The sequence below is a fragment of the Miscanthus floridulus genome, chromosome 6 (assembly GCF_019320115.1).
Source record: "Miscanthus floridulus cultivar M001 chromosome 6, ASM1932011v1, whole genome shotgun sequence".
NCBI classification, from domain to species: Eukaryota; Viridiplantae; Streptophyta; class Magnoliopsida; order Poales; family Poaceae; genus Miscanthus; species Miscanthus floridulus.
In genome coordinates this window covers 72689081-72761169 of record NC_089585.1, presented here as the reverse complement: position 1 = coordinate 72761169, position 72089 = coordinate 72689081, and the positions used below count along the sequence as shown (strand labels likewise).

Here is a 72089-nt window from a genome sequence, read left to right as displayed (position 1 = left end):
CATGGAGGACTTGAGCAACATGACCCCGGGCATAGCCATTGGCAAGTTAGTGGCATTTGAAATGTCATGTAAGATGGGTCAAGAAGAAGCTTCTTCATCAAGCAAAGGTGCCACATCCCACCCAATCTCGTAGCACCTATTACGCATGGCTAATATAGAACTGCTATTGCTTTACTTTACTGTTATAATCATACTATGATAGGACTTGCATGGTAGTATGCTTACTTGATGGCCTTTACCTTGACGCAACCTTACCCCTACATACCCTGCTATTAGGCTAGACACATGCTTACTGCTATATTTCATTGCTCATACTTCTACTACGCTTATACTACATTAATGCGTGGTGGAAACTGGTGTTATCTAGACTATGGGGAGAGTGCTACGTGTGTGACTTGGGTGTGTGGAGGGTGAGGGTTGTGTCGACCAAGTTGGAGTATACGACGAGTCTGGGGCAAGTCATGCCATGGGGTGCTACCTAGGTACCTCTGGAAATGGATACCTGTGGTGGGTAAATGGTATATGAGGTGGTCCTGGGTGTGAACCTATGATGGGAGGAGCCCGAGGTGGAGGTGCTGTGGTGGCACGGTAAATGGAAACCCTAATGGAGACATTCTGGCTTAGTCATCCCTAAGGACTTAGTAGTACTCAGATTCACCGGGAAGCCTTACGTACCACTCGCCCTATATGGTGCGGGACGGCAGGACTACTTGGTAGGATATTGCCACTACTACTAGGTTGATAGCGAACAGTGTAAGGAGGTATGGGGCGCAGAGGATTTCCCCCACACCCTTCTGAGACTTCATGGAGACCTTGTGGACCTGGCTCATGACTCACAGTTTCAGCCGCCCCAGACTAGACTTGGGGTGTACCAGGGCTGAATGGTAGAGTGGCATTATCCTAGGCTAGAAAGCGGCCGAAATCAGCCCAGTTGACGACGGTCAGCGAGGAAGGTGGATCTTGTGGTTATGTAAAACCTCTGCAGAGTGTATGGTTGATCGATCGATTAATGTGCCGACTTGTCGGCTATGGACCTTTCCTGGGTTTCGCTTAAACAAGATAATGAGATGAGTCCTTCTCTTCTTCCCCCGTGAGAGAGTGTCGGTCGTAGCCAGGGGCTACGAGCCTTGAGATAGTGCCGAGTGGGAGTTGGCCTGTCGACTAAGCAATGGTATGGTGATGATATGGTGATGGTGGTATATCAATCCTAGGATTGAAACCTGGCTCTGGACAGAAACCGGGTGGAATGAGTGTGGGAATGGTGTTAAAACTTGACCAACTGTTATTATATACTTAATATGCTAAAACATAGGAAACCCCAGCCTTATAGGTTCCTTTTGATTATATCCAACTTGCATCCAATTTACACAAAGCATAGCTCATAGGGTGGGAGTGGCCAGTACAAATTGTACTGATAAATTTTGGCACACAGGTTCTGCTGAGGATTATAGCTCTGAGGAGTTTGATGGTTGAGGAGTTCGTTCCTACGCTCGAGTTTGGTGATCTTATCTTCAAGCTGTTCTGAATGAATGCTACTTTTGATCCCACCAATGCGGCGATGTAATAAATTATGTAATTCCGCACTATTTGTACTCTGATATTATCGTTGTATGGATGTGATATTCGACTGGAAATTTGGGTAATATGATCTACAATGGTCTTATTACACTTCGACTCTGTGGATTTCCCTTCGTGGAAATCAGGTCACTTCAGCTAGCTCACAAGAAGCATATAATAGTTTGCTTGCTAAAATGGAAACCTTGTGATGAGCTAACTAATAAAGTTGCTAATCTTGAAGCCGTTAGCACAACCCCCACCAAGGCATCTAAAAGAAAAGTTCTATCTTTAACATGTCTAAAAAGAATGCCTCTACTTCTTGCAATGATTTATGTTTGGACTCACCTTTGTGCAACCAAGTTTGTGTTGAGAAAGTTGTTGTAGATACATGCACACAAAAGGTTGCAAAGGAGAATGAGCAACTCAAGCAAGAAGTAGCTCGCCTCACCAAGGACTTGACTCAAGTGAAAGGCAAGGTGAAGCAAACCCAACTTCATCAAGATAACACCATCAAGGGAGTGAAGAAGCTTGATGAAGGACAAACTGTGGTTTGTTACGTGTGCCACAAGGAAGGTCACAAGTCCTATGAGTGCAAGGTGAAGAATGGGGGAGGAGCAAGGAAGAAAGAGAAAAAGCAAACAAGCAAGCTCTCCAACACCTACACCAACAAGGTGGACAAGAAGGCCTCCACACCTTATCTCTTGAAGAAGAAGAAAAATGACAAGGTGGTGGCCATCAAGGTGAACAAGCAAGCCAACAATAGGGTCAAACGCTTTTGGGTGCCAAAGGAAATCATTTCCAACATGAAGAGCACCAAGAAGGTTTGGATCCTGAAAGGGAAGTGAGAAGTCCGTCGGACTTCAGGGAATTTGGAGACTTGGCAAAGTTTAGGTGCATTTCATGGGGTGCATCATGATGGACAAAGTCATTGCCAAGTAGGTTAGTGAATACTATGGACCCAAATTCCCCTTCCCATGTTAGGTAACTAGATGTCACTACTTTCAATTAGTATTCATTTCAATTGGTATTGTTTTTCAATTGATATACTCTTAAAGCATCTAGTTATCTTTCTTGCCTATGTTTGCTTTTACATGCTTAAATCTTTTGTCATGCATTCAATAGGTATATCATATGGTAGGCTTGCTCGGTTTCATTATCAACCCTTAGAGCAAACCTACATGGTTTAAAATTGTTTAGGAGCACGGCACATAGCTTGTCCTACTTTTGTTTATCTAATATGTGCCAAAGTCCAAATTGTAGATAATCTCTCCCGAATATCATTTTTGAAAATGATTCTCACATTCATGAGATGTCATCTTTCAAGTGGTGTTTTGTTTCTAAAATCAATGTGCATGATTCCTACAAAGTGTTCCACATTTGTGTGCACATATTTAGGGGGAGTAATTCTACAACTTGGATGCTTTGAGACTAACACTTTTTCAAATGGTATCAATTTTTTCAAACCTATCACATGTGTACTAGTCTCATTGTAAGGAAATTGGAGTCCCCGGAGTTAAGCATCATTCTTCAATTGGCATCATCATGTTATTTCATTTTATATTTATATGCTTTCTCCATGCATTATATAGATTAAACTCTCTTGAATAATAAATTGCTAACTATGCATATGCTTTGCTTTCTACCATATGTATGCATATATTTAGGGGGAGCTTAGTCTATATAATGTGAGAGTCAAATTTTGTGATCCATTTCACTCTATACACAAAGGATCACGAAATTTGACCCTCCCTTGTGCTACTAATGTCTTCCTTTTCGGTGTTTGATGCCAAAAGGGGAGAATTTGAAGGACCAAAGGCAAGCATCAAGTTGATGTCTACAAGTGGTAATGGTCCGAGAAAGGGAGGAAAGTGGATTATGGATTAGTCTAAGTAATGGTAAAAATTTGTAGTAATCCATAATATCACATGGGGACATTTGCAAGGGCAAGACAAGCTTTCAAGTAAAGTTTTAATTAGTATCTATCAATTAGTATCATATAACCTTGCCCTTTGCATTGCATCCTAGCAAGTAGGCAGTTTTCTAATTTCAAAAATTTTATTATTTGCTTGCTTTGGTCGTGTTGTCATCAATCACCAAAAAGGGGGAGATTGTAAGGAAAATGGACCCTAGACCCATTTACTTTGGATTTTGGTGTTTGATGACCAACACAACCAAATTGGACTAATGAATTTGCAAGTGTTTGTTTTGTAGTTCAATAGGGTGCAAGACGTAACTTGGACGAAGGCGACGTGATGATCTGATGATCAACACCTCAAGCAAGACCTTAGGAGCACAAGAGAAGACCCAAGAGATCAAGCAAAGTCCAAGCATGAAGATTGGAACTAAGCCATCCGCAAGATCGTGAAGAAACGAGCTCACAGAGGCGACCGGACGCTAGACCGGACGCTGGTGGATCGGCAGTCGGGACAACCGAATGCAGGACCGGTGGCTCTGCAGTTGGGACGACCGGACATAGGTGGCGAACTGCAGTCGAGACGACTGGACACGAGCGGTGAAACTGACCGAACGTAGGGAAGCAGCGTCCGATCGAGTACAGAGAGGTTCTAGAGCGGCAAATCTATGACCAGATGTGTCCGGTGGTAGGCGACCGGACGCTGGCCAGCGTCCAATCAGTATATTGCCGGCTCAACAGTTGGGACGACCAGACGCGTCCAGTCAGGACGATTTAGCGTCCGGTCAGTAGCTGTTTCATGGGAATTCGACCCCAACGGCTACTTTCTCAGTGAGGCTTATAAATACAACTCCCAACCGGCCATTTGAGAAAGGTGGAGCTGAGGAAACATACCAAGGGTGTTGATACACCATTTTAGTGATCTCCACTTGCATAGTGCTTAGTGATTCATCAGGTGATTAGTGTAGGTGCTTTGCGAAGTGCTTAGGTTGATTAGACCACCGCTTATGCGCTTGCTCTAGGTTTAGGCCTAGTGTTTAGTGAGGTTTGCATAGCTCTTGCGACCCCATGCTTGTGAGCACAAGTGTTGTACATCGGAGAGGCTTGAAGTCTTGCGAGATCACACCAACCGCATTTGTGGTGTGGCCGCCACCGTGTACCGGAAGGAACAAGGCCCACGGTGTTTCGGCCGGAAGCTTGATAGTGAAGATGGCGGGGAGCATCCGGGAGAGGCTTGCCGAGAGGCACGTCGGAGACCCACTTGCATGTGGGGAAGGCCCGAGGCTATCCATGGAGTTACCCGACTAGGAGCTTGGCCCTTGCGAGGGATTCCTTGCGAGGGGCTCCAACGAGGACTAGGGGGAAGCTTACGCGCTTCTCGATACCTCGGTAAAAATACCGGAGTCATCGACGGGATTTGCATATCTCTACCTTGCTCTTTAGCTTCCGCATTTACATTGTTTACTTTACTAAGTTTGCGGTAGAGATAGCAACACACTAGCAAAACCATAGTTACACATCTAGATAGTTTATCTATTGCATAGGTTTTGCTAGGGTTAGGAAAAGAGGCCATAGTTTTGAAGTAGAATTTTTAAGTTGCCTAATCCCCCCCTCTTAGGCGTCATGGTCCCTTCAGACACAAAGGATTTATACGAGTTTCGGATGAAGCCCTATGTCTAGTGCCAGAGACCTGTGAGTACATGTTCCTCAATGCCAAAGTGCTCCAAACGGCTTACAACAGGGGGTATGCAAGCTAAGGTCCTACTGGTAGGAAGTGTTCGACGAAGAGGAAATCGATCCTTTGGAAGATGGCCCGACTCCCCTTATATAGCCATGGGGCTAGGTTACAAGAACAAGGGGAGGGTTCTCCCAGCCCGAGTGGCCGAGAGCCTGAGGGAGGGAGAGCTAGTTTGCTTGGTCGGCAAGCTTACCGATCTTGTAAGCACATCAGGGTATGGTCATCTTGTGCTTGCTCCTTACGCCAAGGCTTGTCGTACGGTGGCAGTGCTTTTTCGACCATGGTGGTGCAATAGGAGTGGTGGTTGCTCACCAACTCCTCTGCCTAGCATGGCTTGCTTGCTATCGTCGTGTCCTCCGTCCTGTCACTCCGTTTCTTTAGGGAGAAGTCATGATGTCACTGTATGGGGGAGAGTGGCTGTCCCATCGTGGGCTGCCTGCTCTCGGGGTCATGGCCTCGCTGCCCTAACCTCTCATGGCTAGATCAGGGGCATAGGATTTGGTCGGGTTGGGGAGCTGGCTCCCAGTCATGATTCCCATGTCGTATTGGTTTGGATCATATGCCTGTCCATCAGGCTGGATGGGATTTGGGTGGTGTAGAGCCATGTGGGGTGACGTTGCTGAGCCTCGGTGTTGTCTTAAGTGTCAGCGGGGTACTGACCGAGGTAATGATGCTCTGCCCTAGGACTGGACAGTCAGAGGGGCTACTGTCCTTCCTGTACTCGGCGGAGTGGGTGCGTGCACACTTTGTATGGGTAGACGTGTTGAATGCATCCACCCACCTCTCGTCCTTTCCTTAGCAACTAAGGCAGGAGGTGGTTGAGGGCACCATGTAGTGCGAGATCTGGAGGTGGGAGAGGTTGAGGTGGGCCTCACACGGCTTGGGGCGAGAGGTCATGGTGGGCCACGTTTAGGTGGGCTCACTACATCACATAGGGTTTGTAGGGGTGGCTCAAGACCATTTGTTGGGGCAGTTTGGCCAGCCGCCCCTACCAAACCGTCTCTACAAATCATGCATTTGTAGGGGCAGTTCCTAGATCGCCCCTATAAATCGATTTATAGAGGCGGTTGGTGTTATCTGCCGCCCCTATAAATTAATTTGTAGGGGTGGCTATAGTACCAGCCGCTCATATAATACCTGTTTATAGGGGCAGTTTAGTCTAGAACCGCCACTACAGTACATTTTCCCACAAAAAAAATTCAAATTTATAATTCAAATTCGACCAGAACATACATATGGCCCTGTTTGTTTTCGCGTATTCCCGCGTTTGCGTTGCGAGTGAGCGAGGAAAGCGAGATAATCCCGCTGAACGCCCCATGACCAACGAGCGACCGGGAATCGCCTACGGCATTGAACGCGTGAAACTTAACTATGACCCGCAATTCACAAAACACAGCCTCCGAACCGCGTTCGCTCAAGAGTATTATATAAACTATAATTACAAGTACAATTCATAAGAATATATATAATCTATCATTAAATAGACATAATTCACAAGGTAAAACCAATGTTAAATTCTATAAACATTGTTATCAATGGCCTAGAGCTAGCCTTTCGATCTCATGAAGGTGTTGGTACTGAGGATTTCTACCTAAGTCAGACTCTCGGTCATGGTAGGTGCCTTTGACGTGTACAATCTGGTCCAATATGAAGTTGTAAAGGTCGCCAACGAGCTCTAAGAGTTGGTCATCCTTGTATGGGTCTCTTTTCATTTCTTTCTCTTCTTTCCACTACAAGAGAACAAGTTTCAGTTTAGTATTTCATACCATGTACGAAGTTTTTATACTATGGGTGAAGAGGTTCAAACTTACCCTTAAGGGGTGTCTCCTGTAGGCACCGGTGTTACTTATCATATAACATACATAGCATCCACAATGTACACTCCTAGACTTCTGCTTGGGGCACTGTGTGTTTTGCATATGGAAATGTTAAGTAATGCTTTTGACAGCCATGTAATGGAGTACTGAAGAAGTAAGTTACACTTACCGCACATAGTGTTTTTATAGCCAGCTTTTCCTTCCTTGCTGGATCATGCCTTCCGTGATGTTTAGTGACATAGAACCTAAATGCCCTGTTTGAATTATTTTAGCAAATACAACTTGTTAGTATCCAAAAGTGAACGTTACAAGTATGTATATAAACATATAAGCTAATGAGGATTGTCGATATGTATACATCTTGAGAATCGATATGAAGTCTTTGTATGTCACCGGGTCCCTATCTATTGAATCAAAGACCCATGCCATGCTCCTCCCGACATCGACGCCTATACAAATCTAGTGATTGCTGCATGGATTTAATTATAGAACTAGATAAGCTTTTTTGCATCAAATAAAATATATCGAACAAAGTTTAAAGTATAGAGTTGAACTTACTCGAAGTTGTATGGTACCCATATAGTAGAGTGCTGTTGAAGAATTTTAAAAGCCAGGGCAATGTATACCGAAACCTTAAGGGACTCTTGCCTTAGTTTCTTCGTACGGATATCCTCTTTCTTCCGAAGGGTCTTTCCAGTAGCTAGCTCTTTGTCATCTAGTTTCCACTGTTTAGGGTAATTAAAATTTGTTTGTGCTATAGCTTGAGGGTCTATATACCCATCTTTCACACTTGGCATTTGTTTTACAATGTGCACTTGCATTCTACAAATCACGGTGTGGGTTAATTACAAAAAAATCCAAAGATTACATTCATATCATATCAGGAGGACAAGGACTTATAGGCACCATGTGAGAATTAGATTCATCTCCATTGCTTCAAGGTGAAAGCATGTCTGCATGTCATTGAAGTCAAATATAATTTTCTCGGCTGGGCTTCCAAATGTGCCGGTGGGGAAGTATGCTTGTATGAGGTCTATGCTCGTTGGGAGAACACGCAAGTACCAATCATGGAACCTTCTCATTCCAAGTGGTAGGCGCTGGATGTCCTGGTTTGGTAAGAAGGGCTCGCCTCTTTCATATATTTTTGGGCAATCCTTTGACCATTTGATGGCATCAACATTTGGATACTACTTTGCTGTTTGGTGGAGTTTGCTAGTGACGGCCTCCTCAGAAGCCCATGATGGGACTTTTTTAACTTGGTTCTTAGGCTTGAACTGGCATGGGCATACCACCTGTGCACCGATGAGACGTCTTTCATCAGAACATAAATTGGCCTTATGGTGATTGGATGCTTCTTTTGAAGTTCCCATTCAGGCACATCCTCATCTTCTTGTGCATCACCTTCTTCAGGAGGCACTCGTTGTTCATGTATTAGCTATGCTTGTTGAGAAGACTGTGGTATCTCATCATGCACTTGCTCAGTACGAGCTAGAGAAGGTTGTGGCTTATCAGGCACATGCTCGCTAGGAGGCAGGGAAGAATGTGGCATCTCAGGAATGTGGTGGTCACAAGACGATGAAAATATCTCCCCGTCCTCAAAAACTCGCTCCATATTTAGGAGAGGGGGAGGCGGCGAAGAAGTAGTCAATATAATGTCCCATTTGTGCTAGAGGATGAACTACCCCATTACGTCTCTGAGTAACACTAGCCCCTCGGGAGTTGCGAGTCTATCCTCCACTGCATGAACTCGGGCTTCGCGGTATGCACCTCAACCCTAGTGTAGTCCGGTGGTATCTTATTATTGTGGTGTAAGCCACCGAGAGGATGTGCCACACCCATTGCCACCTCCATCAGAATATTCTAACATCCACTAAGAAACACCAAAGTGCAACTAGTTGGTTCCCATATGCGATCGACGGGGGTTGTGGCTGCAGTGGAACCTTGGCTACAAGGAACTTTCAGAGGGCTGCCAACTAATGTCAGTTCTCCCAGCGGTGTCATTAATGTTCGTGGCTCCATAGACAGTCCTTGCTCCTCCAGCGCCTTCACAACTAGAGCCTTTACTTGGAGCTCAAGATTAGTCTCCCAGTCTCTGCCATATTTCTTCGAATCTGTGCTTCTAGGTCATCCTTTTCCCTAACCCCCTGGTGCGGCCTGTGTGCTCCTTGTTTCCCAAGCCAAGGCTAAACTCGTCCCTCTCTCCAAAAGGATTGAATGAGCCCTTCTCCTTGCCTTCAGCATATTTTAGTATCCTTGATACTGCCTCTTGGGTCTTCAACTTATCAAACTTAAGATTACCGCTGGATGATTCTGTACTCCTCGCATATATCCAATTCCTTGAGCATACCTTCAAATTCATCACATTGATATTCCCAGCAGCTGCAGCCTCTTGGTCGATCTTCCTAAACTGCTCTTCCTTGGTATAGTAGCCACCGGGGCCTAGATGATGGTGGTGTTTGTTCCTCTTCGCCAGCTCGGTGTTACGGGCACTGAGCTCCAATGTCTCCGGTGAAGTCTTCTGAGCCACAAGCTCCTCCCATTGACTAGGAGTTATGTTACCAAACTCGTTGAAGGAAGTTAACCCCTTTTAGATATACTTCTTGTTGAGCTCCGACCTCCAACGTCGGAATGACTCTCCCATGATCCTAAAAGCATTTACCAGTTCGTGCTTACCCTCCGAAAATCTAAAATTGAGCTTTAGCTGCCTATCCCATAGTTCATCCTTTTTCTTCTATGGTACCTCTTTCTAGTTAGGGATTGTTGGATTCAATTTATCTCTTACTAGGGCCCTGATCGCATTACAGAATCATCCTCTTAATTCATTTGGCTCAAGGATCTCTCCTGCTGGCCCAACCTTTGTTATCACATAGCATGCCTTATCTGGATATTCATTTGCTTTTCTATCCCCTCATTTCCTCTTAGGCTTGATAATCGTGGTTGTGTCTTGAGGTTGTGGAGTAGAGGCCTCAATGTCCATTTTTTTGGTTGTTGCCTCGCTCTCCTTTCCTCTACTTCGTCTTGTCCAGCGAAATGTCATAGATGTCGACATCATCTTTTCTGAGTTTTAGGAGGGACCTATATATACGATAGGTCAAAGTGTTAGCAGAGGTAACACAGCTAAAGCTTTAGCAAAATTTACAAGCTAAGGTTTTTTCCCTACCTCCTCGTTCAGGTCAAAATCCTTGTCCAAATCTTCCTCCGTTGGCCTCCTTCTAGCTTCATGTGGGAAAGGATCCTTGGGACTTACATATCCCTCTTCTGAGTCCTCATCATCATCATCCTCTTCTTCTTCACCTTCAACAGCCTCTCCTACTCTTCCTTCTGCTCCCCCTTCCTCCTTGTCACACTGCTCCTGAGTAAGCATCACTTCTAGATCCTTTTCTAACTCATTATCGAACTGCCCTTGAGTAAGCTGGTCCTCTAGTGCTTGCTCCTCATAGGTTGGCTGCTCCTCATAGGTTGGCTGCTCATCATGCTCGGGGCATTGGGCTACCATCAGATTATCACAACCGCCCAGCTATTGCTTGGGCATGGATGTCTCACATGGTTTGATGATAGCCATGAGAAGCATAAGCAGAAGATAGAAGAAACAATGCTCTAGTACCTCATAAGTCCAAGGTCATCAATGTGCATAATCCATTACTCAACTAGCACTGTTATCTTCATAGGCATGAAAAGGATCTCATAATTGTATCAACCTCAGTCAAAAAAATGGTTGACATCATAGGCACAAAAAAATGCAGGCCTTAGCTAACTGCAAACTAACTTATGATCATCTTCCAAGCTAACTGTAATCATCCCAGGTGGCAAATAAGAACACAAATTGCTGAGGCAAGTTCATGGCTCCCATGGAAGCGTGGGACACATCCATCCCAGCCATTAGGTAGGCATGCCTACAATAGTTACTTTGGAATGGACGTATCCCATGATTTGATGACAGACATGAGAAAACACAAGAAGACAAAAAAGAACAAACCAGGAAGAATACCCACAGCCACCTCAGATTGCTATAGTTTGCATCATCAACCAAATGATGTGAGTAGGGCAACCAAACATAGGTGAATACACCAAAGGATGTAGGATGGGCCATATGACGGTCCGGTTCGAGCAACCAATCACGCCCTACATCCACAAGATATGATGTATGGCTGTCCATTATTATTGTTACAAAGTTTTAGCATCTCCTAGCACACGGTAAGCACCCATCCTATTTTTAGATAAAGACCCCACAGAATGAATAAACAGCAAGGCCAATAGCAATTAATCCAATCACTTGCAAAGGTGCAACAAATGTCTCAATGGGACAGCAGGACAGCCATAGCCGATGGCTTGAGAGAAGCCATGGGATCAGGCTCAAGGACAATTTCTGAAGGGGCTCTGATCTGGATGAGGACAAAAGGGGTACTAGTGGTAAAGGATGGCAAGGGCACTGACTCACTAGTAGAGAGAACCAGTCCCATCAATAATAATTAGTTAGGGGGCTCACAAAACTTCAATGACCATGAAACAATGGTAAGAAGGGAAAATGTCCTCATCCTAACACATGGGAATCGACCATGCCCATTCTAAGACCTCATTCTCTTCCCAATCCCTCAATTCACTAAGCATCCATTAGACACAATCCAAATGTCACCTGATAAGTTACCTTGTGCAATCAGTCGGTCAATCAAAATGCACAGAAAGGACAAAGGTAACAAGAAACCAATAATTGTCTATACTACTAGTCAGTTTCCAACCACATGGTACAGCCGTACATGTTTGCTATTTGCTAGTCCTGAAGGTTGTAGTGTCTTTCATCACTACTAACATAAGTAGTAATGGTTATGTTGTAATGGAACTTATGATGCTCTGAACCAACTTTAGAATACATGAAAATGGGAACAGTCAAGAAACGTATTATCAAGGAGCAAACTATTGCATAGTTAAGGCTCAAAGATAGGGCAGTGAAGCGGCTATAAAATTTGAGGGCATATGCAAATCTAGAAAAGGATTTCTAGAAAATTAACAGCAGACAATGGGGATAACTCATACAAGATCATGTGAAGAAATTACAAATAACAATAATAAAAGAAGCAAGTTTGTTTACCTCTAGATGGAAACAATTCAAAAAGAGGGGAATCCCAATGATTACGCCTATCTGGCTTCTCAAATCTCCTTACAAGATCTTCAAAAAATATCTCCACAAAGTTTCTCAGTCTCCCACTGTAACAAAGAGAAATGGTTTTCCTACAGAAATGAAAAGGACCCTTTTAAGTGATTAACCCTTGTAATAATCATGCATACAAACTAGAGTATTAGATATGTAGCTCCTGGCTCTTAAATCGTAGACAAAATTTCTGTAACCCCACTCTTTGAAAGAGTTATGAGTAGGTTCTATCAAATAATGCATCAGAATGGTCCTCCAAACTAGATAATGGATAGTTCAATGCAAACAAGACATGTAGCTAAAACAATGACAATTAGTAGTTCCATATGGTTGTGGATCAGCAGAACAAAATAATCCTCCTATACATCTAGGAGATCAAGAACCCCAAAAAGACAAGTCTCAGTCTACATCAACAATAATGGATGATGAGATGAAGAAAACATTAAATAACAAGTTGAGCCAATGAGCCAATGAACATTAAATAAAAAGACTATGCTATGCTTCTTAGATTATAGGTGCATTCTCTGGCAATGGTACATTGGATATGTGCAAGGATGAAAATGGAGGAGCAGGGGTTGGAGCTTATCTGCAGGGACGCCGAGGCACACCAACACCAGGGCCACTGGCGAAGGGAGAGCGCACGGGCACCAGGGCACCAGGGCCACCTAGGGGAGGGAGCATGGACACTGGAGTGCATGGGTACCAGAGCCGTCGGGGGAGGGAGCAGGGACACCGGGGCGCACCAGCACCGAGGCCATCGACGGAGGGAGCACGAACACCGGAGCGCTCAGTAGTGGAAACCCTAGCCACCGGGGGGGAATGGCGGTGCACAGGGCAGGAGATGGACTAGGGGTTGGAGGCGGATTGGGGGAGGTAGGGTGTGGTAGAGGTAGGGCATGGAGGCAGCAGAGGTAGGGCACAGAGGCGTCGCTAGGGTTCTACAGCGGGTCCTAGCGGTGGACAGAGCCAAGGAAGCTCGGGGAGGACTGCCAGAGCGCACGGCCGGGTTCGGCATGGAGACGGTGGCGGCGGTGGGTTCGGTAGCCTGACGACGTCCGCAAGGAAGAAGAGCACCCTGACTTAGAAATTTTTTAGCCTCCCATGGGCTCTGGTTTATATACTAAAGGGCATTTGTAGGGGCGGCTCCTGAGTTAGCTGCCCCTACAAATTGATTTTTAGGGGTGGTTCTTGAGTTAGTCGCCCCTACAAATATTTTTCAATTTATTTTAATCACTAATTATGTAATTCATTCATATATAAATAACACAATATAAATTTATATATTAGTTTGTTTATTATTCTATATATATAAATATATAGTCTCACACACATGCATAAATGAAGTCTTACAAACACACACTTACACAAACACTCCACGTTCAACAACTAGCTAGCCCGTTGTAACGACTTTTCCCTTGACACCTTTTCGCTCCCATGGCAATATGTCTTTGGGCAGGTTCTTTTCCACAACACTGATCTTCTTAGGAAAGTCTGTGAATAGCGGCATCTCATTGTAGTTATTGTAAGCTTCAACATCGTCCACACCATCAACTCCGATAATGTGCTATTTCTCGGAGGCAACCACGTGCTTTGTCTTCTTCTTTGGGGGGAGGTTACTTTATGGGCCAGGCATATAGAAAACTTGTGTGACACGTGAAGCAAACACCCAAGGGTCATCTTGATCACCTAGATTCTCGAGGTCCAGGACTCTCAATCCGATCTCGTTAAGTTGGTGTTGTTTGATCTAGCGGCATCGAAACAGGGCCACCGTTATATCCCTTCCATAGTTAAGTTCCCATATCTCTTCAATGATGCCAAAGTATTGGATCTTTCACCCTAATCCATCAAGAGCTTCTATTCGAACGTCGTTGTTTTGGCTCACATATTTACTATCCTTTGCGTAGGTATAGTACGTATACCCTTTGATGTCATAAGCATTTCAAGATGTCACTTGTCTCGATGGCCCCTCCGCCAACCTACTGATGGTAATAGAGTCTATGGTTTCTCTAGGCGGTATATTTTGGTCCTTCAACCATGTAGTTAGTCGTTGCTTGTGCTGTTTCATGACCCAATCATCCGACCGACCATTTCTCTCCGCCATAATGATAGCCAAGTGTTCATCAATGTACGGTTGCATCAGTTATGTACTCTGCAAGATACTGTAATGCGCCCGACTCACCTCTTTGTAATCATAGTCGATGAACACTTTTCTACCATTGGTGCCCTTCCCAGCCAGCCTACCATTGTGATGAGAATCGGGTTTACCAATCCCTTTCTGTACTTTTAGGTACTGTTGATAGCACTCGGCGACTTCTTCAGTACTATAACCCTCTATCATGGAGCCCTCTAGGTATGCTTGATTATGCACATATTGACTTAGAACTGACATGAACCGCTCATAGGACTTTGACCGACATGAACCGCTTGTAGTGTGTTATTAACAAGTCCTTCATCGACACTAGCTTCTTCACATTCACTGAAAACTCAGTCGGGACTTTGACCCCCCCCCCTCAGGAAAGTGCATATAGCTCTCTTCTCATCTGGTGTTAGGTTGAAGCATGCCGCGGGCAGAGTGTATTTTCCATTAGCCTCAGGTACCGGGTGAAGCTGTGGCATCACGTTTAGCTGCACCATGTCTTTCTGTGATTTCAGACCATCCTTTGACTTGCCTGTGTCAATTAAGGTAGCAATGAGACTCTCAAAGACATTCTTCTACACATGCATAGCATCAATGGCATGGGGGACCTCTAAGTCTAACCAATAAGGCAGATACTGAAAGAAGATCGATTGTTTCTTGAAAGGTATGCCTTTGACAGGAGGTGTGCTTCTATCTCTGTTCGTCCTATCTGGATTCTTCTTTCCATAGATGACACGTATGTTTTTCACCATTCTGTACACGTGTTCTCCGTTATGATGTCTCTCCAGAGGGGGTTCAATCTCTGGGGTGTTGTCATAAAATCTAAAGAACAATTTGCTACGGTACTTGTGACTTATCTTTAAGAAGTGTTGGTTCCTTAGGTAAACTATCTTCTTAGATGCATCTAGGTACACCCATGTAGTACCATCCAAGCAAACCAAACATCCCATCTTCCCTTTGATCTGTCCAGACAAAGCAAACAGCGCGGGGTAATCATTGGTAGTAACCAATATTATTGCTCTATATATGAAGTCCTCCTTTTGGAACGCATCGTACATTGGCTCCCCATGCCTCCATAGCCTCTCCATTTCTTGCATCAAAGGCTCGAGGAACACGTCTATATCAATGCCTGGTTGTTTAGGGCCAGAAATAAGAATAGTGAGGAGAAGGTACTTTCTCTTCTGACACAACCATGTTGGGATGTTGTACATGGTCAAGATCACTGGTCAAGTGCTGTGGTCGTTCATCCTCTCATTGAAGGGATTCATTCCATCGGTGCTCAAGCCAAACCGTACATTCCTTGGGTCATCGCTGAATTCTTTATGCTTCTTATTGAACCTTTGTCACTCACTACAATCAGTCGGGTGTGCAATCTTATCATCATCCACCTTGCGCTCATCATCCCACCATGTCATGAGTGCGGCTTCTTTAGGGTTTAGGAAGATACGTCTCAAGCGGTCGATCATTGGAAGGTACCACATTACCAAGGTAGGAATTCTTCTCTGCTTTGCATCGTTGCCTAATGGAGTGTCCTCTGGGGGCTAAGATTCTTGTACCACCTTTTTTGTACCCTTCTTATTCCTCTTTTTCCCTGTGGAGGCTTCGTCCTCACCATAAAGGTCATTGCTCTTATACCGGCTGGCCCCACACTGGGGACATTTATCTAGTGACTTGAACGTTTCACCATGAAAAAGTATACAGTGGTTGGGGCATGCATGGATTTTTTTCAACCCCCATTGTCAATGGACTTATGACCTTCTTCGATTGGTATGTGTTGGCGGGAACTGAGTTTGATTGTGGTAGCACCCATGACAGGAGATGCAATAGATCATTGAAACTACAGTCTGACCAGCCGTACTTAGCCTTCAGGATGAGTAGCCTAAGCACAAAACATAGCAATGTCCAATGTGTCGGACATCCCTTTTTAACACCATACACAGTCTCCTTTGATGCTTTTGTCACCCTTTCTAAATTTTCTAGACCTTTCGGGCTCTTTAGTAAAATCTCAGGTCCAAGGGCTCGAACCATGTCCTCCAAATCATCTTCATCCCCGACACGTGTTCCACCATCATTATTGGCACCACCTTGTTCATTGCCAAACTCGAGATCCATTCGTGCATCAAGCTCTGCTGAATATTGGGACAGGGATTCTAGGGTTTCGTCGTCGTATTCCTCCTCATCCTTATCGTTAACAATAACCGTTTTACCATGATGAATCCACACTGTGTAGTCCTCAACAAATCTTTGCATAATCAAATGTGATCTGATGATAGTCACATCTGTCCATGCCATACGGTTCTTGCAATCTTTACAGGGACAAATAATTATATCCTTATTCTCTGTCAACGTCGTTGCATGCTTCTTTGCGGCTTCAATAAATTTATCCACCTCTTCATAGAAACCTGCCTTGAACCTTAACGAACCATACATCCAAGAGTTCTTGTACTCCATCTTTTACAACAACAACAAAACAAACATTGTATATACTTCAGATATATATTGGTATAAATCAAATATAATTACATGAAGCATACAAACACACCATGGTAGAGGAAAATTAATTAATGTTCCATTTATCCATAAATAATTAAAATACATATTTGTTGATTACAATAAACAATTACAAAGACAACAATTAGCAACAATTATATTTTACCCAATATCTTTCATGCAAACCCTAGTCCAATTTCATCAAACATATATTTACAAAAACAAAATTAATAAAAAAACCAAACCCTAGATCTAGATCTACATGCACATGAAACATCCATAAAACTAACTAATTGTTCACTAAAATCAAGAAATATCCAAATAAGGGTATGATCTTGTTCCCCTACCTAATTTACCCAAGTACATTCAAAACTTGGGTCTAATTTCCTTCATAAGTAGCTCAAGCACCATAGAAGAGAGAGAAAAAAGAAAACTCTAATTACTCACTAACCAACCATTAAAACTTCAAAAAAAGTGTGGAATAGTATTTTCTTACCTTCTATCACCTCTCCACCAAAGGATTTGAGACCAAAACCTTTCTCCCTTAGTAGAACAGTTTTTGGGAGGTGCCCAAGGACTCCCCACCTTTCTTTCACGGGTTGGAGTGACCCGAGGAGAAAGAAGGTGCTGTAGTTTTTTTTTATATGTGGGTCATTTATAGGGGCGGCTGGTGATTGAGCGAGCCGTCCCTACAAATCGGAGGTATTTATATGCGGGGCATTTGTAGGGACGACTCAATCACCAGTCATCCCTACAAATAGCAACACCGGGGGCGGCTGGTGAGTGAGCCGCCCCTACAAATCCGACCCATTTGTAGGGGCGGCTCGTATCACCAGTCGCCCCTGCTGTTCCATTTGTAGGGGCGGCTGGTCTCGTGGCTCCCGAGCACACCACTGTAGGGGCGGCTCCATCACCAGCCGCCTCTACAAAAAAAATTATCCCGTTGCTACAAACCGTTTTTCACGTAGTTGCTATAGCCAGCCAGACCGCCCTGAACATCTCTTATTACCGTGCTTTGGGGTATCCCGTCTACATAACCCCAACAAGGGTTGTATAAGGTGGGCTAAATGCTCAAGGACAAGGGCGGACCCAGGATTCACCAAAAACTAGGGCCATTACATTAGAGATCATTGCTATTTGTGCTTGGCTATAGAAAAAATAGTGTTTTGTCCACTGTAATTAAGGGCTAAGACTAGGGCCATAGCCCTAGTGGCCCTAGTGCTAGGTCCGCCACTGCTCAAGGAGCAAGAAGATTAGAAGAATAAGTCAACTTGTCATGCTTTTTGGTCTATGTTCTTGCTTAATAGACTAGGGTAGACTGTACGAGTACTTTAATTGTTTGGTCTATGTTTTTAGAGCTATTTCAAGAATCAAATAAGTTTCTAATATGTATAAGTCGGTATCTCTGCATTTCAATTCCTCAACGATGACCTTTGAACACTACTCCCTGTTTGTTCAATGTTTGTTCAATCTTCTATTTGTTCACGAGTACCAAAAAGTTCTCAGTTCAGACTGTCTTTTTCTTGTTTAGCCAACTACAGCTACAAAAAATTGCTCAATATACGTCAGACCTTCTCTTGGCAAAATGCTAGAAGCAATACAAATTGCAACATTCTGCACTGTCAGAATTTGCTAGCTTCTATCTCATATGATCTGAGTAAAAAAATGTGACATTTCATCAGTCACAATATACAGTTACAAATAGCATAACAGGTGAATCAAATCTGCAGGTAATAAAGAATCACAATCCTTACCATCTCAGATGCATGGCTCAAAACAGCAGAAAATTTGACAACAGAAAATAGATCAAAACTTTTGCTTTTTCATTTGTGCACTTTATCTCATATTCCTACAAATCAATCGTTCCAGTGAATGGGACATACAATATTTTTTTATGATCAGCCAATCCTCTAAAAGACTGATGACGCTAATTCGCAAGGCAGCCACATTACAACAGGTGCACTCAAAACTGTTGATTTTGTTGTGTTTCTCCGTGTATCACTCTTGGCTTGAGCATCCTGTAATTCTTGAAAGCACATGAGAACAGGTACCCGTGCCTTCTGAAACCACCCAAGCTCATCCATACTTGCAGCGATAACGGTCACTCTTTTGGACACAAGCACCGCCATGTTGTCAATGGTAGGCTGCAAGTACTCCTTCCTAGAACACTACATCAAAAGAAACATCTTGCCAACATTGCATTGCAATGCGAGTAAATCTTGGATGAGCGCCTCGACTGCTTCAAGATCATGCAACACAGAGAGGGTTCAATACAGTTTATAGAATCAAGCTATAAAAAAAGAAGAACTACACATTTTATCAGGAGAGTATTGAAAAGGTAAGCCTAAACTAAAAGAAGTTTTACATATCATCACAAGCTCACCTTCAGATCGACAAGGGAACAAAAGGACCAAGCATCTTTCTCATGTTCTGGTCATGTCTTTATCCATTTTTACAATAAAAGGCACCATTTCTGAGTATCACGGAGCACCACAAATCTTTTTCCTCAAGCAGTAATCATTATGGCACAGCTGCGGTACCAAGTTTCCACTTATCTTTATCAACTACGGCAGGGATGGAAAGGAAGAGCTTGGGCTCACCTTGCTTAGCTGACAGGGAGGACTTCATTCGCTGTTGCGCTCGTAATAGATGTTGTTGTACCAACTTCTCCATTAACTACCTTTCTTGCATCCAAGTTTCCAGCTCAGGAGCATAGCTAGCCACACTGTCCTTGAGACCGAAATGCCAAGGAGCATGCTCGTACAACACTTCAAATGGTGTTCTTCCAACTGAGTCTTGGCTAGCTTGAACAACTCCTGCCAAAAGGTACTGGTGAAGACTCGATCCATGGTGATAATATCTAGAAGGTTACATTGCAAACTTCTAGAAGCTTCTACACCTTAGGACTACCAACATGAACTTTGTCTATTGACCCCGCCCCTGTCTATACAGCAGCAGGCAACTGCCAGCGGCCTAGAACATTTGGCTGCCGGTTAGGACTTAGGAGCAGACTGGCAGAATTTGGCCCGCCCTCCATGCACAAACCATGGGTGTGATGATGTAGGATGTATCGAAGGATTACAAGATGGTTCATTGAATGTTCGGGATTGAAAAAAACTGTCGGGATGTGTTTGTCGATGTCGGCGTGCGACTCTAGAGTGCCGGAGCCTCATTCTAGTTGGTTGCCTTTGATGACGGCCATGTGTTTGTCGATGTCGATGGTGGCCACCGCACCCTTATGCTTGCCAAAGCACAGTAAAGAGGCGAAGCGAGAGACAAGATAGGTGGCGAGCAAAGGGAACAAAGAGAGAGAAGAATGAGTGGTGGGCCAAGGAAAGGCAGGCTAGACTGGAAAGGAGAAGGGAAGGGAGTTGGCAGGCTGGATCGAGCCGGTCGCAGAGATCGAGATGAAGTGGAAGGAGAGAGAAGGCTGGCAGGGGCCTTACCAGGCTGGTTTAGCCTGAAGGCAAGGATAGGTTTTAGGAGAAACCCTTTTCCTTTTTTATTTAGTTTATTAGGTTTTCCAAGACAATATATCAGGTGCAAACCAATTAATCCGTGCAAATTTAAAAACTACTATTCAGGACCACTAGATGCTGATCCAATGGATAGGGTGAGGAGACTTAAGCGCAAAAAAAAGACCGACGGGTGGGGGGCTTAAGCGCAAAAAAAATCACACCTCTCATCTCATCCATTGGATCAACATCTAGTGGTCCTGATTGGTAGTTTTAAAGTTTGCACAGATTGGTTGGTTTGCACCTGATACATTGCCGTTTTCCAAACGGTTTAACTCCAAATAAAACCAAACACAAACCATCTCACTCACACATACATGTATGTGAAGCGCACAAATTAATTAGAAAACCTTATTTTGATATGGATGAGAGAGAGAGAGAGAGGGGTTGGGTTTTTGGAGAAGAAACATTTGAGGCTTTGAATTGAATTTGATTAAGAGCTGGAATTCAATCCCTATCTTCTATTGTAGAAAGGAAAATTGATTTTAGTTTTATAAACTCTATAACTCCAAATGAAACCAAGTGAAGCCAAACACAAACCATCTCACACATACATGTATGTGAAACACACACATTAATTAGAAAACATTCTTTTGATAGGGATGAGAGAGAGGGTTTGGGTTTTTTGAGAAGAAACATTTGAGGCTTTGAATTTATTTTAATTAAGAGCTAGAATTCAATCACTATTTTCTATTGTAAAAAAGGAAATTGAATTTAGTTTTGGAAACTCTATAAGGTGTCGGATTAATGGAAACATTTTAAATTATTATTTCAAAAAATTTAAGTTAGAACTTTGAAATAGAGGGAGAGGAAAAGATTTGACTTAAGGTTTGGCCTATTTATTACATGCAACACACAATCAGATGCGGTTAATAAACAGTAAGTATATTAATTTTATTTTTGCATTAATAAACCTTATAAAGTACGAATGTTACGGGGTGTTATCGGTGGACTAGAAGGTAGAATTTGTTATGCTAGCGACATGGCGTAGCACCTGTCTTGACAATGAAATCTCTTTATACTGTTTTGCTCCGGTGGCTAGAATACTGCTCCTTATGCTTGGAATTAACAGATGTTAGAGGTGAAATGGCGGTGCACCCTCCTAGCCCAAGTTCTAGCTCCACCCTTTGCCTTAGTTGATGCTTGCGTCACCTTGCCAGCTGGCAAGAAGTTGAAACAATTGTTGTGTTTGGATCTCTTTCCAGCATCCTTTGTAGCCCATGAAAGCAAGGTTTTTTCTTTACTTACGTGGACAGGCCAATTTGACTCTCTTATGCCGGCAAGGCAACATGAGGCGAGACAAGCTCTATGGGTGAGAAAACCAAACATATGTATGGCCAAAGAAAGTAGATGCGTTATCGATGCGGTTTGTTTGTGCTTTTCCTTATTATTACCATATGCCGACGATTGAACGAAGGCAATCATATCTGGCTTGAATGAAGCAGAACATAGTATCTATTTGACCTATTGCATTTGGATATGACCATAATTCATTTGCATGGGTCTTTTACCTCAGTGTGAGGAGTGAAGGTGACTTCTTTGATTTACTCCTCCGTTCCTACATAAATCAATTTTTAGAATTATTTTAAGTCAAACTTTTTTATGACTACTAGATTTATAGAAAAAACACAAATATTTATGACACCAAATGACCACGTTAATCTGATGCACCTTTTTTTATAAATTTGGTCAGTTTTGGAAAAGTTTGGATTTAAAATTGATATATAGTGATGGAGTTAGCACGTGACAAGGCTATGACAACGCCTTGTAGGTCATGCTTGAAGTGGGAGAGGTACAACCATAGATCCTCTGCCTTAAACTCCTCGAAGAATCTTTGACAACTCTTTTCTAAAAGTTCATCAATATCGCAATTGATGATTTTTTTTTTAGAATTACATAGTGTAACACAGATGCCCACAACACGCTCGCACACTCACCCCTTTGAACAAGCATACGCAAACCTCCGAAGTACTGAGTCAGCAGATCTCGAGATTCACGAAATCACCACAGGCGCCTCGCTATCGACAGGGACATCGCCTACCACACAAAGCATAGCGCCGTTAAATCCTAGAATAAATCCAGAAAAATGCAAGCACCTATGCCAAGTCGGCAACTTAAACTCGGGTTTATAGGTTCCACCACAAAAAAACCTAACCAACTGATCAATAAAAGTTTGCCATTGCAATCTTTAAGAGATTAGGTTTGTCGTGATCATCGATTTATCTTTTTTTTGGAGCCATCAAATAGTGTGTGCTGTTGGCGTAGGAATCGAAAACATACCAAAGTAAGGCCTCTCCCCGGGGGTTTAAGGTTCCTCTCGGAGACTGCCAGTCTCCAAGAAGTAATAGAACATGTGCATCGCAAAACAACACCTAGGGGCGTTCGTGGCAAAAATTAAACTTTTTTGGTGTTCACAACCTTGACATGAAACCTACGGAGAGCTTGGAGGAACCAAACCATGAAACCATGCACAGATAGCCCATGCATACGTGGTAACGTGGACTCTCTTCTGGCACCTTGGCTACCCGCGTCAGGTGGCTGACCACGAACCAAACTGGGGTGGTGTTTAATGCAGGGAGTAAAATTTAGAGATATCACATCAGATGTTATATCGAAATGTCATATGTGAGTATTCGGATAGTAATAATAAAACAAATTACAGAAGTCCTAAGTAATCCGCGAGACGAATTTATGAAGCCTAATTAATATGTCATTAGCACACATATATACTGTAGCACCACATTGTCAAATCATGGACTGATTAGGTTTAAAAAATTCGTCTCGCAAATTAGTCGTAATCTGTGTAATTAGTTATTTTTTAGTCTATATTTATTACTCTATGCATGTGTCCAAATATCTGATATGATAAGGAGTAAACTTTAGAGGATGCCTTAATTGGGTTCCGCGTTAACGATCAATCTATCAGCCCTAATTCGTTCGTACAACCTGCCTACCAGAAGATACCACAGATAGTCTGCCGCCGCAACAATTTGTGGCTATGTTCGGCTGCCATTATAAGCTAGCTTATCAATCATGTTACAATATTTTTCTTTCTCCATAAATTAGTCGTACAAATCAGCATAAGCGACTTATAGATCAGCCTAGAAAACCCTTCTCCCGGCCCGCTTCAAATTAAATCAAGTCAGGCCACCACGTCATCATCCATACAGGCATACAGCCGGCGCCTCCTCTAGATTATTTATTATCAAAACAAAAAGGCCCTTCTTTTCTTCTAACCAGAATTCATCAAAAGGAGAAGAAAAAAGTCTTGGGTTCTTTGAGCAAAACCTCCTACGTCAACTGGCGATATTTCAACACAAGACAGTTGACAAAACCGCGTGCTTGGATACTATACTACTACTCGCTTTCCATTCCGTTCCATCCAATCGAGTGGAGCACATATTCGCAACCACCGCAGCTTCCACCTCCATACCATTTCTCCTCTGCTTCGTCGTCCCAACCCAACCATCACCATCGCTAAGCTACTACTAATCGCCGCCGTGTGCTCGTGGTCATCATCTCCCTCTCCTCTGCCTCGACCGCCAGGAGCAAGAGCCCCACCCATAGCCTGCCTGATAGCCATGGACCGGTCCAAGTCGTACGCGGGCGGGCGCATGCAGATCGAGCCGTACTACGGCGGCGGCGCGCGGGCGGACTTCCGGTCCTACTCCTACAGCGCCGGCGGGGGCGGGATGGGGACGTCGTCCTACTCCTACTCGTACCAGTACGAGTACGGCGGCCCGGGGGCGGGGGCGGAGGAGGTGAAGCGGAGCAAGTCGAAGCGGCGGTGGCTGGCGCTGGCGGACCCGGACATGGATCGCAAGCGCCGGGTGGCGGCGTACAAGGCGTACGGCGTGGAGGGCAAGGTGAAGGGCTCCTTCCGCAAGAGCTTCAAGTGGATCAAGGACCGCTACTTCAACCTCGTCTCCGGATGGTCCTGATCCTCCAAGGATGGATGCATATAATACGCCATGGTTTTGGCTCTGCCTCCTCTCTGTTTTTCATGCTCTGCAGGTTGCTCGATATATCATCATGGATTCATGGTGAGTACAGTATATATAAGAGAAAAAATGTAGACGCTTTCGATTTTCTTTCTACTTGTGGGACTTTTGGTGGTAGATGTTGTTCTTGATGATCTGACACAATCAGTCAAGTGTTTGATGAGATGTAACTCAAGGGGTTGTTTCAAATCAAATTGGTACAGATGAATCCATCGATCAAGTTATCAACGGCTGGGCGTACGTGGTTGCTGTTATCTATCTATTGCTTGATTCTTTATTAGTTGTACACGAGCTGCGTTTATTTAGATGTACAAGCTTTTGCTTGGTTTTTCTTTTCTGGTCAATTATTGCGCGCTGATGCAATTTAGCTTTGCGTGCGTGGATTGAATCATCATAGAGTTGGCGTACGTGGAAGGGAGATGGAAAACTTTGTCTTTTCGTGGATCCATTTCCATTGGTTGGCGACGACATAGTAGGCGATCCTGCCTCTCCTCTGTTTTTGACGAATTCTTGCTACAAGTCTTCGACGTTACTCTATCTGTAGCAGTATAAATACGATTAATTAATACCACGCATGTTATGTACAGCCTTGTCAACTAGTAGTAATATATACGGTTTACATTTTTCTTTTTTTTGTGTGTGTGTTTCTATGTCCACAAACACAAGCTGGTGTACACGAAATAGTCCAGCTTAGGCGACCAATATTGTTTTTTGGTGTGTGAGGACAAAACTGAATTGTAAAAAACTATGATGGTTTGTGAAATCTCCCCTACCTTTCGTCCGTGTATATGGACTGACTAGCCAAAGAAGCTTAAGGCTGCGTTCGTTTCTTCCAGGACGGGCCGTTCCGTGCTCGGAACGGTTCTTGCGCTATATAAATTTACGAATAAACAGTTAGGCCGGGATTCGATAACCAGTAACCGAACGAATCCTCAGCCTGTTCGGTAGGCTGGTTCATATCGTTGCTGGTTCGTGAAGAAGTACTGCTGACTGATTTATGTGAGAGAAAAATACTATTCTAGCTAGAAATTTACAATCGTTTACGATAAGCCACAGCCAAACGAACAGACTGTCTAACTGTGACGGTGGACGACCTAGGTGAAGGAGACTGGTAACTTATGATTAGTCAAAGTAGCCGAAGGAGTAGTAAGGGTGTCCTCATTTGCCTACGGTTGCTAGATCAATTGGTCAATGATCAGAGTTCGAATCTTTGGTCGGACGAATTTCTAGCAGACGGTGTGAATAAAAAATCCCTTATCTGTCCCGTATTTCTAAAGCATAGGTAAAACAAACCGACTCTCTTACCGAGTAACAGGCCCTGTGCGCGGACGAGGCATGAGATTTAGGAGTTTTCTCAAACTTAACGAGAAATCCACTACCTCCAACTAAAATAGCTCGTGTGTCTACCATGCGGCCTGAGTTTTTTTTTCAACGGGCTCATTTTTTTTAGCTGATTTGGATGTGAGAGAGTACAACTAGTGACGAATGAAGCAGTAGTCTTGCACACTACCCAACGCTTCTTGTGTCTTGCATGTAGATTTGGATTCGTTCACCTTCACTGAATGCTTCCTTTGTTTATTGTTTCGTTGCCACCTCAGCTAGCTAAATCTTCAGTTGAGGCCCCACTAAAAGCATCTCTAAAGGACCCTCAATATCATTTCTAAACGCTAAGAACAGAGATTTTGGTAAAAAACTATTCTCCAACAGCTTTTCTAAATGATCATCCTAATATAGCGATCTTCTATTCTAGATTTTTCGCTAGCCAAATATAGAAAACTAGAATGGTTCTCTAAAATGCGCATGAGATATAGAAAAACTGATAGAGAGTGAAAAGATATAGAAAGTAATTTTTATGCAAATGGCTCTTTAAATAATAATGTAAAGAGTGAGATTTAAAAAAGCTTTTGAAGATGCTCTAAGTAGCAGTAGCAAGGCCTCAATTCCTCTTCTTTCTCTTTTGGAACTCGGGTACAGCGTGTGTAGGAGTTTTGTATAATAAACCTCCTATTTTCTTTTTTTATTAAAATAGAAAAAAAATCTCCTCCAATAGTTTGTTAAAAGAGCTCCTTAATAAAAATAAATGTTGTCAAATGTCTTTTCCAACTTGTCAGTTTCCATAGTCGAGAGGAATTCCGTATCCTCTCTCCATCTAGCATTTTTCTTATAAAATCAGAGTAAATTGAAGTCACGAGTAAATTAAGAAAATAAAGAGTTTTAGATGAGCAAACGGTAAAAAACAAAAAAACTATTAAAAGAGATTTGGTTGGTTGTTCATAATGCAAAATCATTTAGGAAGCTAATATAGGAAATACTATAGAAAAAATAAATTAAGGTTGCTACTTCTATTTTGTTAACTAACTAAATTTATTGGTTTAGCACATTAATTATAGGAAACACGAGTTGCTTGTAGGACTAAACTATAATAAGCTATGCCAGATTTAAAAAAAAACTCGAGAGATTTTTTCTATGGCCAAGTATATTCTATCAATCAAGGAACAAGATACAAGAGCTTGTGCAGAACCTAGGGGTTTTGTTGGAACAAATATTCATATTCTGAGCGAAAAAATATGCCAGTAAAACCATCAGGGCATTGTATGTACAGTGAGTAATTACGTTGCAGCTTTGCTTCCGATGGAGAAGGCCTGGTGAATGACCGAAGCGACGTTACGTTGCCGCTGTTCCATGGAACCCCAGAGCACCACAAACACAACGCTCGAAGACGTGGATCTGCTCCATGCCTCCATCCAACGCCCAGTTGAGCGCGATGGTCAACACACACACACAATATTCTTCCTGGTCCTGGCCTCCTGGCGCACGTACGTGGAGCTCACGCGGTAATTGACGGCCGGCCCTGTCCTGTTGTCATCGCTATCAGGCGAGTTGCTGAAAAACAGATCCATTTCCACTACGAATTCGTTGCCTCTCCAATTCTTTCGTCGTCCCAACGTACGCTCTCTCCATTCAAAAAAAAAAAAAACTACGCTTCCTCGAGCTTGACTCAACTACTAGACTAGCCACAGTGTTCTATATCCAATTCGATGCTTCAAATACCAAACGATGACCGATGCTTCATTTTCCATTTGAGCTGCAGTGGCTAACGATGCTTAACTATTGAATTAAATACCATTTTATTCTTGCAGAGCATGTACTTTTTTTTCCAGAGCTGCAGTCCCCATGTCACTTGCAAGTGCGACCATGTACTTTTGCCCAGAGCAAGCGCCGTGGCATATCTTAGGGGGTGTTTGGTTCAGCTTCCAACCGGCTGTAGCTTCTCCAGAAGTCAAAAAGCTAATCAAAGGGGTTTGATAGACCAACAGCTTCTCCAAAAGCTAGCTTTTGCCCAGTTCAATTTTCACAGCAGGGGGGAGGCTGCTTTCACCGGCTGTAGCTTCCTTATTTTTATCAAAATTACCCGCAATGCCATCCATTATGAAGAAAATGGTTCGTTCTTTCCCCCGCCGCCGCGACTTCCTCCGCTCCGCGCCGCCGCGATTCCTCCGCGCCGCGCCGCCTAGCTACCTCGCCGGCGCGCAGGCTCGTTCCCCGACGACCAGAGCGCGCGCGGGAGCCCCGAATGCCGGCAATCCAACACCGGCGGCCCTCCCTCAGCTCCTCCCCAGCGGCCGGCACCTCCCTCCCTCGACAACCAGAGCGAGCGCCACCCTGCCACCGAGCGGCCAGCAACAGGGCGTGCGGGAGCTCCGCCGCTGTCGCCTCGGGCGCGCGCGCGGGAGGCCCGACGACCGCGGCCTTCCCTCAGCTCCTCATCGGCGGCCGGCACCTCCCTCCCTCAGCCCTTCCCTCCGCCCCTCCCGACCCTCCCCGCGTGGCGCAGGTGGCTCCGGCCCTCCTCGTCGCGGCACAGGAGGCTCCGCCCCTCCACGGCCCTCCCCAACGCGGCGCGGACAAGCTCCGCCCTCCCCGGCGTAGGCATGAGCGGATTCGTACGTCCCCGTGGTGGGTGCGGCCAGCTCCGGCGAGCACGGCCATCCCCATGGTGGCTAGAGGATGAAGAAGCAGTGTGTGTATGACATGTGGGGCGCGCCTGTCAGTGTGAGAAGTTTTCTAAAAGCCACAGCTATTCAACCAAATGGACTTTTCGAAAAGCCACAGCCATCAATCCACAGTAGCTTTTCGAAAAGCCACAGCTCACAGCTACTTTTCCAAAATCCATAGCTCAACCAAACAGGGCCTTAGGGGGGCTAGTAATTGATGTATAAACATCCATGAACAGTACCAAAATTAAGCTACGGTAGTGTTTGGTTAGACTAATATAAGGAAATGCAAAAATAAAGGGTTTAAAAGAAACAGTGCTAATGTAAACGATGGAAGTCGATACTTGATTTGTTTGGTTCGCGTTTGTGACGGTGACAGATCGAGCAAGAAAGACAAACAACCTTGGCGCAGCCACAGCACCGGTACAGCAACTATACGGCAGTAACCGTACTATAGCCAGCTAGGCGCAGCCGCACATCCATGGTGTACCCTTTTCTTCCTTGTTCCTCTCCTGCGCTGAAGATATCTGCCGGAGTTCGAAAGAAAAAGTGAGATTACGATGGTAGATCGATAGTTCAGAGAGTGCAACAACATCACCATCATAGATTGAGCTATCGGTGGAGCTCACACAATGAATGACCAAGCCCAAGCTCAGCCGACAGCCGTGGAACACGACAGTAACCGTCGCCGCAGCACCGGCGCGGCGACTATACAGTACTATAGCTAGCCTAAGCACAGCCGTGCATCCCTCATGTCCCCTTTTCTTCCTTGTTCCTCTCCATCGTCGAAGATATCTGATTCTGGAGTTCGAAAGAAAAAGTGAGATTACGATGGTAGATCGATAATCAGGGAGTGCAACAACATCACCATCACAGATTTGGATGCCGGTAAAACTCACGCAATGAATGACCAAGCTGAAGCCTAGCCGACAGCCACAGAACACGGCAGTAACCGTCATCGCCGCACCGACATAGCCGCGCATCTCTCGTGTCCCCTTTTCTTCCGTATTCCTCTTTGTCTTGTAAGATATCTGATTCTGGAGTTCGAAAGAAAAAGTGAGATTACGATGATAGATCGATAGTTCAGGGAGTGCATAGCATCATCATAATATATTGGGCTGTCGATGGAGCTCACGCAGTGAATGACCAGGCCCAAGCCTAGTCGACAGCCGCGGAACACGGCAGTAACCGTCACCGCAGCACCAACGCGGCGACTATATAGTACTATAGCCAATCTAGACGCAGCCATGCATCCCTCGTGTCCCCTTTTCTTCCTTGTTCCTCTTCGTTGCCGAAGATATCTGATTCTGGAGTTCAAAAGAAAAAGTGAGATTACAATGGTAGATCGATAGTTCAGGGAGTGCAACAGCATCACCATCACAGATTGGGCTACGAGCATAGCTCACACAATGAATGATCATGCCCAAGCCCAGACGAGACCCGCGGAACACGGTAGTAACTGTCGCTGCCACATTGGTGCGACAACTGTACAGTACTATAGCTAGCCTAGGCGTAGCCGCGCATCCCTCGTGTCCCCTTTTCTTCCTTGTTCCTCTTCGTCGCCCAAGATATCTGATTATAGAGTTTGAAAGAAAAAAGTGAGATTACGATGGTAGATCTATAGTCAGGGAGTGCAACAGCATCACCATCATAGATTGGGCTGCCGGTGGAGCTCACGCAATGAATGACCATGCCCAAGCCTAGCGGCAGCCGTGGAACACGGCAGCAACCGTCGTCGCCTCACCTACGCGCGCGACTATAAGACGCAGCCGCACATCCCTCGTGCCCTCTTTTCTTCCTTGTTCCTCTCCGTCACGTGAGATATCTAATTCTGGAGTTCGAAAGAAAAAGTGAGATTACGATGGTAGATCGATAGTTCAGAGAGTGCACAGCATCACCATCACAGATTGGGCCTGTGGAGCTCACGCACTAAATGATCAGGCCCAAGCCTAACCGACAGCCGCGGAACACGACAGTAACTTTCACCGTAGCACCGGCGCGACGACTATATTGTAGTATAGCCAGCCTAGGAGCAGTCGCGCATCCCTCGTGTCCCGTTTTATTCCTTGTTCCTCTTCGTCGCTAAAGATATTTGATTTTGGAGTTCGAAAGAAGTGAGATTATAATGGAAGATCGATAGTTCAGGGAGTGCAACAGCATCACCATCATAGATTGGGCTGTCGGTGGGGCTCACACAATGAATGATCACGTCCAAGCCCAGCCAACAGCTGCGGAACATGGTAGTCGCTGCCGCACCTACGCGACGACTGTACAGTACTATAGCCAGCCTAGGCGTAGCCGCGCATCCCTCGTGTCCCTTTTTCTTCCTCGTTCCTCTTTGTCGCCGAAGATATATCTGATCCTGGAGTTCGATAGAAAAAGTGAGATTACGATGGTAGATCGATAGTCGGGGAGTGGAACAGCATCACCATCACAGATTGGGCTGCTGCTGGAGCTCACACAATGAATGACCATACAATGTCTAGCCGACAACCGTGGAACACGACAATAACCGTCGCCGCAGCACCGCGCGCGGCGACTATACAGTACTATAGCCAGCCTAGGCGCAACCGCACATCCCTCGTGTTCCCTTTTCTTCCTTGTCTCTCTCCGTCACTTATGATATCTGATTGTAGAGTTCGAAAAAAAGTGAAATTACGTTGGTAGATTGATAGTCCAGGGAGTGTAACACCATAACCATCATAGTTTGGGCTGCCGGTCGAGCTCATGCAATGAATGATCAGACCCAAGCCCAGCCGACCGCCACGAAACACCATATTCTTCCGCACTATTTTAATAATATTTTTTAACGAACGAACATCGTTTTACTCAAACAGCAACGAATGAGCATAAACATCTCGACGTAAGCCAAATTTCAGGGAAACGAGCCGGGCCCACGGCAGTAACCGTCGCCGCAGGAGCTCTGCACGGCGACTATAGTACTGTAGCCATCCGTGGGCCGCCGCGCATCCCTCGTGCACCCTTTTCTTCCTTGTTCCTCTCCGTCGCCGGTGCTCCCGCTTCCTGTCTCCCTCCCCCTGCGAGCGATCGTGAGGGGATCGGGATGGCCTCCCACCATTCCGAGCCCCTCGACCCCGCCGCCGACGCCCCCTCAGGTGCGGCACTTGCCTCTGCCTTCCCCCCCTCTCTCTCTCTTCATCCTCCTGGTGGCTCGGCTCTCCCAGTGTTGCTCTGCTCGCGGTGTAAATCGTCGCGGGTCAGGTTGCTGCGATCCTGCTGCCCGGTGCTCCGTTTCGCTTGAAGTGCCCCACGATTCGCGCCATAGTGCTGCGCCCGCTCGGCGCGAGCCCCTGCGTCTTGCTCGCGGGGCCGCATCGGCGTCCGCTGCTTTTAGGGTTCTGGGAGTTCGTTTAGTCCTTGTGCTTTAGCTTCTACCTTGCTGTATTTTGTCGGAGCGTTTTGTGTCATGGTTTAATCTTAGGGTTTTAGGGCTCGTAGATGCTTTTTGATTGCGCAGCTAGCCACTTCGTGCGGGTTGCTCTAGGACTAGGATTCTTTTGGGGCGGGATTGCAGGATGACTTCATGGAGTGAATGCCGATAGTTCCAAGTGAAATACTTGTGCTCTTGAACTGTCAATAGTTCTGTACTTTGTATGCAAATAATTTGTAGATATCCTAGTGCTTGTGATAATTATCTGCCGATAGGTGCTTGCTACTTCATCAGTACTCTTTTTAGCATTGATAGGGAATTAGTTGTGTAGCTGCATTGTACCAGAAATTCTGGAACAAGAGGTTCTTATGGTTCCATTCCCATACACCTCACCCATTTACTTAATAGTTTGGCAGTGAAATTGGCTGCATCTAGCTTACCTGTGTGTTTTCTTGGTAGATTTTTTGCTCCCTAGGATCGGTTATCTTGCTCAGAACTTGGAACTGCTTTTGTCCATATAATTTCCCCTTGATTTGGGGTTGCTTGTACAGATGTGCACCATGAACCAATTTTAGTTGCTTTGTTTTGATCACTTGAATTCTCTTGCAGATAACAACCCAGAATTACCATGCCCCCCTTATCATATCGTTACCAAACCTGGTCAACTCCCAGTCGAGTTTCTTGAACCCTCAGCTGCCCAGAAGTTGGTAATTGGATTTGATTGTGAAGGTGTTGATCTCTGTCGCAATGGTGCTCTCTGTATTATGCAGGTGAGCAAAAGTAAACCTTATCAGGCATGATCTTGTATTATAGGATTTTGTTTCATGATTGTGACATCACTCTGTATGCGGCAGCCATGCATTTTTCTTATAACTCGACTAAAATGTTACTTCATTTCCTTCAATGGCCTTCATTTTTCCATGAATTGATTCTTCTAGAAATTGTACTTCATTACTTTGAATTCAAGGGTCACACATTTAAATGTATCTTTTCATGCACCTAGACTTAATATGCCTACTGTTTCATCTAACTTTTATATATACTTGTCTTGCTCTTGAGGTTGTCCTAAAGTGTCCATCTCTCTACATCTAAGATCCTGATGTGAGATACTTTTTGTTGATTGTCTTTATATTGCAGCTTGCATTCCCTGATGCTGTTTACCTAGTTGATGCTATTGAGGGTGGAAAAGAACTTATTCAAGCTTGTAAGCCCGCACTTGAGTCTGATCATATCACCAAAGTTATTCATGATTGTAAAAGGGACAGCGAGGTGCCTAGTTATGCATTTGAGAACTTTTAGCTTGCTATGTTTTCTTTTTGTCCTTTTAGGAGATTGTAAACTTGACTAACTAGTTTAGACTTTATCACTTTTTGCAGGCTTTGTATTTTCAGTTTGGCATCAAACTGCATAATGTGATGGATACACAGGTCATCACCAGTCACCACATATATTTACTTGCTCTACAGGAACAATTTCTAGTGATTTTCATTAGTGGGTTAATTTCTCTGTACTATCAATGTATGATCGTGTTCTCTTCTTCGGCACAAAGCTTTAGAACTTAGCATTATCATGAGTTAGGGACCATGTACTCTGCATAAGTACTTGTGTGGCGTCCTCCTTTCTAGAGTGTTCTCTGTAGTACTAGGTAGGATACTGTGGTTATTCTCCACAAGAAAGAAAGGCTTAAATTACTATTATTGTGTGCAGATCGCTTATTCTCTGATACAAGAGCAGGAGCAGGAAGGAAAAAAGAAAACATCTGATGATTACAATTACATATCTTTTGTCAGCCTTCTTGCTGATAAACGATTCTGTGGTATGTACTATACTCTAATTCAAGCTGTATGCCTTTTCATGAATGCTACCAGACTTTTTTACATATTTTCTATGGTAGATTTATTCACTGCAATTTTCACTTTATATGGTGAAACTTAGTCCTGAAGAAAAATAAATAAATTTGTGCAGCTTTTGCTTAAGCTTGACCTATGTGCTTATGCTTCATGCCTTTATGTCATATGCAATGGAATATATTGCACGTGTTTGGCCATAATTCTTGTCGACGCGATTTAGTAGTCTGGAGGCATGGTGTGCCTTACTGTATACTCAGTGCATAAATATGATTAGGATGCTTTCTATTTTTGTGTGCAGATATAACAAACCAAGATGGTGTTTTTATTTGATTGTTGTATTTTTTTTAATCAAATTTCAAATATAATAGCAGAATTCAGGCATCATGTGCTTTCAATCCTATGTTACCTGTATTAAATCTTGTGTTTGGGGATACCAAGTACCAACCTGCCGAAGTAGCCCTACTGGGACCTTTGATGGAAGGTCGAAGACCATCTTGAGTGCGAGGCGAAGCTGTGTGACTGTGTCAAGGCTTCACACACAATTCCAACAGCTCAGTTAGTCCCCACATCATTACAACAAACCATCTAGGACTGGTAGAACCCAATAACGGTGCAGCTATGGTGAATCCCAAAGTCCTAGACCAACACATACGAAGTGAAAGCCAGAAAACTAGCCCATTGGCCCCTGTAGGAACCACTTGTCCTCCATTGCTGCAAGTTCCTATCATCAACTCTTGTGAATTCTTGTGTGTTGCAACCATTGCCACCATCCCTCTTCACTGTTGTCCAGGCCTTGCTGCTGGCAGCCATCATCGTCAACTATTGTCAACTTATTAGTCTTCATTATCCTTCCATCGTGTCCTACTTCACTAAGCCTTCTCCCTTCCTCTCCATCCTCTTTTTCTATGCTCTGTTCTAGATCTAGATCTAGTAGCAGCAGAGTAGCAGCAACGGGCAACATAATGTGGTAGATGTAGATTATGCTAAGTTGCAGCAGGTGGTAGTGCAATAGTGATCTTTTGGTTTTAACTACTCCCTCTTTCGAAAAATATTCGTCATTTTAGTTGTCCTAACTCCTAAGTCAAACTTCTCTAACTTTGACCAAGTTTGTAGAAAAATATATTAGCATCTACGATACAAAAAAAATGCACTATCAAGACATATTTCATGGTGGATATAATCATGGTTTCAAAGGCAGCAAGGTGAGCTGGGTATGCCTTATCGCCTAGGCGACAAGGCGTAACTAGACCTCCAAGGCGAGCTTGGTACACCTGGATGCCTAGGCGACGCCTTTGAAATAGAGGATATAACTAAACTAATTTGATGTTGTAGATTTTGGTGTATTTTTCTATGAATTTGGTCAAACTCAGAAAAGTTTGACTAAGGACAAAACTAAAATGACCTACATTTTGGAACGGAGGGAGTAGCAAGTAGTATCTCATGGTGGCAGCAAGTTTCCATGTCGTCACAATAATCACTCAGTGCATGGCATGGACACTTAACCATGTATTATCACTTATCAGCCTGTGAGTAACCTATGGTTGATCTTTATCTACTTGTTTCAGCAAAGTGATAGTGCTGATATCTTTGTTGAGCCAAAATTCTTTACTACCTAATTGCACAGGTGCATGCAGCCCATCTAGATGCCTATGATATTGGTTCCATCATTCATATTTTTAACAAAACACGTGCTGTTACTGTCAAACATCATATCTGTTAATCCTTCTCCCTATGCACTGTGTATTCTCGTTTTGGTGTATTATGTGGTGCATTGCATTCCTCATTATTATTTTTTTTGTTGGATTGTCCATATGGTGTGATACTGTGGTACTGCTTTATGTAGGCATACTATATCCTGAAAAGGAAGAAGTCCGTACCCTTCTAAGGCAGGTCAGCAACCTGCTATTTAGAACATCCTTGTGGATATGAAATGTTGTGTTTAGTTTCTATGATAACGTCTTGCCGTTAGCTGTTCTGTTGTTTTGATAGCATATCTTCCTGAGGAAAGCTGACAAATAATATTAATTGATGGATTTCAGGACCCTAACTTTTGGACAATTAGGCCCTTGTCTGATATGATGGTTCGAGCTGCCACAGATGATGTCCGCTTCCTTCTCAATATCTATGAGAAAATGATGGAAAAGTTAAGCAAAGTATCTTTATGGCGTCTGGCAGTTCGCAGTGAGCTGTACTGTAGGTGCTTTTGCTTAAACGACAACCAGTTTGCAGATTGGTCACCTCTTCCTCCTGTCCCTGGTCAGTACATATAAGATTTTCTACCCTTCTGTTTGAAATTAAGTAGCTTGCCACATACTAAATCCATTTTACCTTTTGTTTCGAGTCTTTCAGAAAATGTGAAATGTATGGCTGTTATTGTAATACGGGTTTACTGCTTGTTGTGTTTAGCAATATACATGACACTGACAGCAAATAGCTGCAGCAAAGGCAGCAGGCTGCTGGATCAAATCACATTTTCATGTGTTGGCAAAACTGGTTTTGAACAGCCATAGTTGACATTGTAGGCCCAGAGTTTTATAAATCTTGTAACTTTTGACAGCCTAGTTTGGTCCTAGATATGATCCTCATGATCATGGCACGGATGTGTTTACATTGCATCTGTTAGTTCTTTGACCAAATAGTTTCAATTTTATCAGTATGTTGACATTGCAGAGCGTTTGCGCTGATTGATGTTTCGTGTTTGTGATAGATGACATTGAAGCTGCTGTTTATGTTCCTGAAGCCGATATCCTATCAGTCTTAGATGTGCCTCCTGGGAAAATGGGACGAGTTATTGGCAGAAAGGGGTCAACGATAATGGCTGTGAAAGAATCTTGCAAGTAAACATCTTGAGTCTGATTTCGTAAACATCCCATCCTGCTGTTAAACTTCATTAATCCTCTCTGTTTTTTTGGTTCTTGTGGGCAGTGTTGAAATCCATATTGGTGGTGCTAAGGGGCCTCCAGACAGGGTATGTTTCCCGCAGCCTTGTTTGTCAGAAATAATCTATTCATACTGGACAGTCATGCTGGGCTTTGCTAAATTGTTGATCCAGCCTTGTTTGAATAATGAATTGGTGGGCTCTGCACAAATATTTCTTTTTTTTTCCCTTTTGTTTTGCCCTATGGAGAATAGGGTTTTAGACTTTTAGTTCCCTTCAATCTTTGTTTTCACTGTCAGTCTGCCTATCATGGCAGACTTTTCTCTTAGTAATAATAATGATTTCTCATATGCCACTTGGTGTATCCTTAGTCCTGGATGTGTCAATTGCCTATGTCTTTTGTCTATGGCAAGTAGTCCTGAACCCACATGTCATAGAAATGTTGATGGCATGTTACGGATTGAGGTATATTTGTGATCACTGTTGATATATATCTTTTGGATGAGGTGCACTATACCACAGTAGGCTGATGTGGAGAGTCTATTTGGGGATTCAGATGAAAATTTTCTCTCATTTGCACATGATACAAGCCTCTAAATGTCTCGATCACTGCCTTGAATCATTTCCAGCTGTATGCACTCACTAGCCAACAACTGTTTGAAACCAATTGTTGTTGGTGTTATTGTAAGATTATGAGATCCCATCAGGAGGTTCTTCCTAACTACATAGATATTGAATAGTCATCCGTTGTCTTTAGTTAGTTAATATAAGCACGAATCTTTGTGCAGCAACTGATCTGAATGAACATGTTTCAGTTTTGTTACTGATCCTGTTTTTATCTACTCCGTATGTGCTAAATGTAGGTGTTCATCATTGGACCAGTGAAGGAAGTCAGGAAAGCCGAGGCCATCTTCAGAGGCCGAATGCTGGAGTTCTAGAGATGTTGTTACCCTTTGTGACCCATGTTTCAACTGCTTATATCTTTTGAACGCAAAAAGGGGGAAATATACAAAAGGTGTATGCGGTACCGTGGATCTCCGTCCGTGAATCATGAAAACAAAAAATAATAAAGGATTTCAACTTGGCCTATGCCAGTGCTGTGCTTGCTCTCTCAACTTCTCGTCATCTGGTTACACTCTCGTTTCTTGCCTGTTTTAGCTAACGCGTCAGGATGCGGAAGCATGTTTCAGATTTCACTCTCTTAAGCCCCCACCTGTGCACTAAACATGGTAACGATCGTTGTAATTGCGGCGCATTGATTAGGTCACCTGGTCCAACGGCCGCTAAAGGAGGGTGACCACCAAAAGAAGGAGCTGGAGCCGGAGCCTGCTGTCCTACCACCACCGTTAGGTCAGTTTGCGGAAGATTGGCTCGGAGATCTTGCTTTGAATGCGCGATGGCAACGCGAGGGCCGGGAACAAAACTAGCTATAGCTATGCTTTGCCGGGATATCCGGCTAAGGTTTCGTTCGGTTTGCAGGGGAATAATTCCCAGCCAACAGTTTCTTCAATAATTTATACTAGTATGGAACTGTTCCTGGCCTGGAACGACCCAGAACCTCCTAACCGAACGGGGCCTAAAGGTCATCGAAGGCGGTGGGGAGAGGGGAGATACATCAACTCAACTAGACGCAGAGGCAGAGGCCAAAAATTTTGGACTCGGCAACAAACCGGATGGACCAGGACCAGGCACCGGCGCACCGGCACGGAGGATGATGGGTACGTGACGTCCCTCCCAGGAGGACCACCTCCTGTTTCACTGTTCCTCTCCTCGTGCGATACACCGCTGTCCAATACCAATTCTTGTTTTCGCCATCATCACCTTGTTGGTTCTTCCTTCTCTCATGCCTCGCTCTTAAGCGCCCGTGTGTTTGTTTTTGTGCTTCGGAAGGATCGGACGTTCCGTGGTTCAGAGCCGGGAGCCGGGAGTTTTCGAGCATCGCACAGGCAGCGTACGCCGTCCACAGGGAGTCAGGGACACAGCACAGTGGAGTAGGAGTGTCAGATTGTTTGTGGAGACTGAGGAATGGCGACTGCTGTCGGAATATCTACACGAGAGTAGACGCAACTCCGGCCTGGAGATGGGAAATTTCCGCATTGGTACTAGGACGAACAAGTCCGACGCGACGCGGTTTCACTCTCACAACGGCGGGCGAAGCAGAAGCTGCGGCGGAGGCCGGTTAGCCGATCGGGATCCGTCGCCTGGACCACCCCCCACGCGCGATGGCGACGGCGGCGTCCGATCCGACGTGTGATAAGGCGCGCGGACCGCGACGGCCGCGCTTGGCGCCGAGGGCTCACCGGGGCTGGCTGGGCCCCCATATCCCCACGAGGCCACGAGACCGGGCGTGGGCCGCCCGCATAACTCGCGTACGGCCAATGGACCGCCGCCGATGGCCGGCCGGGTGGTCCAAAATCCAAATGCTCGGCGGAGGACCGCCGCTCTGATCCGACTGCATCGGCAGGAAAGGGGATGGCTACGTGTTGCCAGTTCAGAGCCGTTACGTGTCGCTTCTCCAGGCTTGACGTCTCATTACTTAACTGCCCTGATTAATTAAATGATGCCAATGCAATCCAACCATATCATGTCCTCGGAGGAGTCCACCTGATTGAGATGGAGCGCAGCGCAGCTATAGTACCACTGTACTGTGCTAGTAGCAGTACCATTGATGTGAAGTGATGATTTCCACCTGCATAAGCGCGCATTCAGGACTTGTAAGATACATATGGTGGGTGATGGTTTCACTAGTTATATTGTCATTGCAGTTTGTCAAACGGACGTGTGCAAAATTAGGCCCTGTTTGTACGTCACAACTTGCTCGGAAACTTCTAAATTTTTTACCACAGCCTCTACATACGATGACACGACACCTCGACAAGTTTCGTGATTTTCGGACTTTGTTTGCATTTTATATAATTAAAAAAACACTTTTTAACAAGTTGGTGGCCATGTTTCGTGAAACAGATGTTCGAAATTTCACGAATGTCCCTGCACACGGCCTCAAAATACACTCAAAAACATGAATACCATTTTTTGAATCGCTAAATTCCAATATTTCATGCACCTGCAGTTCAAATTTACTTTTTCGAGAAAAATTCAAGTAAACATAAAAAATTAAAAAAATATACCAAAAAGTCATAGAAAAGTTCCAAATTGGAACATGTGCTTCAAGGTACTGTATAAATGCCACAGAAAAAATTTGAAAACAAAAAAATAAAAATAAAAATACTTTGCCATGTGTCGGAATTGGCACTCGGCAAAGGAACCTCTTTGCCGAGTGCCAGGCTTGCAGCACTCGGCAAAGAATATTCAGAATTTTTTTTTCATCTTTCGGATTAAAAGAACCCCCTGAATTTCTTTGTCAAGTGCCCGCATCTCGGCACTCGGCAAAGGGCCGCCCCACTTAACCCTAGCGGGCCGGCCGACCCGCTCCCACTCTCCCTCTGACCTCCGCGCGCCCTGGCCCCGCCCCTCCGTCGCGGACCACCGGCGCCGCCGGACCTCCGCCGCGGCCGGCCCGCGCCCGGGTCTGCCCTCCCCGGCCGGTGGTGCGCCGCCCCGTCCCGGCCCCGCCCCGCCGCCGCCCGACCTCCGCCGCAGCTGGCCCCGCTCCACCACTGAACGTGGACCCGCCGGTGGTGCCCTGCCCCGGCTGCCCCCCGCCCCTGAACCACCGGAGTGGAGGAGAGGAGGAGCAGGGGAGTATATGAGAGAAGGGAGGTGGAGGAGAGGAGAAGGGAGAAGGAAGAAGGAGATGGGAGGAGAAGGAGAAGGGAGGAGGAAGGAGAAGGGAGGAGGAGGAGCCTCAGCCGCCGGCCACGCCCCTCGCCGTTCGTTCCCGCCCCTCGCTGGAGACGAAGGTGACCCCGACACCACGTCGCCTGACTCTACCGCCACCCAAGGTATAAAGCCCCCCCGGTTGTCGGCCTTCGTGCCTTGTATGTCATTGACGGCCTTCGTGCCGTATGTGGATGTGTGGGCCTTCGTGCCGTACATGGATGTGTGGGCCTTCGTGCCGTATATATGCTGTCGGCCATCGTGCCAGCTTTTTTCTTATAGGTTTTGGAAACCTCCCCGTACAGGGGAGGTTCTACAGAAATTTTTAACTTATAGTATTATAATTCTTCTTTTGCAGAGCAGGACCCGTCTGACGGGACCCGAAGTACGTAGGCGACCCCGATCGTCTTCGTCGGCGCTGCGGTCCTGCCTACACAGCGTCGCCTCGCCACTGTCCCGCTAGCCTAATTCCACCGCCACCCTAGGTATAAATAACCTCTCTTCCTTATTGTTGTCGTAGATCAGTGTAACCCAGTTAGGCGTCTCCCGTTCAAAACAGATACGGTTGGAGGTATGCGGATCTTCGCATATCTAAGACCGTATCTGTTTCAGATTGTTCACTTTTTTGGACAGCCCGCGGATACGTAGATGGGGTAGTTTCCATATTCTGCTTCAATTCGAGACAGAGTTTCGGCACCACCTCCCTGTTGTTCTCCGGATACACACTCTCCCTTCTAGGACGTGTATCGGGAGAACAACGGAGAGGTGCTGCTGAAATTCTGTCTTGGATCGGAGTAGAGCATGTAAACTAACCTCATCTACGCATCCGTAGGTGGGATTAGGACCTATCCTCACCCATTAGACAGTAGGCACGCCGTTCAGATGCAATTGGAGGCCCAGTGGGAGCAAGATCAGCGGCAGATGGCCGAGATGATCAAGTTCATGCAGCAAATTGGCCAGCAACAAGGTTGGGCGATCCCACAGACGCTGCTTGCTCTAGGTCCACCTCCACAATGTCCTAATTCTACCCCGATGAGTATAAGTACGAAGTTTTACTTTCTATGCTAAAACTTAGAGAAACCTAGTGAAACCTAGTGGTGGTGGTGGTGTGGTGGTGGTGGTCATGGTGGTGTGGTGGTCATGGTGGTGGTGTTGGTGTGGTGTTGGTGGTGGTGGTGGTGAAGTGTTGGTGGTGGCAGTGATGTGGTGGTGGTGGTGGTAGTGGCGGATATTTATCTTGCATATTTATCTCTTCTCTTGTCGTTCATGTGCAACCTCTTCTATTTTGTGCAGCATCAATCGGGGGCGGTGTCGAACCACCTCGGAGGGTCGCCAGGATCGCACGTTGGGCCATCCCAACCCGGAGCGTCGCCGTGAGCTTCAAATGGCAGCCGTTGTGATATAATGCACTTGTGAACTTTGTGAACTATGCTTGTGTGTTTGGACTTTGGACTTGGGAGCCGAGATTGTGATACTTGTATGCTATGTTTATGTTTGTGGTGGATTATGATATACATTTGTGTGATATATAGTTGTGTTATATATATATATATATATATATATATATATATATATATATATATATATATATATATATATATATGATGTATATCTTGTTTGCAACGATGGAAGACTAAAAACAAAAAAATTGAATTTTTTCACTTCTTTGCCGAGTGTCATGACCATGACACTCGGCAAAGCTGGAAATCTGGGACACTAAGCTTCCCAGCTTTGCCGAGTGTCATGGGCAAGGCACTCGGCAAAGAAAATTAAAAAAAACCTGCTTTGCCGAGTGCCTACCTACAACACTCGGTAAAGAAAATCAAAAAAAAGAAAACAAGTTTTGCCGAGTGTCATATACAGGCACTCGGCAAAGTATTTTTTTTTAAAATAAAAAACATATTTCTTTGCTGAGTGCCGACGCGTGGCACTCAGCAAAGGGACGGTCACCGTGACCTGGCTGTCACGGTGGCTTTTCTCTGCCGAGTGCCGTCGTGGCACTCGGGAAATCCTTTGTCGAGTGCCCGACATGCGACACTTGGCAAAGAAGCCTTTGCCGTGAAGGGATATGCCGACAGCTCTTTATCGAGTACAGCATTCGGCAAAGGCTTTGCCAAGTGCAAAGCCTTCTTTGCCGAGTATAATTGTACTCAGCAAAGCACGCGTCTGCTGTAGTGAATCATCAAGCTAGGACGTACAAACACCTCAAATGCGGTTGCGCTTTCTACAGCATAAGTTTCAACCATTCATGCATGTGTCCTACGGCACCACGAAACAACACACATGAGAAAATTGTGCCTGACAAGCCCATACGTATACTAGCTCTAAGAAACGAGACTAAACTTTGTCTAATCTAATTGTGCAAATATGGAATTAAACAACTTATTCCTCACCTCGAAAATATAAGTCATTTAGGTATACGTTCTCAGAGAAATAACATGCATGCATAGTACGTTATTCAAGGTGTGGTATTTAATTTTTGAAAAAAAAGTAACTTCAAATGAAATGGACTACATGTACATGTTACGAAAATAGATTTTTCATGATGATAATTCGGTAACATCATTTAACATTATGATGTCAATCCTTGTGATCCTTTGTTCATTGACAGTTAAAACTAAAAAAGAGTAGTCCTTTACCGAACAGAATCTAATGCGACTGACCTGTGTTTGTATATATATAGTAAACTTTCGTCTCAGATTAGCACCCGTCTGCAAATCTCAAAGCACTGTGTGAGCAACTAGAAAAACATAGGAGCACATACGGAGATACAGTTGTCCATGGAAAGAGTTGAATGGTTTTTGTGAAAAACATATTTGTAACTTCTTTCATTCCAAAATATAAGTTCATTACATAAGTATTTTTATAAGGCCCTGCTTGGATCCTCAGAATTGAATTCATTTAATAATCATAATTTAGACACATATTAATTAAGCTAATATGATTGTATATGGATTATATTTGTATATTGTTGTTGGATATACGAGAGAGATATTTATGTGCTGCATTCCTACTGTAGGAGAGCGAATTGAAGAGTGTGTTATAAGTTACAAAGTAGAAATATAGAATGGTGATCTATAGAATCAATTTCCATCTCCCACCCTGTGAATTTGAGATGGGCTTATAAACCTTGAAAAGTGATGGAATGTCAAATTCCAAGCCAAATAGCATAATTTATTAAGTAGATTTCAATTCTTCCAAATAAAAGATCCAAACTACCCGTAAGACTATTTAAATTTCATATAGATTGGCATTACTACATTTATCATAAAATTACCTTTACAATATTTAACTTGTTTCCTTTAAGGAAATACTCCGTCTAGTAGCCATTAGGACAACTTGCACTAGCTTGCTTGTCCTAACGCCATGTAGTAACGAGTAATGGCTGAAGGACTATATTTATGAGATATTGCTAGTTAAAGTTTTGTTTTTAATTCAGGACATTAGATGGACTTATTATATTTTCCAAAGAGGTAGTTTAATTAAGGGCACACTATAAAGCTACTGATCTCTCCGTCTTAAAAAGATCCATATCTCATTTTTCTAGGAGTAATAAGTTTCAAGTTTGATTAGATTTAGAAATTGTATATCAATATTTGTATCTCTAAATAGGTTTACATGAAAATATATTACATGATTAATCTAAGAATACTTATTCAATATCTTAAATATTAGTACTTTTTTTTAATATTTGAGATTGGTTGATTTCACGAAATAAAACTAGATGTGCATTCCTTTTTGGGCGGATGGAACACATGTAAAAGCGCCCTCAAAATTTGTTGACAGATACAAGTTAATTAGACCTAGCTAATATCATTATGTGGGAAAGTTAAGTAAATATGTTTTCTTTTCTATTGTATCCCTGCTATCCAGGATCGAAAAGTTTGGATAAGAAATCTTGCTTGTTTTGAAATTAACACAGATCACTAGTAATTCTCTGCCAATAATGTTTATATTGACCGACATCCTCACTGCACACCCGTGCAAATTGTTATATATCCCACTACTTATTAGTACCCGCTAATTAACTTAGAACACTTGTTTTCAACGTTGGAGGTTTATGCTGTATAACGGTATCTCTGTTTACCGGATATATATAACGGAGTTGCAAAGCCAAATAGGGATAAGGATATATGGCATAAGACATGTTTGTGCTTATCCATCCTCACTTTAGATCTTAGAACGGGATGTGACACTTCTCTAGGCCACCTAACATTATTTATGTAAGAATATCAGAAGGTACAGGCAGGCACGCAGGGTCCCCAAGCATGCCCAAGGGACTGCAGAAAAGTGTATTTGGTGAACAAGGGGTCCCCGGCAGATCATGTGCTGTCTAAACATGCACCTGGTGTAGTAGTGTAGACCACATTATATTGTTCCGCGGGTCACTCGATCTATAAATGGATTTGAGTTCTTCACACATGAAAAACGTTCAGCTTGATCTTTACGTTCCTAGAACCGCAGTTTCTATATACTGGACTCAGTTTCCGACGTCGGGGAAAAAATTCCATTCCCATCCGATTCATTTCAAAATTTAGTTTCCGACAAAATTATCCAAATGCTTGGTGTCACAAAAAAGAAGTGCGTGTGAGATCTCTTCAATGAGAGGTCAGGAGAAGATCCACGGCCTAGATCAATGTGAGTTCAATTGAGGTCGATTTTAGGTGTGAATAATAATGTAAAATAACATTACATGATTGTTACCAGCTCATAATAACACTTGAAAATTCACCTAGTCGTTCAACATATAAACCCACAACAAATTGTTACCGGTTCCTAGTACCGCATCTTTTATGTTTTCTTTACACATTCAGTATATAACATCCCTTTCGATCTATAATTAGGATCTCTAAAACAAAGTAAAGGCTCCACTTATAGGAAAACCTAACCTTCCCCTGGATTAGGCTCTAATATATTTTTAACTTCTAACTAGAACTGGTAATCCTTCCAATTAACCAATTAAGATACCGTCTCAACATGTATACATGTTTGTGCTCTCCCAAACATATGCATCATTTATGGACCAAATAACTCGTAGTCCCTCCATGTTCCTGAAGGAAGTTGTTTTGGACATCGATATGGCCTCAAAAACAACTTTGACTGCTACTTATTGCTATAAAATGTTTACAAAAATATAGTCAATATATACTTTTATAAAACTATATTTTAAGATGAATATACTTACACCACTTTCTAGTAAGTAAAGGGAGAGCACACCGAGGTCAGAGACACCGAGGTCGTACCCGTGCTCCAGTCACACCAAGGTCAGAGACACAGCGGAGGGGTTCTCGCCCACTGCCTAGACCACAGGGTCCGCCTCCAGTGACTCACTTGGATTTGAGGGCCGCCACGGCTAAGCAGGTGCAACAGCTTAGATTTGTGGACTTTGAGTAGTGGTTTCCACCGATGCGGGATGAGCGTGCTTCAGAGGGTTTCTACACACCTCTACAGAAAGATTTTTATAATGCATATCTTAATAGTGGGGCATTATTCAGATCTCAGAGGGTGTGCAACATTGAGACTATTGTAGCAGCAGCTAGAGAGCATATTCACCCTTACCTATCTTACCTACTAGGGCTGACAGATTTACTTGGACGGACAGGCTTATATGTTCCATCTTGGGCCTGTCAGTTCTATGCTACACTTTGGATTGACCCACAACACAGATTCATTCACTTTACTTTTAGAGGCAGAGATTACAGGCTGATGAGCACTAGGGTCAGAGAGATACTCAGACTTCAGGAGCAGCCCACTCGGCTACATGAGGTTTGCTATGGATAGACAACGCCTCCCAGGCGCCCTCACGGCGGTCTTGTGCCCCATACAGATCTAGTCCGCCAGTGCTTCATAGAGCCTTTCGACGAGGGGTTGAGCAGGACACCCAGTGATCTCACTCCTACTGCTAGAGTGCTTGATGCCATTATGAGGAGGACACTGCTTTCGAGGATGGGGTATCGCGAGGGCTTGACTCGCATACAGTTATGGTTACTGAACTCTCTGATGCAGCAGACAGTGTTTGATATTTGGGATCTCCTTCTATCAGAGATGGAGGATACTATTACAGAGGGGTTCAAGGGTCATAGGCAGCTGCCATATGCTCACTGGATTACATTCCTAATCCACAGGTCAGTTACTGTGAGGCCACCAAAGATGCTGGCAAAGTATAGTGGTGCTACTACAGAGTTCCCTACATACAACATGACTCAGATGATCCATCATAGTGCAGTGAGGATACCCAGCCAGCCGAGCCGATGTCCAGAGGTATCAGAGACTATAGCTCAGTAGGATGAGACCATTAGGGGCATAGCAGCTATAGAGGAGGAGTAGCTTGATGCTCAATAGGAGGGGATTGTCGCGAGCGACCCCAGTGACAGCTCAGATGATGACTACCAGCCAATTCCTTAGATGCCTCCACGATGACATGACCATGAGGCTGGTAGCTCCAGTTCAGCTCCACCTGCACCGTAGATAAACCCCGCTCTACTTGCCATACTTGAGCGGATGAGGCAGGATTAGGCTCGCCAGGCTTAGGAGACAGCTGCCACTTTTGCACAATTTCAGACTAGGCAGGATGAGTTCTAGTGACAGCAGCAGGCCATGCATCAGTAGCAGCTACTTGGGTTTATGCAGCATGTTGTGACAGCTATTAGGGCTCCACCGCCATAGCCTTCACTCTAGCTTGGTCAGCCTACCACCACTTCTATGACTCCAGCTTTACAACCTAGTGGGCTTCAGAGTCAAGGACAACCACCAGCATAGTTTGCTTCACCTATAGAGCAGGTGTCCTAGTGGTTTGCCTCACCAGTGCTAGCCCCGCAGTTTACACCTCTTCAGATGGGTTTTACACCGGCTCAGACTTCCTCACTACTAGTGCCAGATACCTCAGTATCTAGGAGCCTTGGACTAACTTTCAGTGAGTTGACAGGGCAGCCTACTCCGCCATATTTATATGTCCCAGGTCCTTCTACAGTTGCACCTATTACCGGGACTACAGAGACGCTCCCTTCTTCTGTTGCATCATCAGAGCCGCTTGCTTCAGTGATACCTGCATAGTCTACGACCGCTCTAGTCCATGATCTGATCCAGACCGCTTCAGCATCGCATCCAGCTATAGAGGGTCAGATAGCTCAAAGCTCAGGGTTAGATGATGATGGCACACAGTTCTAGCTCGCTCCTCGTACCTCAGCGCCCGACTCGTCCGCTGCAGCCCCACCGTTCGACCCTTAGATTTTGGTGTTTGACGTCAAATGGGGAGAGAGATCGAGTATGTTAGACTTAGGGGGAGCTTAGTAATCTATTATATTTGGTTTTTATGTGTGGTACACTATTATGCATTCGTGTGTGTTTACTTTCATGCATCAAACTATATTTATGTGATAGTGATATCTATGTGATCATGATATTTGACATGTGTGCTCTCTACTTTGAATCTTTTATATGTCATATCACTAGTGTTATGCACATTTGCTTTGCTTCCGTGTTTTACTCCAATGCAAATGAGCTTTATTACTTGTACTCATGCTTATTTCATATCTTTTGAGTACATTATGTTGGCTTGGGTCATATAAGCTTGCCTAACTCCTTTGTTCTTATTGTCAAAAGCTTATATGAATCAAGCATGTTAAAAACCTCAACTCTTTCACATACTCAAGGTGGTATTGTCATCAATCACCAAAAAGGGGGCGATTAAAAGCATCTAGGCCCCTAGTTGGATTTCGGCGATTAATGACAATACGTGATTACTATGACTAACGTGTGTTTTGCAGAGGCTATTAAGTTAGGTCATGGTAATGAAGATCAATTGGGCTATCATTGTGGTCATGCTCCTACGATGGAAATCATTTTGGTTTTCAAAGGATGGACGACAAGGTAAAGGATGGACTAGTTCTAAGTGTTAATTGGAGTGGAAAGGACACTTAGTGTAGTTTAGGACTTTGTTTTTCCTTTGGTTGTACTATTAAGGGGGGTATGGACGGGTAGCTTGACCTAGGTGAGTATAGTGAGTTAGGTGTGGTGCACACTTGCTAAATCTAGCACTAGATAGCTCCTAAAAAGCCCTTAGATCTATTAGAGCAAACTTCATTCACATATGATCGAGAGTTGGAAGTGAATGGAGGGTCAAATACTGACTGGACGCTGGCTCCAGAGTGACCGGACGCTGGCGTAGAGTCCGATTAGGTCATTTGATCAAGGTGAAATCGTCTGGTGTGACCAGACATTGAGTCCTAGCGTTCGGTTGACTCCAGTAAGGTTCTAGAGAGGGAAAATCACGACCGGACGCGTTCGATCAGTATTGACCGGATGCTGTCCAGCGTTCGGTCATAACTTAAACACTGGAGTTTGGGGAGAATAGCGTCCGGTCAACATGACTGGAGCGTCCGGTCAACATGACCAGAGCGTCCGGTCAAAATGATCGGAGCATCCGGTCACCCCATAGTGGCGCATAACGGTTTGTTTTTCAGCCATGATTATAAATACTTCCTCCATTCATGTGTGGGGGTACTTTTGCTCATTCTAACAGCTAAGAAACATCTTTGAGAGTGCCAAGAAGAGCAAGGTCCTAGTGAGGTGATTGAGATTTGAGAATCCTAAAGAGAGCCCGTATTAGTGAAAGCAAGAGTGGCAAAGTGTGCATCCACCCTTCTAATTAGGCTTGTTGTGGTCAAATGAGAGTTCGTGCTTGTTACTCTTGATGATCGCCATCACCTAGACAGCTTGGTGGTGATTGGGAGCTTGGTGATCATCCGACGAAACTTGTGGATGACCCAACTCAAATTGTGAGCGGTTGTGGGTGATTCACCACGATGGAGTATCAAAGAATCAACCCGTAGAGAGCACTTGACCCTTGTGCAGATCAAGGAGGAGCTACACCCTTGCGCGGGTGCTCCAACGAGGACTAGTGGGGAGTGGCGACTCTTCGATACCTCGGTAAAACATCACCACATTCCTCCTCTCTTTACTTTGAGCAATTCAATTCTCGTCATTTACATTCATAGAACTGTCATGCTAGAGTAGGATTGAAACATAGGTTGCTAAACTTTTATACGGTAGATCAATAGAAACACTTTCTAGGCACAAGGGGTTAATTGGGCTAACCATAGGACTTAATTATTGCAAAAAGTTTAAAATTAGCCCAATTCACCCCCCCTCTTGGCCATCTTGATCCTTTCAGGTATATTTAGCGATATAAGTATTAGTTCTAGAATAATATTTTTGATAGGTATTCGGACGGACACAGACACCACCACTACCGAAAACAGGATCTTGGCCATGTGTCCAAGGCACACGACGAAGCCCAAAAAACACTCGGCAAAGACTTTGCCGAGTGTTACACTCGGCAAACAACACTCGACGTATACAGTGACGACAAAAGTTTATTTGTCGAGTGTTTTTTATTGGGCACTCAATAAAGACGTTGCCGAGTGCTGAAACCAACGCTCGGCAAAAAAAGTAACGTGGCGGCGCGAAGATGGTCACAACGTGTTTGCCGAGTGTCTAACGGCCTCTGCACTCAGCAAACATAACATTGTTTGCCAAGTGCCCTAGCCATGATACTCGGCAAATAATCCATGTTTGCCGAGTGTCCCGGCCCAGACACTCAGCAAATAATCCATGTTTGCTGAGTGTCACATCCCAGACACTCAGCAAAGACTGGCCATTCCAGACCTAACTTTTGGTCTCTTCGCCAAGTGTCTAGGCGCTGACACTCGGCAAACACGTCTTCTTTGCCAAGTGTCACAGCATAGACACTCGGCAAAGAAGCCATTTTAGCCCCAGCATGCATAGATTTTTGCCACGTGTTTGCTTTGCCGAGTGTATTTTTCATGGCACTCGGCAAATAGCCCTTTTGCCGAGTGTAACACTTGGCAAAGCTGCCACATATAATCAGTTTATTTGGCTCGGTCACAGCCACATACCACATTCAAATAAACATCACATCCATCACAGATAGTTCACAATAGGCATCGCATGCCATATAGATATATCGACCACATCACATATGCAAATGAACTTCACAATCACAAATACAAATAAACTTCAGAATCACAAGTACATAGTTCCCAGTCGCTCTCTAGGCTCATCAGGAATGCAAATAAACTATGACCATGGTGTTGCCGAGTGTAACACTCGGCAAAGCTACCACATATAATCAGTTTATTTGGTTCGGTCACAACCACGAACCACATTCAAATAAGCATCACATCCATCATAGATAGTTCACAATAGGCATCACAAGCAGTTCATATAGATATATCGACCACATCATAGATACAAATAAACTTCACAATCACAAATGCAAATAAACTTCAGAATCATAAGTACATAGTTCCCAGTCACTCTCCAGGCTCATCAGGAATGCAAATAAACTATGACCACGGTGACCACTGTGACCACTGTCGGTCATAAGGCTCATTCGATGCTGTAGATTGATTCTACACAAAGGAGAAGAGATAAATCATTAATAGTGATTGAGAACGAAACATACAAGTATTAGAAATAAACTAGCAACTAGAAAAAGTGATTAATTCTGTGGAAACTAAAAGTAGCTAAGTTACAGTGATTGAGAACGAAACAGTGATTACAAGGTTAACTACAAACTAGAAATAAACTAGAAATTAGAAACTATAAACATACACACATCATAAAGGAGAAAAGATTGATTCTGCATAAACTAGAAACGGTGATTATAAGGTTGTGAAGTGGCTCACAGTGCCTGAAATAGTATTTGGAGCAGGTTGAGGAGGGACTGGCATCGGTGGCGGAGGTTGACTGATTGCAGCGTAAACACCCCTCATATATTCAAACATCTGCCTCCATCCTCTGCCGCTCTGCGTCCATCTTTGCCTCTAGCTCCTTCCGATGCCTCGTTTCTTGTTCTAGCTGAGCCTACAATATTTCATCCCAATGTTATAATGCAATGCAAAAGTATGTAAAAATCAATGAACGATGAATAAAACAGAAATAACCTAGAGTGCGTTCATCTGGAACCATGTAGAGTCCGACCATGGGCATATCACTGGGCTGGAACTCATGCTCTGTGGTCGAATCTGGGAGAGAGTGGGAGTATTGGTCGTGTCGATTGTGCCATTGCCAATCCAGAACCGACCATGCTCTTTGCCTCCTCTCGCCCTCATGACCATTTCTCCATCAAGGTCATGGGCGCTCGGATCATACTCTAGGCCATGGACCGTCCTTGCCATCGATGTGTATCCATCGAGGTAGCTATGGACGGACTCATTGTTGTACGCCGAGGGCGGGTCCTCTAGGTTGTAGGCGACATTGATAGTCGCCTTGCCCTTGTGGGCCAAAGCATACGCCATGAACTAGGAGCAAGGCTCGCCACCATGTGTCGTTGACTGCAAAAAAGGCAATATGATTAGAAATTATGCAGAATCTAAGAGGTTGAGGTTGCCTTGATGGTGTGGTGCATCTGGCATCAACAAATGCTGCTCCCGGCAAGCGTTGTGATTCTCCTCCCACACGAGGTCGCACCACCTGTCCACCATCCAGGCCCAGCACTGCAGATCATAGGAGCACCACCAAAGAGGCACCTACGTCATCAAGTATATGACATATAAGAAGATGAAATTAAGCATAATTAATCTCAGAAAAAATAAGTATTAATGTTCTATATTTACCTTCAGGTATTATTCTGGGGTTAGCCTCATGGTTCTTGCCGCACTTTTAGGGACCCTCACTCTAAGAATTTCCACGTGGTATTGGATCATGGCCTGGATGCGCGCCTCGTAGTGCATGTCCTTGACGAGTTTCTTGGCGGCTTTGTCGGCCACAGCATCCGCCTTGGCCTCGTATCCCTTTTTGCATCTAAAGAAATCTTGCATATAGACATGATGTATCCAGTCATTATTTTAAGAATGTCCAATCAATGCGATGTATTAAGCAATGTAGTGCGAGAAATACTTACCCACATACACAAATACTTTCACATGTATTCTAACAGACACTTTGAACATACACTTTGTTGTTCCTATGAATCACAATATAAAATATGGTACAAAGCATAGCTAGCTGAAAAATAGCAGCCCTAATAATACCATGGTACAAAGCAAAGCATAGCTTCGATTTACATTTCCTGCAACCAATCCACAAAAATGAGACACGTCATATTGACAATGTAGTACTCACATGCATGTGCATCAGTAAACACTAATCTATTTCTAAACTAGAAATACTAATTAGCATTTCAGTAATATAATTTACTCAAATCTGAATTCCATGATTGCCAAGATATATACTCATAAGTCTTGGTAATTTAATAGTGATTAGAACTGATAAAAACATAATCAAGTAATTTGTAATTAGTTGGTAAAGTTCATATATATATACATGTACTAACATTGTGTTTTTTACCTTATCAAGTGATGAGATGGTGCCGGGGGAGGGCGCTGGGCGCCAGGGGGCAGCGCGTCAGCCGCCGAGGGGTAGGGCGCCGGGGGGAGGGCACCGGCCATCGGGGGGCCAGGGGCCGGCGAGGGGCTCAACGCAAGGAGCCGGCAGCAGGGCCGGCGGCGGGCGTGGAGCAGGCGGCGAGGTGTGGGCGCAGGGCAGGCGGTGGGGGCCGGGTGTAACACCCCTATGTTAAGCATTGCATTTGGCATCTACATTTTGTGAGTACAAGCATCATCCAAGACTTCATGAACATGAGCATATGAAATTTCATCTCATTCTTATACATTGTCAGATGAAATATTGATTTGTATATATGTTTATGATTGCAATCATGTATGACCAATGTATGAGATGGTTGTGAGGTCATGAAAACACCTTAGACACATCTAGGATGGTAGGATGGTAAATGGAACAATGTTTGTATTCATGACCTTGGTCAATTTTGCTTCTAAGTGTTGGTTTCAATTGAAATGCCATTTTCATGATGCTAGTTTGACTAAAGTTGAACAATAGCTTACATTGTTTGCATGGCTGTGTGACCTAAATAAAAGTTGTAGTACTTGGCTAGGGTAACAACTTTTATTTTTAGGTCAAGGTCTAATTCAGTGCATGGCATGCTCCAAAATACTCACAAGTATCAAAAAATGTTGTTTTGACACTTGCAAAATTTTCTGAGTCTTGATGTTGTTTTTAGTTTCGATGTACCCCACTTGGGAGCATTGTAACTGGATAACCATTGTGAATTAGGGGATGCTTTCAAAAGGAAAATTGTAGATGGCATGCAACTCTACAATTTCCATTAATGGAGTTTTTGTAATGGACGAATGGATTAGGAGTCATAGGATACTAAGTTGCACTGTCCATCATCGATGGCGACGTCTGAACCTACGTCTGCGCGCACGATAGTGGCCGACCGGCCATAGGCCATGGCCACCGCGTGGTGGCAGCACGCTGGCGTTGGCCTAGCCGGTCAGGCCTGAGCGAGCACTTAAGCGCCATGCCCCTGCTGCTCACTCCACTCGCCTGCTCTCACTCCCTTCTGCTCGCTCTGCCTCGCCAAAGCTCCGCACCATTGTAACTCCACCGCAGCCACTCGCCATCGACGTAGCCTCGCCAACCAATTTGTCTTAGCCACAGCTGCTCTGTCATGACCTCCACCTCCTCGAGCCACCAGCATCACCTATAGACCCTAGGTACAGCGACATTTTGCCTCGCCGTTGCTGCCGTCGTTACCGGAGCGCCACTGCGCTCATGACTCACAGTGGCCCGACCGTTCCACCGCACCGCATGCCTCCATCTCCTCTGGTACAGCACCGTGCTAGAGTTTAGATGCTTAGGACGGATCTAAGGATGATGACACCACTTGACGGCGCCGGAAAGAGTCGCTGCTCCGCCCGCATCCGCCATGGCCGCCGTGGCACTCGAGCTCGCTGCCGCCGAGTTGGTTCCACCGTCTTCCTCCTTTCTCTCATGCCTTAGGTCAAGTAACCCTAGACCACGCTAGTAGCATGACGGAAACCCACCTTTCATCGCCGTCTAGCCGAAACAGCGTGAGCACCGCCGACGCCACCTCGAACCCTTACTTGCACCGTGTAGCTTTGCTAGGTCACCAGGATGGAGTATCCATCCTCGCCTGAGTATGCCATAGCCGAAGATGGCTAGCGTACCACCGCCGACCTCCACCGTCCGCCATGGCCGTCGTCGAGCTTGCTCCGATGAGTCATCGAGCCAACTAAGCCTACCAGTCAATGTGCGGGGGTAAGATGAGTGCAGTGGTGAAGATGCTACTACCGGAGGCCTCGCTGGTCAACGCCGTCCCCTATTTTGGTCTCGCTGATGGGCGGGTCCCCGTTGACCGCAGGCCCCAGCTGTCAGTCAGATTCGAATTGGATATTCTGATTTATTTTTCACAAATTTGAATGCACGTTTCAAAAATTCATATCTCAAGCTAGCAGTGTCCAATTTTGGTGAACCAAATTTTGTTAGATTCCTCATGAAGCGTAGTATTTGATAAAAATATGAGATACACTGTTTATGGTGTTTTCCTAGGATAAGAAAATGTAGCTAGATAAATACTTTTTAAATGGTTTCTATCTTATAAATTGCATAACTTGAGCTAGGAAGGTGATAAAATTGTGATTACAATTTTACTGGTCTTATGTTGGCATGATCTAGCTAGGAAATATTAAACCTATAGTAAGCATACTTAAAATATTTTCTTCTTATTTAATCCTAATTAATTGCTAGTTTCTAGTGAAATTAATTGGGTTAAAAATACATAATATATGATCATGTACATTTTTACACAGTATTCTTATGCTTGGAGGAATGTAAGAAAGATATTAAATCTGTTATTTGGCACTTTTCACTATACCAAACTATTTTTGCTAAAATAAGCCTATATAACTTATTATTTTTGTAGAGGTAGTTATACTTATCCAAATGGCATGAAATTTATAAAGTAGACTATTAAGGTCATTTGTAGACTATTCTAATTTTATTAGAATTTATTAAGCATTGGAAATATTTATCCTTTAAATCACCTTATTATCTAAGGAAATTAATAAATGGGATATAAATAAATTAGTTATGTTTAACCATGATGTTTTCTATGATGCTTGTGATGCATATGATCTATTGATGTTATTATTTAGACTTAAAAGCAATTAGTTGTATGCAACTAGTTAATTATTGCTTTATAATTCAACTAGATGGCTGCATGTATAGTTTTGGTTGTGATGATAATTTCATGATGATAATGATCTTTTATATAAAACTTGTTAATAACAAAGTGTAGATAAGTTACTTATATACCTTGTGTTAAAATTTCATAGTCATAGGCCTTATGGTTTAAGAATTATGTCCATTAGAAGTCTGCTGTCAGAAATACTTGCTCTCTAGACAGACCTAAAAGATTAAATTGTTTGACTCAGATAACTGCTGAATCACATTAATATGATTAAAATAATATTGTAGGAAATTTCATAAGCTTTCCAGAACATCCACAGTCATATTATTTTGATGTGTATAACTCTAGTTATGGTCAAAACAAATGGTTGTTGTCTTGTGGTCCAGAAAATAATTTACATGAGTGTTTGTTTAGTTATTAGAGAAGAGATAAGCACATACTCAGTAAAATAAGATACAACTTGTTATTACTTTGATGCAAAGCTATTGAAAACACTTGGGAGGATGCATTCATCATGTCATATCATATTATACATGTCATCATATATGCATTCATGATATCTTATTTTATGCTCATACATATAGGATCGTCCAAAGAGATAACGCTGTTGGAGTTCAACGAAGAAGAAGAGGTGGATCAGCAGGAGACACCTCAGGCCGCAGCTCTAGGAGAAGAGGAACAAACTCTCAAGGATCTCCCTGAGTGCCTGGATCACCGACCAACCTCTTTCCTCAAAGACAAGCCCCGAAGCATTCTAAGTCTCCCATATTTTATAAAATATCATTTGAGTCCTTTATGTTTGATGCATTAGGTTATAAGAGTTGATTGAAAACACTTGATGCATAGAACTACCTTGTCCAGTTACATATACCTTTAACCATGTGTAGGTCTAGGATTGAATATATGCTTAGCCATGCTTAGACCGGTAGAAGTCGGGTGATTTTCTGTCACCTACGAGATATCGATGGATACCGAAGCACGGCTAGCTATATTTGCTATCGTGGAAAAGAACCATGGGGTAATATAAATGGAGGTCAGACGGAGTCTATGTGTAGGTTGACTCATGTGATTCCGTTTATGCCGATTAAGGACCGTACCATTGTTAGCACTTCTGACAAGATTGAACGCATGCCTCTCACTTAGCTGGCCGGATAACTCATTCCGACCATGAAGCTGAGTAGCTCAACTCAGGCCGGACCTCATTCTATAAAAGTGCACACTCTAGATGGTAGTAAGGATGTGCGGGGAGCTAGACGTGAGCCCAAGGGTAGGGTAGTCCTAATTGTCCTGGTAGCTGGTTGTCCTTAATTGTGCAGCACTGGTTAAACCCGTAAAATATGTACCTGAGTTATACTAAAGGCGACCTAAAGTGACCATTGATCTGGTCTGCCTAGGTTTGTATTAGAAATAAATTCCTAGCTGGTTGAAATTGATTTGAATCGTCGTCTCTCCCGGATAGTGAGAAACTTGGCTAGCTCTAACATCGTAGTAACTGTGTTATGGAATATGATAGTTCGGATGAACATGGAATTACTACACCAGCTATGGTTACTATTGTATCCTACTAAAGGATATACCACATGTTTGGCATATGTTAGTTGCTAATTTAGAGATAAATAGCTATAATTAATTTGATGACCGAGTTATAATTGTACAACTAAATTAGTTGCTTTTTATGCAAAATGTTGTCAAGCTAACTCCACTTATAAAGCCTTGCATAATCCTTGGAGTCACTTTATTTTTTGTTTATGATGGATAAGCCTAGCTGAGTATCTTCTTATACTCAGGGTTTTATTCCCATGGTTGCAGATGACACAGTTTATCATGGCTATTGCAAGAACTGCTTTTGTCCCACCGTGGACGAGGAGTGAGCCCTAGGCAGGCATCTCTTAATAATCATTCTTATATGCTTTTGTGGATGTGATCACGAGTTGGCACTGCATTTGAACTATGATGGCAGATGTTAGTTCCAAACTTTAATTTACTTCCGTTACTATTTTACTCGAACTTGGTTTGTAATAACCTTAATCCGTACTCTGATGAATAAACTGTATTTGTGAATCTTATGTAACATATGACATGTATGTTGAATCATGTACGATCTTGGTTGTATGTTGATGATTAATCGAGACCCCTCATGGTTCAAGTATGACAGTGCGACCGCTTACGGTCTGCCATTGCACTTGTGCTCTTATAAATTGGTCGGTTCTGCTACACCGGACACCGACGACGGCCGGCCAGGGGCAAGGGGCGGCGACGGGGGTGTATGTGCACGGCGAGGGTAGGGGCATGTGTGCGGGTGTGTGTGTGTGTGTGCGGCCGGGTGGGGTGGATATGAGGGGGTTTGCTCGAGTGCCCCTGATCTTACACTCGACAAACCCTAGCTTTGTCAAGTGCTAGATCAGGGGCACTCGACAAACCCTTTTTTTATTTTCACACTGTGCGTGTGTGCGGACGATGGGAGGGTTTGTCGAATGTCCTAGACCTGACACTCGACAAACCCCAGGTTTGCTGAGACCTAGTTTTTTTATTTTCTTTCTTTTCCTTCTTTTCCATAACGTGTTTTTCTAAATTTGTTTCGATGTACTTTGAAAATACCTTGTCAAATTCACTCAACAATATATATTTGATTTTTCTACAAATATTATTCCATTATTTCATGCAGTTATAACTCAAATTCAATTTATATAAATTAAAATTCTATAATTACACTTAATAAATTAAAATTATCAAACGGGTAAAAAAAATACCAAAATTTCACATAAAACAATCTATGTTCTCTATTGTCTATACAAAAAATTTTAAAGCCAAACCCTAATTTAACCGTCACTTTGACTCCAAATCTTACCGAATTCTTCTCAACGCTACGATTCTTCTTCTGAGATGCTTCGGTTTGTAAACATCGTATGTGATAAATTATGTGAAACCTTCTCAATTTTTTACCACAGCCTCCACGTATGATATCATCACATCATGACAAATCTCATGATTTTCAGACTTCGTTTGATTTTTTTAGAATTTAAAAACCATTTGGCCACACATTCATGGTCGTGTTTCCTGAACAAGATGTTCATTTTTTTTATTTCCCGAGTAAGACCTCACAATGGACTTAATAACATGAATATTATTTTTCTACTCATTTTATTCTATTATTTGAATCATTTGCTGTTCAAATTTGACTTATACTAAAAAATTCCTTGGAATACAATAAATTAATTAAATATAGCAAATAGGTCCAAAAATATACCAAATCTTAACATGGAGTACCACATGTTGTATGTGGATAGCAGAAAAAGTTTCAAGGTCAGAAGAGAGAAAAAACTTGTTTCTTTGCCGAGTGCCAAATAAATACACTCAGCAAATATATTTTTTTGCCGATTGCTAAATAATTACACTCGGCAAACATATTTGTTTGCCGAGTGTATTTGTTTGCCGAGTCTTTCCACTAAGCAAACGTACTAACTGACGGCACACGGACTAACGGTTATCCACGTAGCGGTTCTTTACCGAGTGCCTAGCTTTTGCCGAGTGTTTTTTTTTCTGATTTGCCGAGTGCCAAATTTTGCCAAGTGTTTTTTGTTTTTTTTATCGAGTACAATTATTTTGCCGAGTGCTTTTTTAAAACACTCAGCAAAAAAAGCTCCTTTACCGAGTGTTCGATATAATACACTCGGTAAACAATCTTGCACTCAGCAAACACCCAGTCTCCAGTAGTGCACGCATACAGCGTACTTTGAACGGAATTTTACGATAGTGATTGCAACAGGGCAGACTAGTAAAGATCACTTAAAATACTCGTTCAGTTGTAAAATAGTGAGGAAAACATTTTATACTCTCCCTCTTCAACGACAACTGCACTTGCATTCCACCCAGCTCGTCTCTTTGCCTGTGGCGCACACAGACCATTATTCCTTTCTTATCTGGTGTCCAAGGCTGCGCCACACAAACTCGCTCTCCATGGCAACATGCTCCAAACTTGTCTACTACTCAGTACTCACAAGATATATGCCGCTACTTACTGTGTGCATTCTGTACATATATAAAAAAATGTGCGCCTACAAATGCAAATCTCACTCTTGGGTCTTTCTCGTTGGTGTATGCACGCACATGTACTGCTGTCTGCAGACTAGCTAGCAGCTGTATAGCTGCAGTTAGTTATTAGACGTCCAGTTACTAATTAACCACTGACCATGACACTGTTTGAATCATATCAGACGTTAGGCGGCTCCAAATGAAAGCAGCGCAGCAGCCTCTTTGTGCATTGTTGTTTTCTCTCTTGTCATCACGTTCTTCCCTGGCTGGAGAGCTAGCAAACATTACAACAATGTGATAAATAAATGGCCAAGGCAACATTGTCCGATCCTTCTTGTCTAATTCTCCATTGGCGGTTTCCTTTGTCTCCTCAATTAATCACAGGTCTGCCACGCGTTTTATTATTAATTTGATTGACTAGTAAGTCATTCTTTATCAATGAATCACTGAATCTATAGTGAAGTACAGGGAATGAACCTACTCAATCAATCGATTATTCTTGGAAGAATAGACAATTATATTTAATTTGAGGAATTTTGCAGCGAGCTATTTAGTCGCAAGTTATTGGCAAATTGATAATTGTTCAAACAACAAGAAACACTTGTGCTTGGTTGGGGCATATTTTGCAATGATATATGCCATCGTGTTTTCTTTAACTACGAAAAGCCGCTACATAATAAAATGGATCAAAACTCATCCGAGTCATCACTGAAGTCAATTTGAGAAATGGTTGGAGAAATATAATTGTTTTTACTGTAGCATCACATTGTTAAATCACGTATACCATAGTTATATAGAGAGGCAGTACAACGCAAGGATAGAACTATAGCAGAGGACGAAGGAACGACTCCCATCGATCCGAATAAACGACAGTACTGGAACGAAGTTACATCATGGGAGCAGCATGTGTCATTGTCATACGGCCAAGGCCAGGCTGACACTTATAGATAGATACTAAGATGAGATAGGTAGGAGTATATAATAACTTATTTTGTTGAGGCTGGAAAGTGGACCCCTTCCATTATCTAAAAAAAATAACTCATTTTATGGCTACAAAAATTTCTTTTGATTACCTCTGTGTTATTATACCGCATATGTGATACAAGTGTTATTATACCGCATATGTGATTACCTCTGTGCTGTGTCACCTCCGTTTTCTCTATCCCGTCGTCGACGTGTCATCGGCGCTAGGAGAGCATGTCTCTAAAGCCTATATCCCCTCATGTCCCTGCATAGGGTATTGTATCATATTTTTGGGAAGCACTGTTGCGACCGCTAACGCTGACTTCTCCATGGCAGTGTTCCGGGTCTCCATGGATGATCTACTTCTACTTTTGCACTATCTCTAGTGCCGACAGCCCCACTATAAAAATGTTCCTACTTTTCTGTTACTGGCATTATTAGTGAGTTTGAGTTACCTCAAATCATAGTGCTAGAGTCTTTGGTTTGCGATCTAGTAGAATATGTATCTAGGATAAGTTTGATTTTGTTGAATCACACACATAGTGTTGTTGTTCTTTTTCTCAGTACCAGAATTAATTTATTCATCACTAAATTGCTGTTATTTCCAACAACGTGTACGTATATCTATCAAGGACCACGCACGGACGGCACGAAAGATCCAGGCCGTCAACGCCAACCGGCGACAGGCCGCGGGCATCCATCCATGGATGATCTGCACCTCTGCTCGCTCGCTGAGTCGCTGATGGAGTATTTACGTTACGAATGTTTAGCTGCGCGCCCTACCCTACCACCGTCCCGGCCATGCATGCACCATCACCGGCCGGGTTCCGGCCGAGATGACAGCTAGCTCCGGCCGGTTTCCATATGGTGCTCTAGCAGACTAGCACTATCACCATGTGTCAGGAGGATACATGCATGCCAGTCACAAATACTGCCACCTACTCGCATGCTTTCAGTATAGTACTAGTAGCTACTACCTGCACTGTCGACTGCCGGAAACCGGATGTTTACCGAGTGCTAAAATATTTACAAAATATTTACAAAGTGACGTAACAAAAAAAACACTCGGCAAAATAATTGTACTCGACAAAAGAGAAAAAAAACACTCGACAAAATTTAGCATTCGGCAAACTAGAAAGAAAACACTCGACAAAAGATAGGCACTCGGCAAAGATAAGTTTGCCGAGTGCCGTGATCTGACCACTTGGCAAACTTAGATGATAGCTACAGTGCCGCTTCCGCCTCACAGACTCATAATCCTGTTCATCTACAGTAAACCATCCCTGGCCGTCCGATCCTTTCTTCCTACGCTGGATGCCCGCCACGCTCCTGTGCGTCCGCTGCACCCCGCCTGCTTCCTTCGCTCGGCCTTATCCTTTCCCCCGACCTACCGACGGCCATATCCCTTCCCCAGACCCACCGACGCCCACCAAAAAATCCCCGCCGCAGTGGGAGGCGCTAGGCGCGTCCGCCCCCGCGCGTTGTAGGCGGACAGCCTGGCGCCACTCTCTGGCTGGGCGACGTAGCGCAGCCGCACGGACGCACGCCGGCGGTGCCCGCCTCCCGGTGCGGCGCGGTGCGGGCGACCCTCACCGGTGGCCCCACAGCACCTGGCCCCCGTCGCGTCGCCTGACGCGCCCTCTCCTGACACGTCCATGCTCCCGACCACGGAACTCCACCCTAGGTTCAAGAACGGCAGGGGAGCGGAACGGGAGCACCCTTTGGTGCACGCGACCTCGAATGCGTCGGATCAGTTGGTGTGCCCACGAATTGTGAGTCCAACCTTCTCTGTCTTTGCCTCTCTAGACGGATTTGATTCGATTCGATCTATCTGTCTCAGACACGACCTCTGATGGTGCAGACCATTTGGTGTTCGCCTCCAACTGCGACTCTAACCTTCACTCTTTGGCCCCGTTCGCTTGTCTTAAAAATGGCTTGTTCGGCTTTTTTTTCAGCCGGAACAGTGTTTTTCTCTCACAATAATTCAGCCGGAACAGTTTTTTTCAGCCAGTTTCAGCCAAGTTTCAGACCAGCGAACGAGGCCACCTCCGATGTAGCATGGACTTGCCTACCTGCAGAGGCGAGGCCGGCATGGTCCCCAACGGCAAGGTGCGCGGCTGGTGCCCACTTGGTCGTCATGGGAGTTGGGGAAGAAGCTGTCATGGAGAAGAAGACTGGTGGCGGTGGCGGTGGCGGTGGCGGCGGGGCGAGGCGGCGCCGGTGGGTTTTTTTTTATATTTTTTGAAATATTTTTTGCCGAGTATAGGATTTAGCATTCGGCAACGTCTTTGCCGAGTGCTCGATAAAAAACGCTCACCAAAGACAGCTTTGACGAGTCTGTATTTGCCGAGTGCCATTTACCGAGTGCAACACTCGCAAAGTCTTTGTCAAGTGTTTTTTTTTTATCTTCGCCGTGTACAGTGGGCACACGACGAACCTATGCATTCCGCTAGTGGTCGTCGTAGCCAATAACGGCCCTGGCCGATGATGAGCTAATGTGCGTCCATCGTGCGTGCATGCATACGTTTCAGCGATCGGTTCTAGCTAGCCTTGTACGCTAGCAACACATCAGCACCCTGTGGCCTGACGGGGGTAAATCTCTATGCAGAGCACGCAGCTGCAGCGCACACATACATGCATGCATAAAAGTGCCCAAAGTTAAAGCTGTCAGGCATACAGTAATAAATACTGTAAGGGGTAGTAGTAATTTGAGGTAACTAAGTAAAAAAAATCTATTACGTCATTTTGGACGAGCCTGGGTCAAACATTATAAAAATATTAATTATGAATAACTTTTTAGTTATTAAGTTTGGAAATATAAAAACCATACGAATAGATTTGATCTTGAAAAATATTTTCATAAAAATATACATATATCACTTTTCAATAAATGTTTTTATAAAAATAAGAAGTCAAAGTTATGCTATGGAGACAGTAGTTGCTGTCTAAAATGACTTAAATTGCCAGTATGGAGGGAGTATTCAATTTGTTGGTATTACCACTCTTTTAATTTTAGTTCCCTTTTCATTCTTTTTCTCCGTGCAAAATAAACAGTACAATATATATAGGAGGGTACATGTATATTATATGGTTGTACATTGCTTTTCTTGGCTCCCTCTTTGACATGAGAGTATATATACTGCATAGTATAGGAGACAAGGAGCAGTGGTGCTCATGAGCTCCCCTCTCCCCGTGCATGCATGCAAGATATATACTCCTGTAGCTCAAATTAAAAAAAAGGAACATTTGGTACACTTTGATCAATCCCTTTCTCGATCGCACTTAATCATAATGAAATCATGGCGTTGCAACTGGATAGATGCGCCAAATTAATTAATACTACTACCAGTCTTTTGCCTCTCTTTATTAGTCGTCTCTCTACATATATATCTTCGTGACGTACTGTTACAAGTATGATTCAAGTTAGTTAAAGTAATCCAAGCAGCAGATCCCTGCCCTGCTATTCTTTTCTGATGATATATGGGATTATTGGAGTACAGATATAGTAGCGTGCATGTCCCTCGGCTCTCTCCCTACTAACAAAGATGGTTGTTAGTTGTACACTTGTACTCCCTCTCACAAAAGGAATGTGTCTTTTTAGGCTGTTTGAAGTAAACACGTTTAAATTTCGAACACCATCTTGTTCAATATTTTGATTGAATGCTTTAAAGATGGTATTATATATAGTTATATTCCTATTTGAGAATGGATATATTCCATGATGGTTATTAGTTGAGCCTAACTCTAGAAGTATAGCTAAGGAAAAATCTATAGATCTGCTATTGGAATAAATAGCTTCCGAAGCAACTGTAATTGCTCCCACAAAAATCATGTAGTCATATATATTATAAGGTAACACTAAAAGTAACTGCTTGAAATTATTAATGGCCACTAAAGAGTTTTTGGATAAATATTATTTTTATCTCCAATGGCTAGTGGTGTTGGAGCTAACCGGGTGCAACAGTGCAGCGTTCCATGTAGGATGATAGACAAAGTTGAGTTGAAAATAAAAGTTTGAACCCGAAATACACTTTGATAGTTTATGGATGAAATTGAGCACAAAATGCAAAGTTTGAGGACTAAAACAATCATCTTCGTAGTTCTGGGATAAAATTGAGCTTAAAAGTAGAGTTTGAAGACTAAAACGATCATTTTGAAACTATAAGGACGAAATTGAGCCTCCAGTAATAGTTCAGGAACCAAAAACAACTATTCTACCAATATATTTTGACTAATTAGTTGTCAGGGTCCAAAGGCATCTCTTTCATGACTTAAGGGAGAAAATAGACTTATACAATCGTATATGATTGTAGATTATAAGTCAGAATCATATTTCTTTTTTCACACCAAATCATTCGAATCAACGAGCAGTAAATAATTGAGTCCTGCCTGCCCCTATCTATTTAATGTCTAGGGGTCTCTCTAGAGTAGTAGCTCGCTAGGCAGCGAGTAGAACTGTGCTGACTGCCGTGTTAAAGGGAGGCCCTAGCTAGGTATAGCTAAGCCTAGAGCTTATCTTTCATAACTTAGTTATTGAGGCCATTAATTAGAGGTGCATACCAAAGTGAGTGAGGCCATATTTAGGCCCGTTTAGATGCAAGCCAAAAACCAAAATTTTTTAAGATTTCCCGTCACATCAAATCTTGCGGCACATACATGAAGTACTAAATGTAGACGAAAAAAAAACTAATTACACAGTTAGCCGAGAAATCGTGAGACGAATCTTTTAAGCCTAAATAGTCCATAATTGGACATTTTTTGCCAAATACAAACGAAAGTGCTACAGTAACCAAAAACCAAAAAAAACCGGAACTAAACGGGGCCTTAAATCGATACGTAAAGTTTTGGGATATTACCTGGAATGTTTGATACTAATAAAAAAATAAATTACAGAATTCGTCAGTAAATCGTGAGATAAATTTATTAAGCTTAATTAATCTATCATTAGCACATGTTTTACTGTAGCACCATGTTGTCAAATCATGGACTAATTAGGCTTAAAAGATTCATCTCGAAAAGTAGTCGCAATCAGTGCAATTAGTTATTTTTTAATTTATATTTAATACTCTATGCATGTGTCCAAATATTCGATAAGATACAGTGTAAATTTTTTGGGAGGAACTAAACAACGCTAGATACTACAGCTAAAGGCCGGGGCAGGCAGGCAGCCATATGCTGATGAAGCGTAAATTTTTGGGGAGGAACTAAACAACGCTAGATACTACAGCTAAAGGCCGGGGCAGGCAGGCAGCCATATGCTGATGAAGCTAAGCTTAGCTAGATGCGTGTGTGCATCTATCTATCACTGCACAAAGTGTCAAGTGTGCATAGTGAGGGACCATGTACTCTACTGTCGTAAGTGTGTAGTACATGATTTTTTTTTTGGAAAAAAAGTAAGTGTGTGCATGTAGCTATGTAGTCCCCCTCCGGCCTCCCTCCCTCCCTCCCATCCATATACGGAGTATGCTTATGCAAATGCACACACATCTATCTATCCACCCTAGCTATTCCGTTGGTTGCATACTTTTCCTCCCTGCAGCCTTTTGCTACTGCATACATACACACACAGGAGAGAGAGAGAGATGTTTAAATTGCTCCCACATAGCAAATGCAAATCCAAAAGTTGAGCCCTGTGTAGCTCGCCGCAGGCAGGCATCTTCTTGTCCTGTTGCTCTTTTCCTTGATCCATCCATGGACCATGGTGCTTTTGCAGCTGCAGCAGGGCTCCCCTGCCTCCACATCTATCCACTCCTATAGCGGTTAGTAGTGCATGAATGCTCCTTCTGCACCTCGCTTGCCATAGCTTGCATCAGCACCAGCAGCTACTAGCTAGCTGCAGCTCGACCGCGCTCGCGCGAGTACACTAATAGATGAACAGTGCAGTGAAAGTGTAGTGGCAGCCATCCCCACCACACTGCTGCCTCCTAGCTACTCATCATCACCACCTTCATCAGACCTGCAACAGAGCTAGCTTTGCGTCGAGCATTAATCAAGAGGTATGTACTGTACGTTGTTGCAATAACATTTCTTTCATATATACTGGTGTTACGCATGCCATGCATTTGTGCAAGTTCTTCATCATCCATTTAATGCATGGCGTCTCGATCGATCTGTGGCCACCACACACGCACAACTTTCTTCTTCCATCCATGCATATACTCACATCATCATGTGCTTCCTGATCAGATCAGCTAACTTGTAAGTATATATCACGCCGATCCATTGTTTCTCCGTAGGTCTGATTCTTCCAAGATGGATCATAACTTCAGCGATATGATCCTGCGCGAGAGCGCATGGAGCGGCGGCGTGGGTGCCGGCGACGGCGGAGCCGTCTTGCTGCCGGCGGAGGTGGTGGGGAACGTCGTCGAAGGCGGGAGCGGCATGACGGTACTGGAGAGGCTGGTGCTCGACGAGGCGCTGGCTGCGGCGATCCTGGAGCTGCAGGGCAGCATCGTCCAGCAGGCGCCCGCCTGCGCCGGCAAGGCGGTACCGGCGGCCGGTGGTGGCGTGGTTGGGGAGGCCGCTGTCGCCTTCCCCTCGATGGCGATGGTAACGCCAACGCCCGCCTACGCGGACGTCGACGCGGATGTCCTGCAGCGACAGCAGCATCGCCATCGCCATCAGGGCGCGATGGGGATGCCTCCCGACTACGACCACACACCAGCAACAGCTGCTGTGCCGGCCGCGTTCACAGCCACCGCGGTTGACAGCGGAGGCAACAACGGCCTCGTCGTCGGACGATCGCCGCCGGTCTTCTCCGCCAGCAACGAGACCACAGTTACGGCGGCGGCCGTGACCGCGACGACGAGCCTCAGTTGTGAACAAGGCGGCGGAGGCGGTGCCGGTGGTGGCAAAAGGCAACGCCAGCCCAACAGGAAGAGGAAGGCCACCGCCGAGCGGTCACCCGTGGCGGCGGCGGCAGCACAGGAGACCACCCTGTGCAGCCTCCTGGCGTCCAGTACCACCACCGCGGGCGAAGGCGGCATCCAGATCGCCTTCAGCACGAGCGCCGCCAAGAGAGCAGCGAAGCCGTCGTCGCTGAGCAGCAGCGGCTCGTCGAGCATCAGCTTCGACGGCCGGAACAACCCCGCGGGCAACGGCGGCGTCGACAACCCCGTGTACGAGCCGGACACGGAGGCGCTGGCGCAGGTGAAGGAGATGATCTACTGCGCGGCGGCGATGCGCCCGGTCTCCCTCGGTTCCGAGGACGCCGGCGAGCGCCCGCGCCGGCGCAACGTGCGCATATCGTCCGACCCGCAGACGGTGGCGGCGCGGCAGCGGCGGGAGCGCATCAGCGAGCGCCTCCGCGTGCTGCAGAAGCTCGTCCCGGGCGGCGCCAAGATGGACACTGCCTCCATGCTGGACGAGGCCGCCAACTACCTCCGCTTCCTCAAGTCACAGGTCCGGGAGCTGCAAACCCTAGACCGCCGGAACTACGGTGCCACTGCGAATAATGCCAACGACGCTGCCGCCACCATGGCTGCTGCTGGGTCACTGATGAGTTACAACAATGGCAACGGTGCCATGCCCTTCGCCTTCCCGGCAGCAGGCGAAACCCTGCGAGGAGCAGGAGGTGTTGATCGACCAGCTGATTTAGTCATTTAGTTGGATGATGATAGATTTGTAACACGCATGCATGTTGTTGTTAACCCTTTTTTCATGCTCGCCCAATGTGCATGAGACCATCCATCTTCTATGATGTTTTCATCATTATTAGCTCAAAGACTAGGTAGATGATGATGATCATATATCGATGATGGAACCAATCAAATGCAAGGATGATGATGCAAACATGGCTTAATATTAATTACCCTAGTTCATTATATAAACTCTGTTTTCCTTATTTCATCATTATTAGCTCAAAGACTAGGTAGATGATGATGATCATATCGATGATGGAACCAATCAAATGCAAGGATGATGATGCAAACATGGCTTAATATTAATTACCCTAGTTCATTATATAAACTATGTTTTCCTTATAATAAGGAGAAAAATATCACAGTTTGAAAATCAGTAAGCCTAATGCATGTGCAGCATGTCTTCAAACATGATTTGGAGATTAATGAATAAACTAAAATCCTTTTTCGCCGAGCACAAGGAAAAGGTCTTGGAAAGTTTGCCCCTTTTTCGAACCAGCTTTTCTAGGGTTATCGAGTCTAAGCAACAGCTTAGTCGTCTCCATCTTTTCATGTGCGTGCATGAATCCATGCAAAGCTGCATATGCTTTCCAGTGCGTGTGTGCTAGCAAGTGCTCAAGCTTTCCAAGTCCCGATCCAAATGGTGATGTGAGGAGATGAGATGAAAGAGGTCAGGTCGTACTTGCAACTCTCCAAACACCATCATGGCACCTTTCTAACACGCATTATTATTAAGCTGAAGCTACTGCTGCTCTTTGCCTGTGATGATCTTATTATTTGTGCATGCGTGCGTGCGTGCTAAAACCCTAGCAGCAAAGGTGATTCAAGGTTATGATAGGGCTATCATTGCTCGCTTTCCCGGCGTCGTCGTCGATCGGAGGGAAGGCATCAGAAAAGCAAAAGCAACGACGATAAAGCTAATGCTAATGGTATTTTAATGCCGTCGCCGAGGCGAGGAGGACGACGAGGACGACGGAGCCTCGTGTCATGGCGACGCCGCCGATGCCGGCACCGGTGCCGGTGCGTCGAGCCCCACCGGTCAGGGCCGGCCGGGGTGAGCTTTTTAGACAGGCCTGCCTGGGCAAGCTGCAGACGGAGAGGCACACAGACACGCACACTGCATCAAAAGGGATGTAAAGGAATCATTCCCTTCCCCTTTTCTTTCAATCCAGTGCTTTTGTTTAAAAGGCAAGAAGAACGAGCGGGCCGGCCTGCCTTTTGCTCTCATCGGGCAGCGTGTCAACAATTCTTGATAGGATGCTGAATCTTAATTAATCGGATTCGTTCTTCTGTTTTTCCTTATTTCATTGATTATTTGGTTATTACCATGGTGACTTTAGCTTTGATTTGTAGGGTTAATTCTAAATAAAGATGAGAGAGACGTTATGGGCACTAGTACAGAAACAAACTGTACTTCCGGTTGGGAAACCCTTCAGTCCCGGTTTCCTAATCGGGAGCACGAATCCAGAACTAAAGGGCTCCTCCTGTAATCCCGGTTTCTCGCCCGGGACTAAAGGTCGGTTGGTAATACCAACCGGGGCTAAAGAGGCCTCCCGGCCTGGCCACGTGGGCCGACCATTACCAACCGGGACTAAAGGTTTTCTTTTTTTTTTCTTTTTTTGTTTCTATTTTCAATTGATGATTCGTTTTGGTTTTTGAATAGGTTTTCTAATACACATTCTACGCTGCTAATAATATACGTATTCTACACGCTTATAATATTCGAACATTTTGTACAAACTAAAGTATGAAACTAACGTATATATTACATGCATGTACATATATTGTACGTTATTATATGTATATATATATATATATATTACAAATAAAGCTTGCATTGTATATTCTATCATATCCTTGGGATAACAAATTCACTCCATTTGGTTTGGCTTCCATGTTTCGTTCACGTCATTATAGAACTCGTCGGCAGGGTTTAAGACTTGGTCATTAAGAAATCTTGCTATGGTCTCTTGAATTACTTTCAGTTGGTCACGTCGTATAACTTTTTCCTTCAACCATAGAGTCTTCAATAAAAGTTAAAGGAAAAGTGTGTGTGTGTGTGTTGATCACGTGATTACTTATATATATGAGCAATAAAAGAAATTATGAATATATGAATATATTTATATAACGTACTTTGAGAATCTCTTCAGGAGTTCTTTTTGAGTATGCCATGATGAACTCACAAATATAGTATCCGCAGTAGTTGGTCCCTTGTTCTTGCCTCAGAACCCACTTTTACGAGAAAAAAGATCCGGTGAATTGAAAGCATGCATGGCGTTAATTGAATTATATATATATATATATATATATATATATATATATATATATATATAAATGTAGCTAGTACTTACTTTGTGTGCGATTGCATCCAGTGGCGCTTTGCAATGTTTCATGTGGTGTTCCTCAATAAAACTTTTCCAAACACTGCGCCCAATAAAATAAAAAATTAATTTAGCCTTTAATAATTATTATAGTTAAGAGATCGGGGTATATATAGTTGCTAGAGAGACTAAATTACCATTGGATAATATCTATCATGCCTTGGTACTCTGTTTGCTCTTTTCTTAACGAGTCTAAGATGCTCGACCGACTATTGGCCATATATATATATATATATATATATATATATATATATATATATATATATATATATATATATATATATATGGGATATAGCTTAGCTAGTAAGCAAATAATTGAACAAATGTCCATATGATCGACATTAATTATTTAACACTCACTTGAAGTTGTAGGGGAACAGTATGACCTTGTTTTGTTGGTTCACTAAGAACCTCATGAGATTTTTCTCGAGTTCAGCTTTCCATTCAGGCGGGGGATTATGGTGTTTGAATACGACATTTTGATCAATGAAACCAACATCATTATCCTTTCTTTTTCTGAGTTCTCATCTCATATCTGCATATATAAAAATATAGTGTGAGGATATATAATTTATATATATACATGTAGCTTTATATATATACACTTTAATAGTAGAAAATAATCATACTTACAGACAATAACAGCTAATGAGACTTTTATCGAGAGAGTCCAGGTGGCATAGTTGGTGTAATTCTAAAAACTCGACATATATAACGTCATCGCCACGAAAGTAATGTTGGTTTCTAACTCTGACAGAAACAAAGGTCGTCTCTCCCCATTCACACACCACCATGTACCACTTGTTTAGCAGGTACATTTACGTACCCAGTTCACCTAAGGCCTCAGGGTTGTATAGACTCTTTCCATGTTTAAATTTCTTCTAAGAATCCACTTTCAGAGCAGATGGTCCTTCAGCGAGCACTTGGGCAAGGTCCAAACCAGTATCCTCGTAAAACCGAACCAAGTCCTCAAAATCGACGTCTAGTAAGTCTAAGTTTGAACCATATTCATTACAAATGACAAGAGGGAGGACTGATTGTTGCGATTGTTGTCCGAGTTGTGCAACACCTTTCCCTGCTCTAGTCTTTTTCTGCGCCGCCTCAAATGACTTGGTGAGAGAGCGATCGTAGTCCTGATTTTGGCAGGGTCTTTTGAGATTCCTGCTTTTTTCTGGTCCACCTTCTTTCTTAGAAGATCTGGAGGTAGGTAGAAGTACGGTTTCTCCGGGTTCTTCCTCGCTTCTCGTTGCTTTGTTACTTTTTCAAAGAAACTGTTCACATCTTTTTGTACTGCAGCATTTAATTCGTTTTTACTTTTCTCGTAAGATAGTTTCTAGGGAGTAACTGAATTAGAAGAGGCTTTCTTCTTTGCCGGCTGGTGGGCCAACGACTTCGTTTACGGGGCGGACCTCTTAGGAGCTAGCTGCTTCTTGGTCATCAAGGGAGGCGGGGCAGCCGTTGGAGACCTCCTTGGAGGTGGCGGCAGTGGCGGCGTTGCATAGTCATTGTCCAGAGCACTATGATGATATGGAGATTGAATAATTGGACTTAGGTTGGCGGAGGCCCTGCTGTGTGAGTACAAAAAAGAATAATTAGGCATAAGAAATTGTTATTATTAATCATGCATGTCAATAAAAAAAATGTTATTATTAATCATACATGTCAATAGAAAAATTGTTTCGTTCACTTTTGTCTGCACTTATTGCTAGCAGTTGAGGAAGCGGCTTTGGACTAGAGACCCTAGGAATAATGATGTAGCGCTTGCG

The 72089-nt window shown here is 44.0% G+C and overlaps 3 protein-coding genes across 3 annotated transcripts; all 3 read left to right on the top strand.

The window, feature by feature from the left end:
- The first annotated feature begins 23653 nt into the window (after positions 1–23653).
- Positions 23654–24575, top strand: LOC136458378 (uncharacterized). The gene has a single exon (XM_066458322.1). It carries the CDS (start codon positions 23894–23896, stop codon positions 24251–24253), a length of 360 nt encoding a protein of 119 aa, XP_066314419.1. The 5' UTR covers positions 23654–23893; the 3' UTR covers positions 24254–24575.
- A 6686-nt stretch (positions 24576–31261) lies between these two features.
- On the top strand, positions 31262–37516 carry LOC136458377 (uncharacterized). The gene is made up of 10 exons (XM_066458321.1): positions 31262–31424; positions 32309–32469; positions 32837–32968; positions 33076–33126; positions 33407–33515; positions 35393–35439; positions 35589–35805; positions 36257–36386; positions 36475–36517; positions 37291–37516. The coding sequence occupies exons 1-10, from the start codon at positions 31373–31375 to the stop codon at positions 37363–37365; spliced, it is 1017 nt and encodes a 338-aa protein (XP_066314418.1). The 5' UTR covers positions 31262–31372; the 3' UTR covers positions 37366–37516.
- Positions 37517–65781: 28265 nt separating this feature from the next.
- LOC136458375 (transcription factor LATE FLOWERING-like) lies at positions 65782–68106 on the top strand. The gene is made up of 2 exons (XM_066458320.1): positions 65782–66295; positions 66536–68106. The coding sequence occupies exon 2, from the start codon at positions 66552–66554 to the stop codon at positions 67902–67904; it is 1353 nt and encodes a 450-aa protein (XP_066314417.1). The 5' UTR covers positions 65782–66295; positions 66536–66551; the 3' UTR covers positions 67905–68106.
- The last annotated feature ends 3983 nt before the right edge of the window (positions 68107–72089 follow it).

Bases quoted from the DNA above. Each gene is read 5' to 3' on its own strand.
- LOC136458378 (XM_066458322.1), top strand. From the start codon at position 23,894: ATGGACCGGTCCAAGTCGTACGCGGGCGGGCGCATGCAGATCGAGCCG.
- LOC136458377 (XM_066458321.1), top strand. From the start codon at position 31,373: ATGGCCTCCCACCATTCCGAGCCCCTCGACCCCGCCGCCGACGCCCCC. The intron at 31,425-32,308 runs GTGCGGCACTTG...ATTCTCTTGCAG, and splicing joins CGCCGCCGACGCCCCCTCAG to ATAACAACCCAGAATTACCA. The intron at 36,518-37,290 runs GTATGTTTCCCG...TGCTAAATGTAG, and splicing joins CTAAGGGGCCTCCAGACAGG to GTGTTCATCATTGGACCAGT.
- LOC136458375 (XM_066458320.1), top strand. From the start codon at position 66,552: ATGGATCATAACTTCAGCGATATGATCCTGCGCGAGAGCGCATGGAGC.